The 72089-nt window shown below is 41.0% G+C and overlaps 3 protein-coding genes and 1 pseudogene across 3 annotated transcripts in view; all 4 read right to left on the bottom strand.

Moving 5' to 3' along the window:
* Positions 1–1447: 1447 nt before the first annotated feature.
* On the bottom strand, positions 1448–35481 carry arhgef40 (Rho guanine nucleotide exchange factor (GEF) 40). Its single transcript, XM_085450856.1, has 27 exons — positions 35071–35481; positions 34857–34946; positions 32495–32602; positions 29366–29651; positions 27925–29065; positions 27478–27716; positions 27212–27385; positions 25756–25870; positions 25033–25126; positions 24830–24916; positions 23676–23792; positions 21972–22070; positions 21692–21843; positions 20213–20351; positions 19938–20057; positions 17569–17760; positions 16920–17441; positions 16412–16794; positions 15777–16026; positions 15466–15555; positions 13013–13219; positions 9818–9997; positions 9141–9321; positions 7136–7246; positions 4208–4317; positions 1688–1731; positions 1448–1510 (listed from the first exon to the last, which is right to left on the bottom strand). Exons 1-26 carry the CDS (start codon positions 35086–35088, stop codon positions 1705–1707), a joined length of 5232 nt encoding a protein of 1743 aa, XP_085306982.1. The 5' UTR covers positions 35089–35481; the 3' UTR covers positions 1448–1510; positions 1688–1704.
* A 12697-nt stretch (positions 35482–48178) lies between these two features.
* LOC146714380 (E3 SUMO-protein ligase KIAA1586-like) lies at positions 48179–49931 on the bottom strand (annotated as a pseudogene).
* A 6417-nt stretch (positions 49932–56348) lies between these two features.
* On the bottom strand, positions 56349–61741 carry LOC146714381 (uncharacterized). Its single transcript, XM_085439849.1, has 9 exons — positions 61647–61741; positions 61415–61551; positions 59895–60189; positions 59395–59546; positions 59007–59307; positions 58743–58888; positions 58276–58531; positions 57464–57642; positions 56349–57384 (listed from the first exon to the last, which is right to left on the bottom strand). Exons 1-9 carry the CDS (start codon positions 61739–61741, stop codon positions 57323–57325), a joined length of 1623 nt encoding a protein of 540 aa, XP_085295975.1. The 3' UTR covers positions 56349–57322.
* A 7781-nt stretch (positions 61742–69522) lies between these two features.
* LOC146714382 (uncharacterized) overlaps positions 69523–72089 on the bottom strand; it is an 18713-nt gene continuing 16146 nt past the window's right edge. Inside the window, exons 9-11 of the mRNA XM_085450858.1 lie at positions 72083–72089; positions 70578–70756; positions 69523–70498 (exon numbers count right to left, since the gene is read on the bottom strand). The exon at positions 72083–72089 is cut by the window's right edge and continues 237 nt beyond it. Coding sequence (XP_085306984.1) covers positions 70437–70498; positions 70578–70756; positions 72083–72089 — 248 coding nt within the window. The 3' untranslated portion in view covers positions 69523–70436. The remainder of the gene's footprint in view (positions 70499–70577; positions 70757–72082) is intronic.

Here is a 72089-nt window from a genome sequence, read left to right on the forward strand (position 1 = left end):
CAACCAATCTGAACTAGACTTTCCAAACTGTAATTTTCTACCGGGGGGGGGGGGGGGAGAGTAACATGAAAATAATAGTTTTGGGATATTTTAGGAAAATGTCTTCCTTTAAGCAAGAAGCTAAGAGATTAGATTTAATTAATTCTCTGAAAAGAATTAGATGTAGTTCATGTCTTCTAGCCACAAGAATAAAAGCAGTAAAACCACAAATTAGCACAACAAACAGACCCACCTTTCTCCATTTTATGGAGACAGCATTCCAATGAGGAATGCCCGTACTAAATGTACAGAAATCATCATTGCACAGTCACCCATTTTATACCTTTGGCATATAGAATATGGCATTTTACACAGCAATGTTCTTCAGTACTCCGAAGAACATTTTTAAGGCACCAATATGTTGCTGATGTAAGTTACACTTTAAAGAAGACTAAATACCATTTTGCCTTTAAATTGTGGCCACTGTTAATAAAGAAAAACAACACGTTAGCTTAAATGAAACACTCTAACACAATGTATAACAGTCTGATATGATGTTGTAAATCCTTCCTGGTCTTCATCAAGGCAAAGCTCACGGCATGCGTTTCAAATGTAACCTTGCCTGTCGTTGATGTGGTCACTGTACCAGGCTCGAAACTGGTCACAGTGAGTGTGCGGGCATGAGAATGTGAACAGTGCTCCACTGTCTTGTAACAATAAGAGTGACTGCATGTGTTGAGGGACATTGTGTGTTGTGTGTGTGAATGTGAGCGTGTGTATATGCTCACACCACCCTTGCTTAATTTACATAGATGCAATCGCACCTAGGCTATGCCACGCATTTTTACACAGGTAGGGAAAACGAAAAAAAGCGTACAGTACTCCATTCTGCGTTATGAAAATGATAAAGAACATAACACATTCTAAATCTGCAATCCAACGGTGGATTTACGCCCTGCATATTACTTCCCGTTTATTATCAGATGCTGGAGCATGTGATGCGTACAGTCAGCCAGCCGAGGCAGTCAGTGGTTCAGACCAAGTGGTTTGGCCTAGTGGGGAGTCGTGGGGCAGACAATGGCCGCACTGTGTGGCTGAAGTGCCTTTGGTGTCAATGACTCTGCCAGCAACTGAGACTGGCAGATCCAAAATGGCGGAGCGCAGAGAGTCCCGCTGGTGCTTGTCATGATTTAAACAGGACAGTTTTGATCCTTTTTGGATGCAGATTTTCTTTGGTGGGGGGTCATATCAGAGCTGGGAGGTTTTAAAAGTGGAGAAAAGCAGTGCTGTGCTGCGCCGCTTAATCTGCTGGCACTTTATTTATTTTAAAGAGACGGACGGGGAAAGGGGAAGGAGAGAAAGCATGTGGGAGAAGTTCAAAAGGGTGATGGGGGGGGGGGGGGGGGATGAGGAGGGCTCTCTCTCTCTCATTTTGTCTTCTTCCTCTTCAAAGTCCAGTTTGGCTCGCCCAGAGGTGGAACTGAGATGTTTAAAAACTTCAAAAAAAAAAAAAAAATCTGAGGTCCAGTTTCTGGTTGAAGCGACAGAAAGAGAAGAAAATATTAATAGTGACACATGCAGAAATCCCCAGAATAAAGAATGACTAAAATAAATGCGATCAGCGTGGGAATGCAGCGACATGAGCAGCGCATGTAAAGTGGCAGAGTGCAGAAAAAAAAGAAACGTGTGATAAACAGAGTAAACTTACGCTTATTGAGATGACAGTCACACAGCTGTAGAGGGAGACTGGCTCTGAGGAGGAAGAAACAGTCGCATTTTTACATTCGGCGCTTAAGTGTGCGTACACACCAAAAATGTGCGTGCACCCGTGCGCAAGCGGCAAATCCTCCCTCTGTTGTCGAATATGTGCATATCGCTGTCTGCGTGTTTGCCCTATCTGTTTGGGCTGCGTGTGTCCGTCTGTCTGTCAATCTGTTCCCAGCGCTGTCTGTTTGCTAATCTGTCATATTCTGTTTGCTAGATAAGGAGATTGTGAGAATGTGTGTGTGTTTGTGTGTGTGCACACTGAGCAAATTCATTTAAACTCTACCATGGCGATGGCAGGCAGGTATTGCTGTTTGCTTACAGCCAGATTCATGCAGTGTTTTCACTTTACAAACATACAGAAATGCTTTGACTGGTTTAAAGGATGCCTTTTTAACACAGATCAGCTCAGTGTGAATGAATGACTTTCTTCACCATATCACCACTATGTTACATACAAATGATTCAAAGTACATAGTGCTGTGCAAAAGTCTTGAACCATGAAATAAGTGCGATGATTTACTGAAACGTGTAATCGTGCATGGAAATGCAGCATGTAAGGGTTTATGGAATCTAATGAGCTTGAAAGCCAAAATTTGGTACGACCACCTTTAGTCTTTAGCACAGTCTGAGCACTCTTAGGCAGCTTTCTTGTCGTTTCTTTAAGTAGTCTTCAGGAATAGTTCTGCAGACATTCAAAGGTTTTATTCAGATGTTTCGTTTCATTCTCGGTCAGTCTTTAATCCCACACTGCTTCTGTAATGTTGAGGTCTGGGCTCTGTCATGGCTGGTAGAAAAATACACAGTGATGCACTATCGAGGTATTGGAAGTGTGTTTGGGATCACTGTCATGCTGAAAAGTGAAGCTGTTGCCAGTCAGATGTTGTTCAGATGACATTGCATGGCAGATCAAAATCTGATGGAATTATAAACACAGGAAAGTACCATCTATTTTGTCACCACTCGCTGGAATGTGGCCTCAAGCCACGATCGAGCGTCCCCCTCATACATTTACACAAGAACTGGACTGGAAATCAGTCCAGTTCTTGTGTAATTTGACATTTCTGTGAGGCTTCATTGAGCCCATCTCTCAGGTGCTGTGTCAGGTCTTTAGTGCACATGACTCTCAAATAACTTTACTATTCATCTATTATAGATAGTTTATAGGTCTTTTTGTCTTTCATCCTCGACTTGTCCAGTTACTTCAAATTTCTAAGCACATGCTGCACAAAAACAAGCTGAGATATGTCAGGGTTTCAGCTAATAGCTCTGTGGGAATCACCTTGTTGGTGCAAAGATTCTATATCCCTGGCATTTTTCATAGATTCGACTAAAGAAATTGGAATTTTTGTTTGTAACAGGCCACCAGTAAAAGGTCCCAAAAGATTTAAAATTGGCTCATTGCTTATTTATCTGTTATGTGTAGACACAAAACTGATCAGGTGCCTTTTTTTTTTTTTTTTTAAACGCTCGAATAAGTTATAGGTCAGTGTCCGGCTTCAAGATCACTTTAAAAGTTACAAGATAAGCGAGAAAATGGGAAGTAAAGTAAAGAGATGAAAGGTGGCTTAAGATTGTTGCAAAATCAATGTTTGTAGACTAATGTTTTAAAGCACTTAGAAAACATAAAAAAAAAACAAAAGCAGGTGTCACAAGCAAAGAGTAGTTTAGTGACCTGTCAATCACAAGAAGCCATACTCTGGTTTATCATCTTATAATCTAGAACTAATTTAGATAGTGAACATCATGGTTTATTAAATAAGACGGGAAACTAGCCATTCAGGCCACAAACCCATCAGAATAATGTTGACATAAGGTCATAAAACAAATGACAAGATGGGTCATTTTCTCATGTTCTTCCACAGTCAGAGTTATTTCAGCTACCAGGAGTCGTCCATGCTTACCATTAGAAAGAAGGCAAATCTGCTGGCTATGTTCATCTTTTAAATACAGTCTCTTCTTCTATAGTGTCCTTTAAACACACCTCTTTGCTCTTCGCTAAATAATTTAAAAAAATGCTTAGAAATAAAAATGTTTGCTCTGGAGTAATTTGTATGTCTTCAGCCGGCAGTAGCCCACAGATTAAAGGAAATAAGGCAAAGAGAAACAGAACTCTGTGGGCGTTCATGGCTAACATCTTAATACTAATGACAAAGTCATGTTTGTAGGAGTTTAGAAGGGTTGCCTACAACCATATTTAGCTCTGCAAACTAAAGCCTGGGCTTTTAAAAAGGGACTTTTTCAGCAAAGCTCCCCTTCCTAAAAGGCTCTAGAAAACCTAAGAAGATCAAAAAAGACGCTTTCGTTTCCAGCGAGCAGAAAAGCACATTTCTCACTTCACGTCTATATTAAAACACTGGTGTAGTGTTGAGTAATTACAGGATATAAAAATAGCTTTTATTCACCTCGGCGATCACATGTTATCTTTTGGGCTTGTTACACGTGTATACTTTTTTTAGCCCACCTGTGAGCAGCTTGTTGATCCAGAGCTTCTCCTGGGGTCCCTCCCAGACGCTGGAGATCCCCCCTCCTTCTGACTCCCGACAGAAGAAGTGTCTGAACAGCTACTGTGGACTGAAGGGGACAGGCAGAGAGAGTGGGGCTGTGTGACAGAGGTCTGTGCCAGACACAGTTAAAACAATCACATTTTGCCGGTGGAGGCACAAATAATAACGCCTTCCTGCGTTTTGAGTAAAATGCACATGCATGGAACAGCTGCGTTTTTAACCTTGTGCACGTTCGCGGTTTAACGGCGCTCGTGTTATAACACTTTCCTGAAAGGAAAAAAGAGATGGAGCGCACGAACGCCAGAAACAAAGAGAGAGGAGTCAGAGTGAGATGGCATTTTTCCCATCCTGTTCAATGAATTTCTAACGCTGTGTTCTGTCCCACAGGACAATTCATGCATTGAAATTCTGAACTGCTGCACTCAATGAGACACCTGGTGAGCAGTATGTGCATTACACTGGGCCATGAATGAGAAATCACTTTGGCTCTGAGACAACAACGGCTGATGGAGGCTGAATGATGGCCCTGGAATCTAAAGGACTGTACTTTAGATTAGGTACTGTGATTTTATTTATTTTTTATTGTTTTATGGAACTATGTGCCTACACCCTTTTTGAAAAATGCAGTTTGACATGTGATACAATTACTAGTATCAGATTGCGTTGTTCATTCAGCAGCATGCTGTGAACCTGTTACTAACCACCCCATATGTATCCATTGTCTCTAAGGCTTTGTCCTCCATGCACTCAGGAGTCTCTAAATTTCTCTTACTGCTTAAACACTGAACAGCTTTTTTAAAGACCGATTAAAATCCACTGGAGTTCTTCCTCTGCTTGTGTTCTACCTCTCCGGCAAGTTTTCTGAAATTAAACCAGGTAACTTTTACACAGTCTTGCAGACCAATAAACACTCAATGTGGAGAGAGTTCATATTGGCCCTACAAGCAGGAAGATGGCACGCTGTCATAAAGGGATGGACATGGACAGCGACAATACTCAGGTGGGCTGTGGAGTATTAATGATGCTCAGTTGGTACCAAGAGGCTCAAAGTGTGGCGACAAATCATGCTCCACAGCATTGAACCGTTGACATGCTTTCATGTTGTTTAAGCCAAACTCTGACCCTACCATCTGAATACAGAAACGGAGACTCGGACAGCAGGCAACATTTTTATAGTCTTCTGTTGTACAGACAGGAGTGGCACCTGGTGTGGTCTTCTACTGTTGTAGCCCATCTGCTTCAAGGTTTGATGTGTTTTGCATTCACAGATGCTCTTCTGCCTCTATTGTAATGAGTGTTTGTTTGTTTTTTGAGTTACTGCTGCCTTCCTATCAGCTCAAAGGAGTCTGGCCATTCTTCTCTGACCTTTGACATCAACAAAGAACTTTCACCCAGAGAACTGCTGCTCAATGTATATTCTCTCTTTTTTGGACCATTTTCTGTGAACCCTAGAGATGACTGTGTGGGAAAATCAGCAGTTTCTAAAACACTCAGAGCAGCCTGTGCGGCACCAACAACCATGCTATGTTCACAGTCACCTTTCTTTCTCATTCTCATGCTCATTTTGACCTTCAGCAGGTTGTCTTGACCACGTCTACTCGCCTAAATTGAGCTGCTACCATCTGATCAGCCGATTCGATATTTATGTGTAACTAAACAGTGTAGTACTTAATGAAATGTTCAGTGAGTATATATGATAATATCACAGTATTGCTGAAAACTGGATGTATTATTGTAGTGCTGATTAATTCGCAGGTAGTTTTAACTTGTTCTCAAAGTGGGATAGGATTACAAGGGGGCTCCTTTGGAAATAGTTCTTCCCTGTAAAGGATCCCTTCAATTAACAAAACAATATGCAGTTGTAGAAAAAGTACAATGACAAAATGTTTTTTATTAAATTCTTTACTTTTTAACACTCTAAGTGGAACTTTTACCTGAAGGAAAAACTGAATCTGGGACTTATATTATTATTTATAACTTGTTGTTTTGTTACTAGGCCTCAGCCGCACAATGACTTGAAATCCAGATCATTAAAGGATAATGTTGGAATTTTGCCCAGCTCAGTTAGTGATCAGGACAAATTGGCTACATGAACCTAGCCTAGCAGTTTCAATAACGCACCCATGCGAGCGCCAGGCTGCACATTTTGTTTATGGAAGTGAGACAGTTTGTGTCACTGCTTTGAAAACAGTTTAAGGCAGACACACAGTAGCGAGGGCTGTGATGGGATTTGATCATGGCACAAGTAAAACGTGTTTCCACAGTTGAGCTTTTTGACTGCGCCGTATATTCTCCGCAGGCATGTCACAGCTCTTCAAAATTTCTCAGTGTGAGACAAATATCAAAAATTCATAGAGAAGCCCAGGGGTGCACGATTGAAAAGAAAAAAGAAAAAAAGAAAAAGAAAGAAAGAAAATAAGAACAAAATAAAACGTGTACCATATTATTACCTTGTCACATGGGGAGATACACCCAGGACCCGTTTTCTTTCCTATCTGTAATCTCAGGGCCACATCACTTGCAGCTCGGAGAGCAAATTCGAACAATCCAGTAATCCAATCTGGTCACATAAAACTGGGCGAATTCCCGAGGACACAGGTTGTACTGAAAAATGGTTTCAGCTTCCTTTATCTGCGAGCCGAGATGTGGAACAGCGCGCCTCAAACTAAGGAGTGCACCTAACTCAAACATAACGTCCTCCGCCAGATCACATGCTCACTTTTTAACGCTCGAGATATGCTTAGTTTCCACAACAACGATTTAACACAGCCGGGAAATCAAAACATGAGATCATATTACATTATCATTCCCAATTCTACATGCACCTTTTTTTGTTAAGTCCAAGGCGCCTCAACATCTACAGGTTTGTTCCTTTTTAAACTTACTTCTGTCGCTGAGACTGTAGATGGAGTCCAACTCTGAGCCTGGAGTTCCTGTTGCATCCAACAGAAGCCTACTGGAAACTCCCATGCACAGTGACTCCTTCAAACACAACTCTGTGAGAGCAAAGGCACAAAAATAACTTCATGTTTACCTCATATATTGCAAGCTCGTAGAATATTACCAGTTTTATTTTATTATTAGCTCAGAATATTGTGTTTGTTAGAACAATGCCATCTGAACAGAAGGTAACCACGCCTAAAAACGTGCCGAGCAACTTATTCAGCGTGATACTGCAATCTAAGCCGATGGCAGGAAGCAATGCTGAGGCGCAAGGCTTCATGGATAAAGCAAGGTAGAACGCCTTCATTCACGGCCAACACTTCCTTGTTTTTTGGAAAAATCAAAACAACAAACTGGGCCAGAGGGGATATTTTTACATGATTTCTACTTAAACATCCGCCACCAGATAGCTTATACACATAACAAAGGTGATGACTCAGTCTGAAGGACTTTAACCAAGTGTCCAGAAAATGAAAGGAGATTGGAACAGTGTTATAGTCTGCTTATGATCTGACAACTTGGCACAATGTCCTGTTTAAGGATCCAAATCAATACAGGAGACCTAGAGATCAACAGTGCCGTTTGTCTTCAGAGCAGCAAACTATGTTTGAAGTTGGACAAAGATAACCAGAGTAAATGAAAAATGCAAGTTTTAATAATGATTTCGTTGATTAAGGAGAAAAAAGTTATCCAAACCTGTACGGCTATAAGTAAGTGCCCTCTAAACCTAATAACTGGTTGCTCCACCCTTGGTATCAAGAACTGCATTCAAGTCTTGGTGAACTGGCAGCGAGACTTTCACATCACTGTGGAGGAGCTTTGGCACCTCTTCTTTGCAGGATTGTTGTAATACAGATACATTGGAGGACTTTTGAGCATTAACGGGCAGTTTGAGATGCTTTGACATGACCTTAATCACTCCAAAAAAATTACTTGAGCTTAGATGGTCACACGTTCTTGTTCAGGATTTTCTGGTAGAGAGCAGAATTCATGGTTCCATCAGTTACAACAAGTCGTCCTGAAGCAGCAAAGCAGCCCCGACCATCACACTACCACCACCATGTCTGAGTGCTGGTATGATGGGATTTTTAGGAATTGCTGTGTTAGTTTTTTGCAAATGTAACGGGACTCAAGCCTTGAAAAAGTTCAAATTCTGTCTCGTCAGAATATTTTCCCAACAGTTTTGGGAATCATCAAAATGTTTTCTGTGTTCTTCTTGGTCTGCTGTGGTTTTCTCCTTGAACTCTCCCATGGACGCCATTTTCATCCAGTCTCTTTCTTATTGTCGAATCAAGAACTCTGACCTTATCTGAGGCAAGTGAAGCCTGTAGTTCTTTAATGTTCTTCTGGGGTTGTTTGTGACCTCCTGGATGAGTTTTTGATGTGATGTTGGAGTTACTTTGCTATACCATTTGTGAATAATGGCTCATATCGTGGTTCATAGAGTTCCAAAACCTTAAAAATGCTTTGTACCAGTTTCCAGACGGACATAATCAATGACTTTGTTTATCAGCCGTATCTTTTCGATCAGGACATGACGTGTTGCTTTTTGAGACCTTTTAGCCTGCTTCACTTCTATTGAAGTCATTTCTCGATTCATCAGGCCTGGCTGTGGTTTTTGAAACTGAACTCAGCTTTCTAAGACTTAACAAAGGAGGGCAATTATTTTTGCACAACAGGGCCAAGATGGATTTTGACAGCTTTTGCCTCCCTTAAGAAATAAAATCATCATTCAAAAAATACATATTACATCTACTCAGCTTATCTTTGTTGATTATTAAAAACTGTTTGATGATCTGAAACGGTGCAAAACAGCAAACAAAAAAAATGAAAATTAGGAAAAAGGAAAATGTTTTCAGTTTTTGTAACAGCACTGTTAAAATATACATTGCTCCTAAGCTGCTGAAGGAATACTGAGCTGTTGCTTATCGAGTTAAAGGTCTTTACCTGTATTGTTGATGGCATGTGTCCACAGCAGATGGGCTATGTCGTGAGTCCAGGCCTCTCGGTCTTCCCTGTCGCGCGCTTGCAGGGTGATGCAGTCTCTGGTCCTCGGGGCCTGTCGGACCCACACCTCGAACTTCACTCCCTCCTCGCCGACGCTCTGAGTCAGGCCCATCTCATTCGTCTGCATGGAGAAGTGTTAAAATCACACACAAACTCTATGACAGGAAGTCTGCTTCTGACACAATCCCACTGCTGGAAATGCTTCATGTGGTTTAGGTGAGGGGAAAGGCAGGACACATGACTGGGAATTCACCAGAGATTTGCCTGCTCTATTTTCACACGAGCACATCTGGACGTCACATTGCCTTTGTGCAAGGAATACGAGAGGTAAAAGGTTTCATGCCCCATCGGTATGCACTGGTCATCTGTGCTTGCACATCTCTATCAGGTGATGTTGTGATTCAAAAGAAAAATACAGAGTTAAAAAGAGTTTATAGAGGAAAGAGGGGGGGAGATAAAGCAGCGCCCAAAAAAACTTTAGAAACCTCAAATTTAGTTTGCTTTCAACAGAATCTAGACAGAAAGCAGATTTTACAGATAAGACAAAGTGCTGGAGATGGTGTGAAGGAGAAGTGTGTGTGTGTGTGTGTGTGTGTGTGTGTGAGAGAGCTGTTCACCTTGATGCTGTGTTTGTAACTGTAGGCGGTGCGTCCCGGGCTGGGATTCTTGTGTTTAGTGAAGATTACGACGTGTTGATAAAGGAAAACGTTCCTCACGCCCGCCCGCTTCCTCCGAGTTCCCCCGCTCACCGTCAGCTCACCCTGCCGCACCAGCTCGCCGCGCTCCGTCACAGGGATCTGAAAACACACACAAACACACACACGTTAGGACACACTTATATTGGCCTTAGGCCCAGGACCAACCCTCAGCAAAAGATACCATCTTCATTTCAATCTTAAGAGGAAATTCAGGCCTGAGCTTTAAAATCCTGTCTCTTTGCCAGGTTCCAATCTTGATTGAATTGGTTCATTAATTATCTTGAAAACAGAAATAAAAATAAATAAGCATCATTATATCTGAGAATCCATAAAACGCTAACAAAGCGAAATATTCTCACTTTTACAGATTCAATTTTTTCCCCCACTCGCTCAGAGGAGAAAAACTCTGTTGATTCTGCTCATCTGTAGAACAAAAACTAGGAGTTAAAAATTAAATGGTCGTCGTATTATAAAGTCTCAAATCCTCCCTCCTGCACCTACTCTAATTTTCTGTTTGGAGTTGCGAGACACTTTGACTACAAAGACTGAAAAGCTTTATTCTCTATTCAACTGCGAAGGACAAAGGAGCATTATTATTACAGTGCCTTGCATGGTGACATATTCTTCACATGGATGCTTCGTTCTGCTGGATCTTTGCTCTAATTGGCCAGCTGAATCACATCTTTTGTAATAATAAAAAAAAAAGAAAAAAAAAGTGACTTTTTTGTTCATGTCAATTACAGGGTTGCGACTTTGAGATGCTGTTGGAAGTCAAAGGCACACAGACACTCATAATAGGCGAAAAAGAAATTACATAATTGTCAATGCTAGATATGCAAAAGCACAAAAGAGCAACAAACAAGGCAAATGCAAACGAAACAAAAGCGTGCGGACAATGAAGTTAAAAAGGTCTGGAATTTTACAAGCGGCCACTGACATACAGTAGATTCTTATTTTTAAACCTCTAGAAATGAGTGGGTCATGATATAAGTGATGCTTCACACACTTTATGAACACCCACATCTACACCCACCCAAACACACACACAGCTGTACTTAAAATCATTTTTACTTGGAGAGGTGTTGCAGCGCAATTTTGAAGTAGCTCAGCGCAAGTGTTTGTGCTGCTGTAATCTTTCCCCTCGTTCAGAATGCAGAGAGATGAGAGGTGTGTGTGTGTGTGTGTGTGTCAAACATTTGTCACGACTACCACTGAATATTACAGCTGTGTCAGAGTACAGTGGTGTAGGGCGCAGGGATGTTAGTGTTTTTGGACTTTTGATAAGTCTTTCGGTTTTTGTTTATTCCCAGTGGGAGAACACAGTCTTTCCTCCCACTTGCCACGTCCTTGTTGCAGCTCTCAGGACTAGGAAATAAGAAAGATTCAGCTTCATAATTCAGGTTAAACTCAGTCTGGATTGAGATCAGATGATGACAACTGATCTCAGTGGAAAACCACATCAGCTGATAAGCTTCTAGGTTTACTAGACCCCGACTCACAAAGGATTTTTAAGACAGATAATGTTGCCAATATCCGATGACTCAAAAATCTGATATTCTGATACATCGGCTAATATTTTTTTCTTTCATATTTCTAAACTTAAACAGATTTTCCTGACATGTGTTATTTGTAGCTCAATATTTAATATTAAAACTCTGTTTTTAGTTCTCCAAACTTGTTGCCAACAGGAAACATGCAGAGTGCCCCCTGGTGGACACACTATGAAACATCAGCCCTCAGAAAAAGATTGAGTGTTTTTCCCGTCTCTTTCTTACTTTTTTAAAAATTTGAAATCTTATTTGTCTTTATAATGCCGATACTGATACATTTAAAAATAGCTACCATCGCACTGAAGAAAAACGTCCGACTCTGCTCACATCAGCAGCTTGTTGTGTTTTTGGTGTTTCAAACATGTGCTCCTAACGGGAAAGTTGCACAGTGCCATCTAGTGGACAAACTATGCAAAATCAATACTCCTAAAAGCATGTACCCTCTATATTGGTAAATGGCTAATATAAAAAAAAATGATCAGGCAAAAAAAAACAAAAAACACAAAAAACAATGAGGCGGTTCTGCTCGAATCAGCTACTTGTTTCTTTTTTGGTATTCCCAAAAGCTCCAGATCGGCTTCTGGGTGGAGCAGATGGCTGCCCCTCTCTGATCCTGCTTCTGCCAGAGGTTTCTTCCTGAGAAAAAGGAGTTTTTCCTTCTTACTGTTGCCAAGTGCTTGTTCTTTACCTTAGAACATCTTCTGGCAACTGTTATATAAATAAAATTGAATTGAACAGATGGAAAAACTGCAACACAAACACTCATAACACATTTGTAGGCTCTTTCTCCGATTTCTTCTTCACTTTTTAAAATGTCATTTATCAACCATTGCAGACCAATATCAATGTATTAGCAAATAAATATCATCGGCTTGAAGGAAAAAGTGGTCAGGCCCCTAACACTGACAAATCTCATACATAATGCAATGTTTGACTTGCTTTAGCCTGCCTGGAGTTGCAGCTGCCTCTGCAAGCTGCAGCCCACCTCTACCCCAATTCCTCCTCCTCATGCTGTGTTTGACTTCATCAGTGTCATGTCTGTTGTTACTGATGCCCGCTCCGCTCTGTACCAGATATGCTGCTGCTGCTCCCACACCTTATGATCTCTGCATATCCAGATGGAAGATCTCCATTTAGCCAAAGTAATGCTGACGGATTCAGTCATAGTATGCGAGTTTAGATGCTCACACATTCACGCACATTGTCCTGATTCTTTCTATAAATAGACGCCGCAGACTGTAGTTCACAATAAATGGGCTTTTCCTTTTATGAGCAACACCTCTTAACATCTTGTAGTAGTAAGAAAATGCAAATGAGCTTCTATTTATGTGCCTCCATGAATTCTTTAATGTGTTCTTCTTGAAACATGGCTAATGTAAGCCGTGTTTCTAGTGTTTGTGTGGAAAATAAACACCAATACATTTATTTGATTTATTTGGGGGTAAAAGAGAAATAAGTCACTTCCACTGGCCTGACCTCAACAAGATTTTAGTTTCTTTCTCTCTAAGAAAAGAAAGTGGGACTTGACAGTTGCAGAGACATAAACTGGGACAAGCATTCTCACCGGGCATCCGACGATGAGGTCACTGGCCCTGAGGTCCTCTCCGTGCCGCTGGGCGTGTCTCAGGATGGAGAGGGCGGAGTCTGAGGCGGGGTTTATGCCTCCCAGCTCCTCCAGCGCCTCGCAGTACTGCTCCAGCCTCTGAATGGGAGCCTGCAGACAGTGAGGGAAGGCCAGAGGGGAGACGGGGGAGGCTTGGGGAAGTTTTGACTGAAACAGGGGAGGGAAGGACAAATAAAAAGGTAACGTTAGCAAGTCTGCTGGTGTTCCCCCATCATGTTCAGCTGGGCTGTGTTCACTGTATTTTATTACACACTTCACTATAAGTTGTGTTCACCTTAAAACACAGTCAGAAGCTTCGCCCATGGATGTCACATGTCCTACCTTGTGCCCTCTGCCGGGACCCCCACCTCCTCCAACCAGAGCATTTTCGGAACTCATCTAAAGCAACCGATTCCTGTTATGTCCTATATCTTAGAAAGGGCAGCTTCAGACAATGTCCTGACCTAAATGGCCCGAAAGGTGTCTGCGTTTTTTTACTTTGACTTTACTTAGTGGAAAATCAGTGACACTTTTTTGTTTTCTGACACTGAACAAGTTTTCTTTTTTAGAACATGTGAATTTTCCCACCCAAAAATAAGGACAACAACAGTGATTTTTGGTCTTTGTCAAAACAGATGATATAAAGAGACAGTAAAAGAGGCCAGCTCGTGTCTTACACCTCTAATTCTAACAGATACGCCTATAAACCGGAACGTCAATGACACAGCAGCTCATCCGGCTTGTGGCCCATCACACTTCACAAGATTCACCTGAGAAAAAAAATCGTCAAAGGTGACATTGAGCTCAAGCACATTTTCGGCGAAGACCCATTAGGTGATCGTTGTGTCCACTGTGTGATTAAATTGTGAGCGATGCTGCAGGATGAGCGGCGATTCTTGTGAACCGTGGATGTAAGCACACTTTTAGCTCATCGCCCTTCAGCCCAATAAGCTTAATAATATATAAATCACATGCAACTAGTGAAGATTTGCCAGTTCGCTGGTCTAGAGATGGCAATTGATATGATTTTAGTGATCTCTCTATGATTATTAAACATCCAGTTCTTTATTGATTTCCTCATTGATTCCTAATTCTGATTTTTGGTTGAAAAAAAATAAAAGCTTACACAAGTTTTCAGCACCACTGCAACTATTTTATCATCTCCAAGTCTAAACAGCGCATAGAAAAGTATTTGATAACCTTTTCTCTAACAGGCAGCTGACAGAAAAACATAATAAATCTGAGCTGCTGAGCTTGGAGGCATGAGGCTCTGATGGATTGGACAAGTTGTAACCAGTTCTCAGCAGGAATCACTTTTTGATTTGGATCCCTTATAAAGACACGCGCCCTCGCATCTCGCTGCTTTAAAGAAAACGCTCAGGGTCTAAATAAAAAAGTGTATGGGCTCTCCTTTGGTCCACGCTCAGCCTGCCCACCACATGCCATGAAGTCTTTGCTAGCATCAGCTCTCAAACATGCTACATCAGGCTGAGCCGCTCCTCTGAGATAGTTACAGTCGCAGTTAACACAACTCTCTGTGGATGATTGTGACATCATTTGGCATGTTTTGGCAAACGGTTCTTTTTTTTTTTAGACACGTGTAATCAAGGTAACTATGGCTTTGCTCAGCAAGTATGAAAGTTCCAACTCGTAGCTGCTGCTTTAATGTTTCTTCCATTTTCTTTTCATCCGCTGATCCCAGTAACCCTGAAGAAGCAGCTACGCAGCAGTAACAATCATCAGCACCATCATCATTCAAAATGAACACCAGTTTAATGTCCCCTGCCATCATGATAGCCATATCCCTGTTATCAAGCTGCTTTACAGCTGCTGCTGCTGCTCAGTGTGGCCTGAGCACGTGCTGCCTCCTGGTGGCGACTCGTTAGAAATGCTGGGTTTGAGCGTCGCCTCAGAGGTTTTGAGCTCTTTGATCTGTCTGTATATAGCCCTCATAATAATCTCACGATGCTGTCGATGTATTAGTTTTTGTTAATTGTAGCTCGGGAGCTCCAATGACTTTCTCTGTAATCCGCCTTTAATTGGCTTTTCTAGTGTGCATTAAACTTGTAATTAACTTTACTGTATACAGCTCGTTCATAATTGCCGCCACCAACAAATAAAGCAGCTTTAATTGGCTTGAGCCTGTGATGTGTTCAAAAAAAAAAAAAAAAAAAAAAAAAGACTCATAGCAACGCTCTTACATTGTGTAACCAGTTTTCTAAAAAAAGAAAATAACCAAATAAAAAAAAGAAAAAAAAGGGTTTATTGTTAAGAGACACTTTTATCGCTTTGAAATCATGTTTACTGAGATGAACTGGTTGAATAAGAGTTAAGACTGCAACTCTCTCAGTAAAATCTCTGCAGGAACAAGGCTGGTTTTTACTTCTTTTTTTAAGAGGCACGATGAATCCTACCTTGAAAAAGTCGGCTGCTTGTGTGACCAGTGGAGAATCCAGGTCTGGTTTGGTCCTGATGTACTGGGAATACTGCAGAAACTGGTCCCGCTGTGTGGTGACAGGCGAGAAAGTTGTTTTTAATTGATTTTAATCAGATTAATTACACAGAGAGGGATTTAATGGATATTTTGAAGCAAATTATGCTGACTTCTAACTAATCTGTGACATTTTCTATATGCAAACATATAAAACAACCCCTCAGAGGTTTATGTAAAACTGAAGAGCAGTGCATGCAGTCATACAGCTTCACTTGGCATTTTGCAGCTTACAAATTTACTGAAGCAGTCCTGTTGCAACAGGCTTTGCACAAGAGCGCCCTCCATGGCTGGGAGTAGGTCCTGCGAGTGAAAGGTGGTGAGGCTGGCCCAGTTGGGAAACAGCGAGTCTGCCTTCCCCCTGATGGAAGCTGGGGTGTCTGAGAGCTCCAGTAAGGGCAGGTACGTCTCTTCTACCCCCTTTAGCACAGTCACGTACTGCCTCTCTGAACTTAGCATCCTACACCAGAGCAGGTACAGCTTACTGCGGTGGAGATGGCAAAGGGTGGGGAGGGGAGGAAAGAAACAGTGCATGAATACACTTAAAGGAGAAACAAACATGGAAGCAAGTGGACAAGTGGGAGGTAAGGGGAAGCGAGAGCGAAGATAGCAACGGATTGAGATCAAAGACTCAGTAATGAAAAAATTATCTAAGATTGCATCCTGACTGATAAAATCAATGCGAAAGAGCCTTCAGTTGTACTTAAATTATCCCTAAAACTATGCATCGCTTTTTCTTTCATCTCAGCCTGTTCCATTCTTGCTGCGACTTATTATGTCTATCTCTGACTGATTTTCTTACGAGGAAAGTGGAGTACATGGAAAAAGGACAAAAAAAAAAAAAAAAAGCAAAGAAAGCCAACACACACCTCTGTGCGGTTGAACCGGCCCTATCCGTCCCCGTCTCCCTGTCTGTCCTCCCCAGCAGTACATGCTGGCGCGGTGACCCCGTGTGATCCACCACCTCCTTGCTGCTGACCTCCACTCCTCGGATCAACACTCCTCCGCCACTACTACCACCACCGCCACCGCTCCATCCTGGAATAGCTGCAGCCATGCTAGTAGTAATGACTGGGTCGGCCAAAGCCCGTCGTCCCAGCCAGGACATGGGGGAGTTACGGCTCGCCCCAGCCACCGGCGACTCAGCGGGTTTGGGGGTGGCTGTACCTCGACGGGGGGCCAGGAGAGCCTGGAGGTCAAAGCTTGGGTGACGCTTCCGAGGTGGCTTGAAGGGAAGTGGAGCCTCTGTGGGCTGTAAGGGAATTGAACTGGTCATTGGTGTGACTGTGACACACTTCAGTTACAACAGTACAGTCCTGTAACACACCTCAGATCATAGAACAGAAAACATTACCATAAAATAGAAATCAAACTCACGCTCTTCTTTGTAGGATTCAGAAGGTTCGATAGAAACTTCCCTCCCCCGGCCCCACCTCCTCCCGCACCACTTCCTCCTGCCGTTCCCTCTTTCTTATTCCCTTTCTCCTCTCCTATCTTCAGTGTGGAGCAGGTCTGCGGTCTGAACAGTGATGCCAGGGATCCCCAGGACTGCAATCCGCCTTCCCCTCCGCCAGCTCCCAGCCCCCAGGAGTCACCCTCTCCCTCGGGGCCCATCAGGTCCCAGAGGCTGCTGGCAGAGGGAGTTTTGGTTTTCCCCTGTCCCTGATTTTGCGTCCGGTCAGACTGGAGGAATCGGGGCTTGACCTGTGCTACTGTTCGCTGGTATCGCTCAACTGTCTGAGTCCAGAGATCCAGCAGTGCCCCGCCACCCAGCTCTATTGCTAAAGAGCGTGCGTCCTGGAAACGGGACGGGGGTATTGGAGGGAGGGAGGCGAGAGGGCAGGTGGAAGAAGAGGAAGAGGAGGAGGTGGAGGAGACTGCATCGCACCACTGGGTGGCCTGCACAAGAGACAGGAAAGTCAGGGAAGTCATTAGGACTTCCGCTCGGCATTAAAACACTTTGGAACCATGACTGTATGTTTATAACTTCCTGTGTGTGTGCTGCAGAGGTCTTCCTGTGCCGTACCTCGGTCAGAGTGGACAACAACCTCTGCGTGTTGTCCAGAGTGGTCCAGCAGTCAGACAGACAGTGGGACATGTCCCTGAGCTTCTCCCTGACCGGAGGGAGTCGGATCTGGACGTCGCTCAGGCCTGCCCAGTCCAGTTCACACCAGCCCTCCAAATCACTGAGCAGTGACAGAGTCTCACTGTGCAGCTCCTGAAAGATGCCAGAAAATGGGCTGTCAAGAAGTATTTACTGTAGAAGACTGACAGGACACACTTGGGAAATCATGGATGGAAAAATATTGACTGCATCTCTTGGGAATATGCTGGGAAAACTTTTCATTAGCTCGTTTCCATGAGAATGACACAAATATGCCACTGAAAGGCACAGTGGGCTTAAAGCACATCTATTCACAGTTTATCGTTTCAGTTATTGACTTCTCAAACCCTACAGTGGGTGATTCACAGTAACACATGTGTCTTAAGTACGACTAATAAGATTTCTTATCCCAGAGTTGACGTGACAGAAGGGATTTTTTTTGTGGGCGATGTTAAGATGCTTACATGTACTGTAGAAACAAAGTGAAAGCAAAAACTCTGAGGGCGGACGCTTTAACTGTATGTGAATATTCTCCATGTTGTTATCATGATGTGTGCTTACTTACCAAAAGTCATTTACATGCAGATAAAACTGGACACTCCCTTTGTACTTGAAGAAGGTCAGTCGGACCAAAACACTGTGATGTAATAAGTGTATTAGCGGTACATGAGACGGTGTGTGGCAGTCATATTTCACCGTTTTGTGAATATCATGAATGAAATCTAAATGACCTTTAGAAGACCAATTAAATCAAAGTCTATATGAGTCACAGCTGCCAACACATAAGTACTGTCAAGAGATCAGGGCTAGACATCGCTGTAAGCATTAGAGAAAAGAGACAGCCTGTTACCAAAACCATTTTAAAGCCACAATGTTTGCAGGAACTCTGTGTTTACAACTCCTTTGATTTTACACCTGATCTCCATCCATTCTCTACTGTTTATCTTTTTCAGGGTCGCGGGTGGGCTAGAGCCTATCCCAGCTGTCTTAAGCTCTGTCCACACTAGCAAGGATAAATTTGAAAACGCTCCATGTCCACACTAGTGTTTTCAGTCGTTTTCACAGAGTTGCGTGTCAAAAACGGACGAAAACGCTTACGTTCCAGTACTGCGCATGCGTGAAGCGCAAGACAATTCCACCTGCCTCATTTCTGTCTGCCGTTTCTTTACTTTCCGGCTCTCTGAAACGTCGCAGCAAAATGTTGAGGAAAAGCACCGAGTTTTTAAATGGACTAACAATGAGGTGGAGTTGTTGCTGTGAGTAACACAAAAGTAAAAAGTTGCAAAAGCGAGTGAGAATTAAAGAATTTGAAGAAAAGCTATCTGAAGCGTGTACAGACTGATATTCATCTTTAATAGGGCTGTCAAAATTGAGCGCAAACAAAACAACTGCTGTATAATGCCCTCCGCTATCTTAGTTTAATTGGTCACATGACTGCATCACATGACTAAAATGTGTCATCGTTTTAGAAAGTCTCCGTTTTTGTTGTCTACACTGCGACACGAAAGAGCATTTCCAAAACGCTGCGTTTTCCTTGAGCAAAAACGGCGTCTCAGTGTGGACTGGAGGCCAACATGGAGAGAACACGGTGCTTTTTCAAATGAAAACCTATGGGCGATTTAGAGTTTCCAATTAACCTATCCACACTAACTTACTAACACTAATATAAACTTGTATTTATATGTAATTTCAAAGAATTTCATTCAGATCACACACACAGAGTCAATCCTTCTGAGTCTCAGTCATCGCCATCAGTGACTGACGCCGTTATGCAAATGAATAAATTACTCAGCCACAGCAACAGTGTTGCTACTGTAAGATGATGTGAAAGAGGGAAATTTTCTAATCTACGTTGCATAGTTGTTTTTTATTTAGCGTCAACCCTTTAACGCCTAGTGTTTTACATTTGATACACACAGTTTTGGTGAGTTTTGGAGACTTCTACAGCATCCATGTGATCTCCCCCCCCCCCACCGAAAAATGTTATTAGTAAATTACAAAGCGGATTTTTAATCAATAAATCGCCAAAAATGCCAGATGTGGTAAATACGATGCAATTAAGACTCATATATGCAATTTCATATTTTTGTTTTTTAGCTGTCAGAAGATTCAAAAAACACTTCATCCTTTATCCCCCCCCCCCAAAAAAATAAAAATTGGCAATTATTTAATCAGGAATTTAAAGGGTTAAGACTGGCTCCATAACACTGAGCCCAGTGAACCTGCATATTTTAACATGACATGTGAAAATGTTTTCACACAAAAAGCACATTCATCTTTGCATTACTCACATTGGCCGTTTCTTTGAACGTCTTGAACCTCTGCTGTTTGAGCGAGAGTCTGCTGAGGGAGAGAGGAGGATCCTTGTAGTCCTCCAGCTGCGACTGAACCTGCTCAATCTCTTTATCGCACTGTGGATTAAAGGCGGAGGTTTGGGTGAGTGGAGGACATGAGGCGCTCTGTTACGCATAAGATGTGGAAAAACTGAAGATGATGAAGCAAAAAAGAAATACGCAGATTACAGAGTGTAGGTTATTTTAAAGTAAAGCAAATCTTCCTCAGATACCTTTTCCAGTTTGTCCACCAACCCCGCCAGACGCCCCAACGCCTCCAGGTCACGACCTCTTTGGTTGGACACTCGGACAAGCCGATGGAGTGCATCGTCCACGCTGTCATAAAGTTTAGAAGTTACGGCAAGAGCAGCTCTGAGAGGAGAAGAAAGAAATTTTGGTTTTCATTTAAATTCTTCAAAATCATGCTGACAGAAATGATCTAATTATAAAAAAATGTCTCATGTACAGCACAGAAAAAACCCATCTTGTATTATTGCACAGCTTAAGCCAAAACTCATTACACAGTAAGAACAGAAGAGCTACAACAGTCTTCAGATCATCTCTAAGCTGCAGTCATGCACAAACAAGCTGCATCGCTCTGTCCTTTATTTGATGTGTTTTCTTCTCCAGCTGGTTTTCATTTTATGGTTAAAAACAAACAACTCTGTTTTTGTCAGGAAGATTATTTTTAACCTAAAGCTCATCCTGACAAAAATAACCCTTCAATCAAAATTGTAAAAAGCATGGGAAAGGAAAAGAGAAGAAGATTTAAAATATAGTCTTCAAGTCCTGTGCTTAATGTATATTAAAGCATCTTTTCAGAATCATAACATTGTGGGTTGTTAGGTTGTATTAAAAAATAACTCAGGAATGCATAAAATGCCCACAGTACAGCTACTGGATGTTAGAAGGAAATAGCTTTCAGTTCATTGCTGGTAAAGTGTGGCAATAGGCTCCAAGCACAACTTTGGGGTGGCACGACACTCGGGTGGAAGGTCACCAGCTACTTTGTTACATATGTGTGCTCAGCTACCCATTAAAACGATAATTTAATCAGCCAATCACATGGCAGGAACCCAACGAAGTTCAAACTTAGGAAAAAGGCTGATTTTAGTGAACATGGCATGGTTGTTAATGCCAGACGGACTGGTCTGAGAGTGTCAGAAACTAATGATATACTGGGATTTCCCCCACACAAACAGCTCTAAGATTTTATAGAGAATTAAACTCTGCAAGAAAACGTCTTGTTGATGTCAGAGGTCAGTGGAAAGTAGCCAGACTACTAATGAGCTGATAGGAAGGCGGAAGGCTTGGGTGTTTGTCCTGTCAGCAAAGAATAGGAAAATGAGGCTTCAGTTTATATGCAAATCCAATAGTTTCTGTAAGATGACAAGGCATTGAACTAACACTGCTGGCAGAGCTCAGAGAAGGTGTGGCCAATCAATGGTGGAGCCAAATCATGTTCAGCATGATGGTGCCAACACTGACAGATGGCTAAAAATCACTATAAAATCGTGGTTTAGCGTGTTAGCATATGCTGATTAGCACTAAATAACCGGGAGTGTTCGTTTTCCAGGGTTTTTGGCCCCAATATTTTCATTGGATTTTGTTACTTGATTTAAAAAAAAAAAAAAAAAGAAAGAAAAAAGTATAATCCATAAAATAAAAATTCAGTAGTCCTACAAATACTGGATGAATTAGGTGTCTGGTACCTGCAGTCTGGTGACTTTTGTGCCAGTCCAGATGCTCTATTTGTCAATCCAGCAAGCCAGGCCCCACCCTTCTGCTGCAGCTCAGTTAACCGTTGGTCGGCCAGGACGCTGGCCATGAGCTGCCTGTGTTTGTCAATGCTCAGAGGAACAGCCTGAAAAAGATAAGCATGTGTATTGTACCTTTTGTGTGTGTTTTTATAGAGACTGGTAAGTTACTAAAACACAAATATATCTGAGCGCACACAACGAGTAGAATGAGCATCATGTTAAAGTTATGGACCTTTATGTTGTCTGGCATTGGCTCAGCGTCCATAGACTGCAGTGCTTCTCCAAGCAGTGAGAGGGCGCTCTCACAGCGCTCTGTCAGACTCTCCAGACTCTAAACAGGACAAAAGGAAGTAGAAATCCACACAAACACATGAAATCTCTCTTTCATTCCACCTTTTTTGTAATCCACAGGAGAGGTCAGAAAAAGTCCAGAGGATAGGAAAATGTTTTCAACTGTTTAGATAAAGCAACATAAACTGTGGGGGGAAAGCCATTAAGGGTCCTTGAGATTCTTACGGGCTGTGTTTTTTCTTCACCTAGTTCATCATGCCTGTCTGAAATAATCGACCACCAGCAGACGACCACTCTTTCCCAGCCAACATCCTTTTATTTCGCCTCCCTCCCTCCTAGATGTTCTTTCTCCCACAATACTCCCTCAACTGTCAGAGGTCATATTTTACACTGGAGGTACCCAAAACTCGAAACAAGTTACGAGCTACAAGAACTCCGGACTTTGAGTGGGTTACTTGAGCTTGTTCATTCCAAGCTGTCTGTAAGAAGTTTAAAAATAATAACAATAAAAATACACTAAGGACTTTTTGCTTTAGAAAATTCCTCAGCTACATACAAAAATGGCATTTCCTGTGAATTAACAGAAACTTTCCGTTTTATAATTACAGAACAAAACCTCAAACAGTCGTGCCAACACATTTTTTTCATTTACTAAGGCAGCATGTTTTAATAATGTGAAAAAAAAACGAGACATGCTATCGAAATTTCATTATTTCCTGACAGAAAGGGTTAGGGTTAGGTCAGTGGTCCGACAGCTTAAGATCAAAGTGAGCTGTATGTGAAAAATGACTTTGACATCCCTGATGTACACATGCTGATGCACACGGGAGTAAAAATAGGACAGCAACCCTCTTGTGACTAGAGAAAATCTGTGGCTGCCCAGTGATAGCTTAAATGTTTTGGATTATAAGTCATTGTGGCAACTAACTAGTCTCCAGGAGGCTGAGCATACAACACCCACAATCTCTGGGCGACAGCTTTTGATTACAAGGAGATGGCATGGGTCACATATAGGAGGAAACATGTCTCCAAACAACCACTATCAGATGGATCGGTGAAGGTTTTGCAATCAAGGTGCAAGTTTTCTGTGACGTGTCTCTTTGCAAAATGGATTTGGTTAGCTGTATTCTGGTTATATTCCTGTTTAAAAGAAAGGTTTTCCAGCTCTTATGTCAAGTAGCTGTTAAATTGCCACTCTGCAGCAACTACATCATGATTTGTGGAGGAATTTATGAATTTCTGTTTCAGATCTCTGAGTTTCTGGATAGACTCTGAATACAAGCCGTTAGTGTGAATTTCTGTTCATCGAGATGGCGACAGGTTTGAAATTTTCACTGATTCATGAGTTAATGACCGTATTATCACAAACAAATTGCATTCAATTGCCATTTTGACCTGATTCAATCACAAACTAATAGCAGACTCTAATTGTTTTTATTGCTGCCCTGATACACCAAAGTCACTTTGAAGACTGCAGCTGACTGATTAATGTTCCTGTTTACACTGAAGTCTGAACTTCGTCATACCTCCACTCTGTGGATGAACCACTGAAAACACAAATGCTATAGTGGAGAATCAAATGTGAAAAGTTCAAGGATGCTTTTTCATGTTTGCATAATCGAACAGACAAAACAGAGCTCCTCACCAGTCTGAAGGCCAGCCAGTCCGCGTGGCAGTGGATAAAGTCCCCGTCTACTTCTTTGGGCAGCTGTTGTTTGTCTACATACTGCTGAAGGACACTCGTTCCTCGCACTGTGTGGACCTGCACAGGAGAGGAGAAACAGTAAGGGGCAGAGGAAGTGACTTTCTTATTGTATGTTTGAGAAGAATAAAAGCTTTTAAGGAAATTAGACCAAAAAAGAAATAAATTAAATCACACTGAAGCCTGGAACATATAAACTCTTATCTGAATGTGTTAGTGTTGGCAATGTTTACTGAGTACACACCAAGTGAAAAGCTCCAAGAGTTTAAAAACATCAACAAACCTGCTGTGCCAATCATAAGTTTTCAAAAATCACCTGTTTAAACCATATTATCAGGGCATGTGGTCACTTTGAGTGAGAGAATAATGCTGACCTCTTTGTTATTTGCGATTCTATTAAATGGCAATTATGGCTAGAGGTTCTGAGAATGGGAGAGAATAAAAAAAAACTAACTTGTATTATGATTTATTTTTTACTTTCTGAGCAGGTACACAACTGGTTACTGAAATTCAACATGGTGCTGACGTTGTAATTTAACTACAGCGTTCACATCTTCTTGGAAGTGTTTGTCGTCGACATCCAAAGTTTGAACACTGCCTGCTTGAAACACAAACCACGTGGCATGACCGATCCTCCCGTGCCTGTGCGCAAGAAAGATTTCTGCTGATCGGTGCAAAGCAATATGCTGAATTAGTGGTAAAACCGAGTTATCTGAAAGCAGTAGATGTTCCAAACGTATGGAAATTGGGTTTAATAGATTCAAGCTCAATGTGAATGTGCACTCCAGCTTAAGCACTTCTGACACTGATCGCATTGCAACAAGGAACAGGGACAATTTATGGAACGTTATTTCCTCTCGTGCAATTTGCATTTCCTATATGAACACTTTTTCCTGTTGACATTATAATAGGCAATAGAATTACAGGAACTTGCTTTCTGCTAATGTTTTCTCGTGCTATTTATCACTGAGCTTTTGACATGCTTTCATAACTTCACATTTATTCATTTTACGGATCTGCAAGTAAAAGAAGTATAACCGACTTAACCATGAGGAGCTTAGTAATACAGTCTAAACATGTGATGTGCATGAGGTCACCTCTGCTCCTTCCAGGGAATGAGAAGGGGACTCCTGCTGCTCTTCCACCAACACCAGAAGGGATCCAAGACCACCGGGGACCGACCCCTGGCACGAACACAAAAACACATGTGCTCGAGCTACTATCACATCTGCAGCCTAATTAAAGCGTGCATGCAAACATTTAGCACTTCCAGTTAACCAGCGTCCTTGTGCTGTCTCACCTGGAACAATTTAAGAGCAGAGAACAAGAGAGCGGAGGGTGGGGCGCGCCTGCTGTCCATTAACACTGTTAAACCCTTTTCTTTGGCTGCAGGCCTGTTGAGGGTGGATGAAGAGAGAGATGTTAAAAATAAGTGTTTAGCTTTAAACCAGTGTAATAGCCATTTTTATTTAGGTATTTTCACCAAACGATGAAGTTGAAACAAACATTTGTTCTTAAACAAGAGTTTTTTGGTCATTTGCATAGAATCACATCATTTCTACCCAAAGCCGTTGAGAAGCTTTGGTTCTGACTTGCCACAAGTAGTAGCAGTTATTGTGCCAGGTAAACTGGCAAGCTCAGATGTGTTTGTGAAGCTGACATTGAGTCAGTTTGTTATGTTTGTCCTCCGTTTTCTGGCACACTCTGTGTTTCCCTCACACCACCTTATGTTGTATTTGGAAAAGTCAAGAAGCGAGTCGAGTCGAACATAATTATGCGGCGCTTTTCGTTAAACAGGCTCGGTCTCGGTGGTATAACAGGAAACAAACCACACAAGCCTAAATATAAAAATGTGAACAAAAAAAGCCAGTTAAAGATTTTTAAACATACATTCAGAGAATCGGGGGAATCAGAGAGCCGAAGGCTACATTTATTGGCAATATCCCCCTGTATTTAAAAGCCATAAATCTCTGGTGACAACGGACGACTAAAATAAACAATCAAAGGAGGAACACGCACTTACCGCGTGATTGTGTGGTAACAGGCCAAGACGCGGGCCATCTCCTCCCCAGAGAAACCCACTTCTGATGCGTCGGCCTCTGTGAAAACCAGAACACGCCCCAGCCTGTCCACTGTACCTGTGGTCAATATGCATCAGGTTAAGCATCGAGTGGGGAAGCCAAGAGGACAAACTAATTCACCGAGGCTACAAGCATACAAATCCATTTGGTTTTTCTCTGTGCTGTAAGCTTGTTGGTGTTATTGATATCTACTAAAGACACTATCTCTACTTTTAAGATTAGACCTCAAACTTTCCTTTTTGCTAAAGCATATAGTTAGGGCTGGATCAGGTGACCCTGAATCCTCCCTTAGTTATGCTGCAATAGGTATAGTAGGTATATGTTGGGGGATTCCCATGATCCATTGAGTATTTCTTTTTCACCTTTCTCACTCACTATGTGTTAAAAGACCTCTCTGCACTGAATCATACTTGTTATTAATCTCTGTCTCTCTTCCACAGCATGTCTTTATCCTGTCTTCCTTCTCTCACCCCAACTGGTCGCAGCAGATGGCCGCCCCTCCCTGAGCCTGGTTCTGCCGGAGGTTTCTTCCTGTTAAAAGGGAGTTTTTACCTCCCACTGTCACCAAAGTGCTTGCTCAATCGCATGATTGTTGGCTTTTTCTCTGTATCTATTATTGTACGATCTACTGTACAATATAAAGCGCCTTGATGCAACTGTTGTTGTGATTTGGCGCTGTATAAATAAAACTGAATTGAATTGAATTACTTAGGATCACCATGATGTGAACTTTGGAAATAAAGCAGGTTTTGTTTCAGTACCATAAAAAAATAAAATATTTCTTTTGATACTTGGTAAAGATACAAGCCAGCTATGCAGACTAGAAAGGCAACAAAAAAGAAAAAAGTTACTACTTTACAAAAGTAATTAGAAAGGCTTCACTGAAGCAATTTCACAAATAACACCCAGATAATGTGGGAAAACCCAGGAAGGACATGGTCCAAAGCTGACTTTTCTGATAAGTGTAAAAGTAGATTTTTAGCTCAGGAATCATCTGATTACTGGAAATACTTCTGGTTTTGGGGGCTGCCTGGGTGGAGTGTACAGACAGCTAACAGCAGACCATTTACTGGGAATACACCAGCCTGCAGTGTTCTCACATTGGCACTAATCAGTGCCATTGGACATAAATATTCTAACAGACATGCATCAAAACTGTCAAATAGTCCTTTTTGTTTTTCCCCAAAACTTAGAGTTGATGTTGTGGTAATCACCAATGATGACTTAGACATCTGTGTGTTAAAGGCTGTTGGTTATATGTTCTTGCTTAAATTGCCATTTGCATTTATATATGCAGCTCTGTCAAATAAGCCCTAGAAATGTCCAGTGCACATATCTAAACAGGCCCTTGTTAAAATGTTCTGAGCTGATTATGCAGAAGGCCCTAAAGAAGCTTGCCTGTCAACTTGAGCTTCCCTGACTGGAGAAGGTCTGCGTCCAGTTCCCTCAGCAGGGCGGGCTCTTTTGAAGCATCACCATTCTGTTTGTCAGGTGACGCAGCCTCCTCATTAGAGTGGTTAAAAAAAGATGTGCCCGACTGTCCGTTACACACAGGCAGAGATGATTCAGCTTCTGTGAAGGGACAGAAAAATATACAAAACAGTCTGAGGACAGTTAAGCACACATGACCAAATGTTCGTGCACAAACACGGTTTTCTTCAGACCTGCGCTGCTTTTCACTGTGTTGTCTGTCGCCTCGCTATCTGCAGCAGAAGCACCTTCAGTTTGGTCAGCCTGCTCTGCTTCCTCTGTTTGGCTCTCCTTGGCAGTCGGCAGTTTTGTTGAAGCAGTGCAGGTGGCTGGGCTTGGTTGAGGAGTTTTAACCTGCATTTTCAAGGCCTTCTCCTTTACACGACCCCCAGATTTAGCTTTCCCTTTGGCCCCCTTTCCCTTCCTTTTCCTCCTAAACACAAAGCAGAGGAAAATCTTAATGAGGCACACCATAAAATTAATAGCTGCACTTACAGGCATGTGTCACGGTCATGCCACATTGCGTTTTTGAGGCCTTTCTGTGTCCATAAGGTTGCAGCTAAGTGTTATCAAGTTGTGTTTTAATAAAGAAGTGTCAAAAAAGAACACAAATAAGATGAAAGAGTACGATATTTCAGTACCTTGGTGCTCTGAATCCTGCCGTTTTAACCTCTTTTCCTCTGGGGCATACTCTGTCCTCCACTTTTCCTTCATCCTTTTCATCCATGGATTTTTGGTTTGACAAACTCTTCTTTTTAGACCCAGTGTTTGTAATTTCACCACTTTTTGAAACAGCAGCGAATGGTCTCTGTGGTGCATCTGATGTTGGGGTATTAGCCTCACTGTCTCCGCTCAGTGGTTTATCAGCATCCTCAAAAACAGAGTCCGAATGTGATCCATGATCAGAGTGGCCCTCTACAACGTGTCCATCTTTGTGGTTTGTTAACTCATGGATTTCACCTGTGTCCAAGCTGTTGTTGCTCTTGGATTCTTTACTTTTGTGGTCATCTTTACATAGCTGTGTGTGACCATTGCTATCTCTCTCCTTGCCCACTCCAGGTCTCCTTTCCTTGAATGGGCCATCAAAACAAAGGCGGCGGCTTTCCAGGCCTTCAGAGTCTCTGTTTGTTTTATCTCCTTCATCAGAGTCATGGACTGAGGAGGAGAAAGACCTCCTCCCTCGGCCAGGCTCGGCAACTCCTGGCACAGGCAGTGGCGGTAATGCTTCACCCTTGGCAGCCACAGCGTCTCCTTTGATGCCAAGAATAGCCCGAAAGCTTCCTGACCTTTCCGTTCGCCCATATCCCCATGCTTTTCCTCTGCGAACCTTGATAGCCTTTCCTCTCCTGCAAAGAGGTAGAGTCTTGGTCTTACAGATTCCATGCATCTCTTGGTACCGCTGCCTTGGATCGACTCCTCCATCAGGACCCCCCCTGGGTTCCAAAAGCTCGACATAATCCCCATCGAGCTGAGGTTGTCTCGATGTCCGCCCAAGGCCGTCTTCACTGCGCCTTCGTCGAGGAAGCACACAGTCAGAGTCCAAGCCATCCGGTTGCAAATCCTCATCTTCTTCTTCATCCCAGGACCAGGAGTCTAATTCCCCAGAGGATGAGCCACCCCAGCCTCCGAGGCTGCTACCCCCCTCGCTAGGCAGACGGTTGGACATTAGGCCCAACTCTTCAGAGGGGTCGTGGATAAATTTTGGGTAGACTACCTCCTTCCATGGAAGTCTAACCACACCATCGCATGTACTGACCAGACAGGTGTCAAGTCCTCCTCCAACTTTGTAAAGAAGAGAAAGGAATGCATTTATGAAGAAAAGAAAAAGTACAGGGTAATTTAAAAAATAAGAAAACACCAACATCAGCTTGACTTGACTAAAATGAGCTTTGTTACATTTCTTTAGCTCTGCTGTTACGTTCTCCCCATCTGCCATCATCACCCTTATATACATAGCCCCTGTCTTTCTGTCCTTCCACCTGGTAAAAAATATGATTCTTCAAGCAACCCACCTGTATTACCCAATCTTCAGTTCCCCAATGATCTTTTCTAACGGTCAGATAAGAGGAATCTGTTCCTTACCTTCTCTCTTGTGACCTCGCTCTTTGTTGATGATGTGAAGCCACTCAGTGGTGAACACAAGGGGATGCTGTGACTCGGGCACCAAGATTTCCTGAACAGTCCGTCCCCCAGGAGCCAGGCATTTTAGTGCCAGCCTTGGGCAACGTGTAGAGAAGGGAACCACCTGTAGGTAGAAGTCATTACTGCGCAGAAGCCTCCAGTCCAAAGTGGAAAGTTGGACAACCACTTTTTCGCCCAGGCAGAGAGGCCAGCCAGAGTGAAGGAACAAGCAACCCAGGTACTGAGACTGACACAAGAAAACAAAGAGAGAGTGTTAAATGTACGAACAGAAAATTAAACCTTCATTCAGATAATGTTAGATTTTGCTGAACAAGTCATCTTTCTGAACCCCTTCCGACTGTGTGATGCACTGACCTCCTTTTAGAACCATTAGAGTCCCCTCAGTGTGCACAATTGTGCTTTCCCATTCACCCACACCCACACTGGTGTCCGCCTGCATGGTTGTATCTGGCTTAGTTATTTAAATGAGCAGAAATTCTAGAACTGATACCACACGAGTCAACGGTTTTCACAAGCTGAACTGGCCAAAAGCCAGTGCCACATACAAATGTCAGACATGACGTGTGTCCTAAGTGTAAAACTGCTTAGTTAGCAGAGAGTCAATGAGTCAGACAGAAACTTGCAGATGACCAGCTCCTCGCAACAGGCAGCCACTACTAAAACAGTTGGAAAACACATCAGGTGGCTCTGTAAGAACGACAGAATCAATTTCAATCAGTCCTAAATACAGAAAACCCTCCAGTGAATAGTAAAAGAATTTAACTGCAAATTCTGTGATTTCGGGCACAGCAGTGTGGGCCTCTTGTGGGACCCTCTGCACGATTAATCAACTGATCTATTTAGGTAATACACCTTAATCCAAGCACTATTCCCACCTTAATCAGTGGTGTGTCCAATCTATATCCCCTTTCTTAAAGCCTTGAAGCCTAAAACTCATCCAGAGCCTCTCTCTGCTGTTCCCAGTCACGTCTAATCGACTGACACAGGGCTGCTCGCTCCTCTCTCTGTGCCCTCCAGACTCACGAGACGTGATCAAATTAAATTCCTTCCTCAGCCTCTCCTCCATCTCCCCTTATTCTACCTCTGTCCTTTATTCAATTTCTTCCTCTTAAGCCTCCCTTCTGTCTCATTTCGTGCCTGTTCTGTCACTGTGGCAAGCTTTGGGGAAGCAAGTATCTGATATCTGTCAGGGTGAATATTAGCATTAAAAAGCATGTGCAGCTTTTCCTCTCTTAAAAAGTTTGCCTATTTCGAGCCAGTCCACAATCTGTAACTCTCTGTGTCCTCTGGCCCACCCCCTCCTTCTCCCTCAATATGCCCCAGTGTTTGCTCCTTCTTCCCCACCTCCCATTACTCAAAAATTCCTCAATCAGTCTGCTATTGCCTGCTAAACTCCAGCATCGTCTCTGTTTTCGCACAGGCACAGTGAATGGGAGTCATGTTCATTCTCTCCTTCGACTCCCACCGCTTCTCTGTTACTCACTCTTTCTCTCGCAGCAAGTAACACACTCACATATGGAAGGCATTATTGTCATGACTCACAGTCTAACTCCCATCCCAGGCAGCTCCACTCAGCGACAATGAAAACATAGTTTGCTCACAAACGCTGTACGGGGGTGTGTATATGTGTGTGTATAAGTCTAGGAAAACTGTGGAGGGAAATATGAGAACGTTCTTAGCACTAAACACTGCGACTTGTTTACCTTTGCGTGTCTCAGAAAGTTCAATATAAAGAATGCTGTTCAATTAAACATCAGGGATTCGAGTTAAATAGACATCGCGCCTTATTTCTTTGTCTCAGTTTGGCTAAGTGTGGCAGAAACAGCAAGAGAGTGACACAAAGTGGAAGTTGCATGTTTGCACAAGGTTTGGACAGTGTATCCTGTATCATATTATTTATATGCGTTTGTGTTTATGTATGTGGGATCCTAAAGACATCACAACATAAACTATTTATTTACACAAGACTGCACTGCATGTCATTCACTCCTGGAGCTTCCGAGGCAGGAAAACCACCTCATTTGTTTGCGAATCTCAAATGTCACCAGAGACTTTCACAAATTTTACCGAGCAGCTAAAGTTTAGGGGCAGACTCGAGCCTCCATAACGTAGTGAACAACTGGTATTGGGTTACGTGTATCAAACTCTACATGTTTTAAGTTCTGGAGTCTTCCTGTCACCAGCTACAGAGACACTACAGGACCCCCGGCATAAAACTTGGACTTGACTGTTGAGAATACAACCCCAGTTTATATTGGAAATCACAGACTTTTAAGCCAGAATCTGTAGAAACCCCAAATAATAAAAAACAATCAGACAGGTTTTCCACTGTTCTGAAATGATTTAGTGAGAAATGTTAAAGACTAGACTGAGGCTTAATTTGTGCTGCATTCTGCCAACAAGATCAATACCAGCAGTTCTTTGTCTCCATCAAACTGCAAATAAATTTAGTCTTATTGGTTCCTTTAGTCGTTTGCTGTCTTTTAAAGTACTTTTTAATAACTTGTCTGTCAATTTTAAATGAATGTTAAAATTGACTTAGCTTAATTTGACCTTTATAACTTGGACTTTACTAAACTTCATGTTGAAATGAAATCAAGACAGTAAGCATCTCCTCATGCATCTGTGGCTAAAACTTCCACGGATGCCACACAGTTACAGTGCTGATAACAGAAGAGATCAAATAATTTGGTTTCTTATCATGGGTATGCTACATAATTGTAAATAGAAGTTATTGACTTACATTTATTTATCTGCACTTTAGAACTTCTGTTTAAGAGATTTGGCGATGTCGCATCTTTTACTCACCTAACAGGTTTGGGTTTATTCTGCATAGCTGAATTTGACAAGGCATTGCTCAGATTATGAACTACGGCTTGACTGCCTTAAATTGTCAGTTCCAATAAGTAAGTTACCTGAGAAATGACCCAAGGACCATTTTAAAGGAATCAAGAAGCTAGCTGGTAAATTTCTCAGACTATACTTCTTGTGTGTGATGGCTGATTCTGTTTCTAAGTATTCAGCTTTGTGTGTGTTCCATTCAAACAGTGTTTGCAGTTTAGAACTCACACAGGCATGCTGCTGGAGTTTGTGCAGGAGGTGCTTTGCAGGTACGAAGTAGTCCAGGAGATAGCGAAGACTGTCGTGTTGATAGGTCGACTCCAGGACTGAGAAGACCTGGACAATGGATGCAAGACTCGGTAAAAACACTTTGGAGTGAATAGAAAATTAAGCTATTCTCTGAATATCAGATTCTTAGGCACTAAACAGCATTTACTTTAGCAACATTTTTTTTGTGTGCGTGTGTGTATTTTTTGTCTATCAGTGGATTTGTAGAGGGTTTAATTTCCCCTTGAGTGGAAGAATTTGCTCAACCCAGACAGCATATGATCAGTAGTTAAAGCAAGCAAATCACCAAGGCTGTTTAATTTGATCCCTCTTGTTGTATCAAACAGCTTTTTCCATGGCAAGAAAGAAAACTGATTGGAAGCTATGTGACAACTTGGAAAAAAAAAACAATTACAAAGTAAGTAGAGTAACTCTCAATGGTTCAAGCCGTTGCTAAAAAATCTGTTTGTATCCAGAATTTTAAGGAAACAAAGCACCGAAAGCTAAATTAATGCTAGATATAGTTAGGGGTGCTATAATCTAAGAATATTTGGTTATAACTGACTAGATTTGCTTGTGTTATCGAAAAGTCAAGGTGTTCTTGTTGTAGGGTTTCAAATAGGGTTTCTGGTAGAGCAAAGATATGGATAACATGTGCTTAATGGCAATACTGGAGTAGCAGCATTGAATAAATCACAAGCTTGTGTTTTCAGTTAAACTCAGGTTTAAGGTTTAACTTCGCACTTGGTTAGGTTTGGAAACTGCAAACCTCGTTGGATAGTTAGTTAAGATTTTTTTGTTAGATTTAGGCATCAAAGTCTCTTCTGTAAGACTTGAACACCAAAGACTATTTGGTTAGGTTTAGGTACTAAATACTTCTTGGTTAGACTTCTTGGATAGATTTAGGAACTAAAACCTTCTCTGTGAAGTTTAGGTAACAAAGACTACTTGGTCCAATTTGAAAAAAGAAAAAAAGAAATATCTAAGCTGGTTACTAAAAATACTAAAAACTAAAAATTTGAAAACTAGATGGAAAGTCTGTGCTATCCATACAAACCCAACTGCAAAAACAACTCAAAATTTGGCAAATTTCATTTTATTCCTAGAATATATAAAAACATTTTAAATGTTTAAAATGAGCAAAACATATTAGCTCATTTTGAATTCGATTACAGCAACACGTCTCAAAAAAGCTGGGACACCGCCATGTGTACCACAATGTAAACCGAGCTGCTGGAATCGTGGGAGAGGAACATTGTCCTATACTTGTCTACTGGAGGATTCTAGCTGCTCAACAATCCTCGGGTTTCTTTGTTGTGTTTTTCATTTCATGATGCTCCAAATGTTTTCAGTTGGTGAAACGTCTGGACTGCAGGCAAGGCTCTTCAGTACCCTTGTACTACAATGGCACACTATCTTTATAGATGCAGTTTGCTGCGCTATGCAAGGCCATCCCTGAAAAAGAAGTAGTCCGGATAGGAGCATGTGTTGTTCTGAAACCTGTACACAAAGGCTTTTTTCCCCGCTAATACTGACTATAGACATTTCTGTGCATTTACAGAAGCTGTCTGTTTTGTAATTACATGACAGTACAGGCAATGGCCTACACATTTTACACTGCTATTTCCTACAATTTAAGAAACAGATGTCTTTCATTTACTACAACAGCATGTGGACAGAGATAAACTGTTGAAACTGCACTTCTTTTACTTGTATTAAGAAGAAGAATATGTAGTTAAACCCGATTAAACTTCTTTTGCTGGCAAAAGGGAACGCGTTTGACATCCCTGCCATAGAAGACGGCAGCCTTTCTGGATCATGTTCACATATGGCTTCTTCTTTTGATAAAAGCGCTTTAACGTACATTTGCAGACGGTGATTTCCATGACAGGCCAGAAGATGACAGCCATTCAATATGGATTTTTTATATTCTGACTCTCTAAAAGGCTCTTTTTATATCCAATCGTGTGACTGACCAGTAGGTAATCAACCTAATTAGTTGTAAATGTTCTGCCAGCTGTTTCTTTTCAGAACCAATTACTTTTACTTTTTGTTGACCCTGTCTCTGTGACCCTTTTTGAGGTGCTGCTGCAATCAAATTCAAAATGATGTCATATTTTCATGAAATAGTAAAATTTCTGTGTTCTACTGTGAATAAAATAAAGCTTTAGGAGGTCATAGCATTCTGTTTTTATTTACGTTTTACACAGCCAACATTTTCAGAATTGGGTTTGTACATCACACTGTCTTTGTCTACACAACCCTTGTATATTTCCCTGAAGACGTGCACTGGGATGAAGTTGTGCGCACTAGAGAAATCTACCTGGGAGAGGAGGGGTGGGGCTGTGCTCTCAAAAGGAGGATAAAGCGATGAGAGCGCCCCCTGCACGCAGTCCTCCATTGCCTCTGAACCCTGCGAGAGATAAAGAAAGGGTTAAAAAAGGGGTTTAATTCATCACCGGACACTGAATCAACTGTAATATCCGTTTGTGTTGAACAGCCGGCTCGTGTCTGTTTTTGCTGACGCCCACACGTACACATAAATATACACACATGGTCGGCTCTGAGCTTCCTGCTGTACGGCCTCCAGAGTGTCAAGCATTTCCTCCGAGGCCCAGTAAATGTAGAAACCCCCCAAAACAAAGGTGACTTCACTTCAGTGTGTTAACTCCCTAATACTTAGCTGCACACACACACACATCATAGCACCGGGCAGGTCAGTGAGTTGGAGCATGGAGCACATAACACACTTGGTGTTTATTTTTGTTGGCATGGTAACCTGTAAACCGCCCCCCTCTCCAACTTCTCTTTTTCGCTCTCTACTTTAACATTTCCTCACTGATCCTCCAGCAGCTTCTCTTTCTATTTTATTAAATTTTTTACATCATCTCTATTTTTTTAACCCAACTTTCTTTCTTTCACCTCCCGCCGATTCTCTGAATGTCATCTGACAACAATTACATTGAGATTCTCTGCAACAGCCTGCATAGCGTGTTGAATATCTGCAAAAACCAAAGCAATAGACAGAAAGCAATAAGTTAAAAAAAAGGCTGAGGAGGGGAGAACAGAGTGTGTGGAAAAAAGTGGAGAACGAGAGAGAGAGCCAGGAATGAATGAGCTGGTGGTGTTGTGGGGGCTTTTATGGAAGAAGACCTAGGTTGAACTGTATTTCAGTATTATTTTTTGGGCTTGTTTTTGTGTGCAGAGGAGAGCTGAGGTTTAGCCACAAAGGAGGACAGAATGAGTTGTACAAGAAGGATACCATTTGAAATGTACCTCTTACACAACTTTTTGACTGAAATGCTCTCACAAAATGAAGCAATCAGTTTAAGAAAGATTAAAATATAAAGTCATATCTTATTTGCAACTGTTTTTGATCCAGATCTTGGGAAAAATAGTTGTGCTATTAACTAAAAGCAACAAGGAAAAGAAATGGTGTGGAAAGCGATTACTGTATCCTGCTTTTCAAATGCTGAAAATGAAAAACAAAGTGCATGTGAGATGGTCACAACAAGTCAACAGTATAACTGGGTGGAGTGCTGTTCTGCTGAGGTTATTCAGGGCTGCTCTGGACAGATGTTCGGTTCTGTTTCCTAACTAGTCTTTTGGCTAGAAAGATCATTTCAGTCTGTTTAGTTGAACCCCTGTACAGAGTGGGTGAAAAACTCGACTCTGAAAACCAGAGAGAAGTCAGACACAGACTGCATACGAACATGGCTGTAGTCACCGCGATGTCATGCATGTTGGTGTTTTGAAACTGGATATGACAATCGAGGGGTACACGTGACTGTTAAAATTAGGAATGCTGCAAGTTTATATAATAGCGTGTGGTACTTTGGGCTGCTCCTACTCCATTTCCCTGGGGGTCGCCACAGCGGATGGATAGCATGTTTGACTTGGCACAGATTTTGCACCAGATGCCCTTCCTGACACAATCTTCCCATTTATCTGGGCTTGGGACCAGCACTAGGAGTACACCAACTCGTGACTCCCTCAGTTTGTGTCTCCTAATGGTCTCAAACCAAGGAACAAATGTTAACCACTACACCACGGAGCCCTGTCAGCTGGGAGGTACACCCATCCTCAATTGTACAATTGAACAATATAATGTTCACTTTATAAAATGAACATTTATTGCTGTAAAAAGACTTAGAATTGGCACAGAAGCCCCCCCACCGTAGGGTCTTCACCTATGGACCGGTCTTTAAGATGTCGCGGATAAATACAACAAAATAAAATGATACGACCAAGACAAAAACTGTGGCATTTGGTAAATATAATGATCAACGTGAATTCTCTGTGAAATTGTGTAACTTTATTAGCAGCGCCCTCCTGAAATGCGCCAACAACACTGAGAGTAACATCCTCCTCTCTGCCCCTTAATGCTCTCTGGTCGCTATAGTAATGCATAAATATTTCTTTTAAAATAACACACAACTACAACACGGGAAAAGACACAGGGAAACAGAGTTAACGATAAAAGAAAAAAGAAACCCTGAAAACCATAAATTTTACACCCGAGCCTCAACTCTCGTGGTCCGGTACCAAACGATGGATTGGTACCGGGCCGTTGCTTGGCGGTTGGGGGCCGCTGATATAAAGCACCTTGAGGTGACTGCAGTTGTGATTCTGCACAATTTAAGTAAAAAGGAGTTAAAAATGGGGGGGAAAAGTAAAAAGTGCTGTTTTGCTGTAGATGTATTTATAGTGAAACCTCTTTATGCAACCAGAGGCCAGTAGAAAAAAGAAAAGCAGGTTTAAGGCACAGCTGTGCTGGCTTTACTTTTTCAAAACACAGCTTAGATTTCCATGGGCAGAGCGCTCAGAGGACATGTTTGTTCACTGGTTTTCTTTGAATGAAGCCACTAAATCACCAACAGACTGTCATTTTATTATTTAGTTTCCAGAAAAGAAAATCTTAGTAGACTCAAGTGATATTTTCAGTCTTATTTGACTCAAAAAATGGAAAAGTGTCAGGTTATTAGAATTTCAAACTTTTTAGGCAAGTTAATGCAAGTCAAATAGTCTGTTTTATTACCTTAAACAACACTGAAGAATACACTGAATATTGGGTGTAATTAAATGCATTTAGACATGTAGACAAGGTTCGGGATGGCCTGCTTAAGCTCAAACCAAATGTAAGAATAGTGGCTTTAAATGTGGTCTGAGTATTTCAGAAACTGGACAATTTTCCCACACAACCATGTCTCTGGTTTACAGAGAATGATTTGAAAAAAGAGAAAATATCCAGTGTGCAGCAGTTCTCTGGTTGAAGAATACCTTATTAATGCCAGAGGTCAGAGGGGAATAGCCTGGCAGATAGGAATGCAACAGTAACTCAAATAACTATTTGTTTCAACAAAGTATGCGGAAGAGCATCTCTGAACACAGTAACAGAAGACCACGCCGGGTGCCATTTCTATCAGCAAAGAACAAGAAACTGAAGCTACAGATCACACAAGCTCACCAAAAATGGTCTGACGAGGCTACACATGCTACTTCAACATTCAGGTGGTAGGCACAGTGGTGTATAATAGTGTGTGGCACATTTTGGGCCACTTTGAAACAACATTTAAAAGTAGTGCTGTCATCGTTAAAATGATGTTAACGCCATAACCGTATTAACGTGGCAAATCTCCGAGTTACCGCAGATCACCACACTAACATGTTGACGCCGTGCAGCCGCACGCACGGGGTGATCTGCGGTAACTCGGAGATTTGCCACGTTAATACGGTTATGGCGTAAACATCCTTTTAACGGGATTAATGATGACAGCACTATTTAAAAGCCACATCGTGCATCGCCGTTCATGACCTCAGTGGACCCATCTTCTGACGGCTGCTTCCAGCAGAATTACACAGCGTGTCACAAACCTCAAATCTTCTCGAACAGGTTTCTTGAGCTTGTTGATGTGACCACTTTACCTGCACTTTTTCAATGTTAAAATAAATAAATTATAAAAAAATAATTTATTAATTGCAAAAAACACGGTACGACCAATTGTGTGCAGGATTTGTGCTGCCAAAACTGTCTTTGTTTAACACAGGGTGTGTATTCGTTTATTCACGATGGTCAACTGTGGACTGTACTATTTTACAGAGCATGCTATAGTAGGTGTAACAGTAGTAAAAAAAAATAAAGGCTCAGACAGCCTTCTGGCTCACTGACAGAACATATTGAGTCTAGTAAAAGCACAGCAGGTGGTTCTGAGGATTGCAAGGCAACCCAGCAGTAACTTCCTCTTAACTGAAGCCCTTTTCAAACATCCCCACTAGACAATTCAACAAAACACTAAATTAAAGCAAAAACTAAAAGATGTCAGCTGAAAATCTTGAATGTTTTAATTCTTTTTTGTGTGCTTCCTGTAAGACACAAACATTTCAGTATCATTAGACTCACTGTAAATATTAGCCAGTAAGTGTGCTTAGTCTTTTCTTTGCAAAGCTTTTGTGCTTTGAAGACTCTAAAAGACGCAAATAGGAACAACTTAGCTATTTCAGTCCATCTGGTGCAATAGTGGCCTTTGGGGGACTTCTGCCAGATGAATCATTCACAGTGTGCATGCACCACTCATACTCTTTATTTAAATGTTGCTAAAAAAAAAAGACATATGAGCATCATATTACCTATTTGGGCATTAACTGATATTTAGTGGACAACGTGAATTCACTAGCTGACTTTGTGGCCGACTAGCTAGCCTACAATAATATTTAGTTTGAATGTGCCATGTGCAATTGTATACCACCAGCAACTTTTTTATTTATTTATTTATTTTTTTAAACAGGCTTGAATCTCTTTGTGTTCACAGGCCTGTGCAGACAGCCTTCAACAGGATATACCACTGTTAACATCCACAGAATGGAATTTCTGTCTGGAAGCACAATTATTAAAAATGCACGGTGGAAATGATGTCTAACAGAGGCAGGAAAAGAGCAGCGCTGCTTTTCCACTAAACTGAAAAAGTCCTCGTTAAAAAAAAAAATCAATACTGCTTATTTTCCAGTAGAATCACTGAAATGATGAGTGTTTCTGGGTAAAAGGTGAACACTCTTCTTTTTAACTTTAACTCTTTTGGTACACACAAAGCAAAGCAACAAGGATACATTCGGTAAATCTGATTTGTTGCTGGAATCCAAGACAGTAGAAGACATTCATGTTAAACCTGCTGCCTCTGCTTTGAGGGACTTTAGCTATAATCCAATTACTCTTCAATTGGACAGACACTGACCTTGAAATACAGGTCTTATTTTATAAAATGCTACGTTTTCAACAAATGCAGTCAACTTGCTGATAACTGTGCCCATGGCAAGTTATTACCAAACAAAGGAAACCAAAAATTGATGGAAAACAGAAAATGAAAATAGCTTTCATTTCAGAAGAGCATGAATGGTCGTGCATATATTCGAACATGTACTGTATGTGCAGAAGGATTTTTGTGAGTCAGTTTTTTGAGGCTATATCGAATAATGACTGCACTGTAAAGCCTGATGAATGCTATATATCCACCAATACTTGTGTTCATAAAGCACTACACTCACCAGCCATTTGGTACATGTTGCCAGTAGTGGGTTGGATCGTTTCCGCCTTCCTCTGAAGCCACATCTTTGTGGCAAACATTCCCCAGAGTATCCCAGAAAATATCCCCCACACTATTATTGTGTGAATTTTAGAATTAGTTTCCTTTTTGTAGCTAATTTAAGTGATAACTAATGCGGTCTACTGCTGCTGTTCAGAGATGCTCTTCTGCATGCTGCATTTTTAACAAGTGGGTATTTGAGTTACTGTTGCTTTTCTATCAGCCTGGCTATTCTCCACTGACCTCTGGCATCAACAAGTCCATTTCACCCAAAGAACTGCCCTCAGTGGATATTTTCTCTTTTTGGACCATCCTGTGTAAACCCCAGAGAGGGTTGTGTGGAAATCTGCAGTTTCTGAAATACTCAGACCAAGTCACTTTCAAAGTCATTTAAACCACCTTTCTTCGTCATTCTGATACTTGGATTGTCTGATACTTGGATTCAGTAGATTGTCATGCTCATGTCTCCAAAATGCTGCCATTTGATTGGCTGATCCAAGTTAACGAGCAGTTGAACAGCTGTACCTAATAAAGTGGCTGTGGAAATAGGAAATAGGAAATGTAAGAGTACTAAAAAAAACTGAGGTTTGATAAATTACGAATGGCAATGTAGCGTATGCAGATGGGGGGAAAAGCACTACAAAAATGGTCGTGACCAGTCAGTGAATTTCTCTTTTTTTGTCAAAAACCAGCTTGTTTTGTGTTATTTCAAAATGCTTTCACTTGATGAACAGCAACCAGAAACACAAATACCCCGTCTTCTAACTACAACTTACAAAATGATGGGTGACATATTGCTCACTTTGTTTTGGTATTTTAGAGTCTGACATGGTTGAGTCATCTATAAAATCGTGTGCTTTTTCAAGGCAGGACAGTCTGTTTAGTGTGCATCTGTATCCTCATGTTTGTACGGTAAAAAGTGGACACTGTGCGAAATTGGGGTCTGTCATTCTTGAGTCAGACTTCCTGTCTTTCTCTCCCGTACGGCAACTTGTCTTCCACCGATGACTGGCAAAGAGAGAACAATGGAGATATGCAGGAAGGGGTGTAGAAAAACGAGTGAGAACTCAAAAAAATAAGCCTGAGAGAGAAAAATAAGAGCCTGAGAAGTGGTTTCGGAGCTTATGACTGAGCGAGTTGAGAAACAGACTGAAAGAGAGACATTGAGAAGACCAGACAGATTTGCAGTGAGTGGGGGTTCAGACAGAAAGTGAGGGAAAAAAAGAGAACAAAAAAAGGAGGCTGACCAGTGGGAGAGATCGATGGCAAACAAGAGCAGCAGCAACCATGATAGAAACCAGATGTACATGAAGGACAGAGAAAGAGAGGAAGACGATAGAACAGGGAGGGGGCTTCGGTGAATGGAGGAGAGATAGAAAGTGACATGATTAGGAAGAAAACAGGAGAAAGATGCTGACAGGGAAAGAATGAGGAAAAAGAAAAAGTGAAGCGAAGCCAGCAAGGGAAAAAAGGCAGACAGACAAAAGGAGGATGAAGGGGGAAAGGGGGGAGGCCCAACATTGATTTGCTTTCTTAAATAAGCCTGTACAGCCAGATCTGATCTGACCTACTGTAGGTCAATCGGCTTCCAGGGATTTCTTATGGTTTGTTCTAGACTATTTAAGTGCTGAAGGAGTGTGGGCTGTTCTGAATTCATTAACTGCAACATAAAAAAATCACAAATATAAATGATTAGAATGGGAGTTTCATACATTTTTTAAAATCATTAGACTTCCAGGAATGTAGAGAATCCCAGAGTTAACAGCTTATGAGCATAGTAATACTCCTGTGGAAAAAACCCTGCTTTTCATGCCTCTCCTCATTTTTGTATATGTTTGAGAAGTCTGCGCAGATGTCTGCTGAGCGAGGGGCAGGGGTTAGCACAAAGTTTGTTGAACTATGACTCTAGCCATCTCTGCAGGCACATGGGGTCACAGCTGACCAGTCTTTGAACTGAAAGATGGACAGAAAACTAATTGGCTGTCTTTTGTTTCTGAATTAACAAATTATATTTCACAAATTAGCCAACATTTCAGGGATATACGCATGTATCAGTCAAACAAATGTCCATCCATTTTCTGCTGCTTATCTGGGTTCGAGCCACTGGGCAGCAGTATGAGCAGATAAGCCCAGACTTCCATCACTCTAGCCATCTCTTCTAGGTCATCCAGGCGGACACCCAGTCCTTCCAAAACCCGTCGAGACACATTTTCCAGTGAGTCCTGGGTCTGCCCCAGGACCTGCCCTGGTAGGAATCGCTGGAATACCTTACCTAGGAGGCATACAGGTGTCCTGATCAGATGCCTGAAGGAAGGAAATTTTGAAGGAAACTAATTTCCGCTTGTATCTGTGATCCCATTCTGTCAGTCACTATCCAGAGCCTGTGACTTTAGGTGACAGTAGGAACAAAGCCTGGCTGGTAAACTTTCATGCTCAGCTCTTTCTTCACCAGGGTCTCCCATGACAAAGTGGAGGGGCCAGACAAGAAAGACTCAGACAACCCTATCACTTCACTATATCTCTAATAACTAAGAGATCTTAATGATCTAATCAATTACAGATCTAATAAACTAGAGATCTAGCGAACCCTTGCGGGGCAGGGTTACTGGGCCCTCACCCTGTGGTAGAGCATCAGGGGAGAGTATTTGGTGGCTTCGCTTTATCCGTAAGAAGCAACATTGATCCATCCCTCTGTGCACCCACCATCCACTGGAGGGCTGTAGGGGTTCGGCTCTTTGGGGATTGGCCTAATTTGTGAATGATTGTAGGCTCTGCCATTTGAACTACAGCCACCCAAAAGCAAATGCATTGATATCAACAATGACTATCATCATTTAAAAATCACATGCTAAATGATTCATAGCTGCATGGACTGTGAATTTTCTCGAGCATAGTCATTTACTCTGAACAAGTTCAGCACTGTTGTTAAGGTGGAAGCAGCACAGCAGTGCCAGCAGAGTGGGAGTGGTAAATACTATGTTGTCTAATGGTGAATGCTCTACACATAAGGGATCAGAATAATGCCACCTTGAAATGAAACCGAAATGGGGGGTTTTTCGGTTTCATTTTGTCACACAGTGGAAATTTGTATTTATCTTGTATATTGTTTTTATTCTGATTTTTAGTGTTTATTTATGAGTGTTTTATTTGCATGGTTTTTAGTGTTTTATGTGACATGGTTTTTATCCACTGTGGACTGGCTGCACATGGGACAAATTAGCTGATAGGGACCACCTGCTGAGGCAGGGGTGTGTCCAGAGGTGGCCTATCAGGACCATTGTTCTGGCCCCTATTTGTTATGTTGCAGGACACCGACGCGAGGGGAGCTGTGGCGGTGGTCGCATCATGGATTCGGGTGCAGAACGCAAGCCGGGCTGGGAAGTGATGGGCCAGCGGAAGGACAAGAAGATGGGTGGCTCTTTCTTGTCTGCTGAAGACAGGGCTGGCGTGGACTCTGCTCTAAAGGAGGAATTCCTGGCCTGCTGATGGACCCATACTGAACATGTGGCCTAATTATAGCAGGGGGGGTTTTAGTGAATGTAGAAAATGGTAGTTTTATGGGTTTTAGAATTGTTTTTAGTAGAGAGCAAACATTTTATTATGTACATTTTAAGGGTGTTTTTATTTGTGCTCCCTGGCCTAGTAATAAACTGTTTCTGATCAGACCTGCTCCCTCTCTGTGCCCGTGGTATCTGACTCGCTTGCTCCCCCTTGTATTTTAAAGAATCTTTCTTTTTAGCGTGACATTCTGGCGCGACCACTTTAGTGTCCGCAGCGCGTTACAATTTCAAGGTGGCATCATTCTGATCCCATATACACAAGGGTCCTTTTTTACCCAGTGCAACAGAATGGCAGCTCACCAGCTTAACTGCCCCTCCACTGATGTACAAACAGTGCTTTGTTATCATTTATTAACACTTAGTATAAGAGTGAAAATGAAAGGATGTCAAATGATTTGGCAACTACTTTGTTTTAAATTCAGACTAAGAGCAAAATTAGATTAAAAAATGTGACACAAACTCTTATTAAGTTAAAAATAGCTAGCTAGATATTATAGTAACAGCAATTTTCTGTTATTGGGAAAGTCTATAAATATATCGGCACTATTCTAATCCTTGGTAAACTTTGGGGGATAATAAATGTTCAAAAAAAGAAACCTGTTAACATAAACACCCGTTTACCTCTTTTTTTTTTTTCTTTCCACGTCCACATCAAAAATGCAAATCTGAGTTTCATTAGCAGCTAAACACCATTTGGTTACCACCTAGTTAACATTTTGTCTGCCATTTGGTGCAGAAAGCATGCAGTGGGTTTTATTGGAGCATTCTGGTGTGGCTCTGGGTCCAAAAACAGAAACAGTGAGCTGGACGTTTCTAAAATGCTCACTACAAGAAAACTGCAGACTTTTTAAGCCTTCTGCTCTATGTTCTTTGGTCTAATATTAATACATATTTAAGCAAAAGACCACAATTTTTATCATTTATATTATCGCGGAAAAAGCTAGATTGGTGATTATGAAGTTGGATAAAATGTCCAATAAAAATGGCCCAAACAGCAAGCTGCTGAGCTGAAAAGTAGCCATCCTCGGTCTGTATGCACTCTACGTGTCAGAAACTCTGAACAATCACAGGAAACTTTGTTTGCTGTGATTGACAACATGATTCTGTCCTGTCTGGCTCTTTCTAGTGCATTTATCTCCACTGAACTGGCACTGCAAGCATGTTTAAACAAACACAGAAAATGGTTTGCTATAGCTTTCATAATACTGTACATATTTTTCTTTTTTTCCTTTTTTTTGATGGATTGCCTTGCCAAACTCAAGGACTGGTACATCCCATTAGTTTCAAAATCAGAGATTTCTGGGCAGAGGGAATGGAATTTTCACAAGGGAGCCCTGCTGTATGTGTTTGAGTGTGTGTCACTTTGTGTTTGCTGATTTATGTTAGCGCCTATGTACATGTGTTTGTTAGCAGCCTTGTTTGCCCCTGAATGGGAATGCACCCTCATTGTCCACCTTGTTAGGTATTCAACTGTTGGTCAGCGTAAATATTTTTAATCAGCCAAGCAAATGGTAGAAACTGACTTTGACAAGATGGAGTTTTAAAGTTTAGACTGAGCATCAGAATTGGGGAGAAAGGTGATTTAAGTATTTGAATGTTGATGTCAGACAGGCTGGTCAGAGTATTTTAGAAACTGCTGATGTACTGTTATTTTCCCACACAGCCTCTACAGAGAACAGTCTGAAAAAGAGAAAATATCCAGTCAGTTCTCTGGGTGAAAATGTTTATGTCAGAAGTCAGATGAAAATGGCCAGAATTCTTCAAACTGTAACAGTAACTCAAATAACTACTCATTACAACCACAGTATGCAGAAGAGCATCTCTTCAGCAGCAGAAGATTACGCCAGAAGCTACACCATGTCGAAAAGCTCAAAGCATCTCAAACTGGTTTCATGAACATGAAAGTAAGTTCACTGTACTCAAATGGACTCCAGTCAGACACACACAGTCAGACAGATCGCAATCCAGTAGAGCATCTTTGCGATGTGGTGGAATGGCAGCCACATCATGGAAGTGCAGCCAGCAAATCTGCAGCAACCATGTGATGCCGTCATGTCAACACGGACCAAACTCTGTAAGGAATGTTTCCAGCAACTTGTTGCACCAATTTAGAATTAAGGCAATTCTGGAAGCAAAAACGGCTCCAACCCAGTGCTACAAAGATGCAGCTGATAGAGTATCCAGTGAGTGTCCATGCGCAATCACGTTTTTGGTGGGCTGTTTGTTACATAAACTCTTATGAGCACAGTACTGTGGGAAAAGTTTGATTTCTCTCCACGTAACGCTTTACTGTGACTCTGTGTTTTCGTGTGTACATCTGTTACTGTTTTCCATTCTAAACTGTCCCAACTGGGGATCGAGGAGAACAAAACTGCACAGCACATGTTCGTCCTTCCCCCAGGTCCATGCCATCCCTTGTTCCTCCTTTCTCTGCTCCCTCCCCCTTTTCCCCTCTCTCCAGCTTTTTCTCCCAGGTCCAGTGTGGAAAATGCAGCATCACTGAAACCACCACCGCTGCTCTCCAAGTCTCCTAAAAAAAAAAAAAAGTAACCCTACCCTTCTCTTTTATTCTCTTCCTTCCCTGCACAGCTCTCCCTTTTTTTTCTGCTCTCTCTCTTCCTCTCCCTGCCAAACTGCTCCACCCAACTCGCAGAAGTTGAAATACAGTCACAGACTTTCTTTGTTAACTTGGTATCCTCTTGATTTAACTTCTCATCAGACACATTTGCATGTGTTTGCCATCTCCCAGTCTGTCTGCCTCTGTATGTCACTGATCAGACCATAAGTGGGAGGAGATGGTTAGTCAAACTCCCAAGAGATGCAACAGAGGACTCTTTTCACTTTAGAGGCAGTCCCTTACTCCCTCCGCAAGTCGGCCACAAAAATCACCAACGTCACACATTTTAAATCGTATCATTATGATTTAGAGCCATTGGGATCTAAGCTGAGCGTTGTAACTGCTGACTAAACATCTTCTCAAATCAAGAGCAAGCCTTTGTCAGAGATGAATGAGGGATCCTTCTTCTTGTTCAGTTTAAAATGCACATGTGTGATCATCTATGCACTAGTCATGCATTCAAGAAGTAAAACAAGATCATTTATATCCATGGGCATAAAAGTTACACAAAAACATTGTGACAATGACGACTGGTCAATACCAGTAAAGATTTCTACACACAAAAACAAAAAACAAAACAGGGGACTTACCATGACTTCAGTCAGGAATTCCTACGTAGTCTTCGGGTCCTTTCCTGAATTCATTTCCTCTGCGCATTCTCCGCAAAACTTTCTCTTTGTCTCAGTTACAATAATCAAGCTGCAACTCCTTTACTTTATAGGTTCGTGTCCCCTTCAAAGCTCGCCTTCTGTAAGATTTCGGCACTTGAGGAGCAGCTCTCCTCCCCTCTCTTTCCCTTCCACTTCCACACTGTCTCGCTGTATTTCCCAGCCTGGGAATGTCCGAGCTGCACTGCTTCCCCCACCCCTCCTCTCTCCTGCCCGGCAGTCCCACGCACCCCACACCTCCCTCTCCTCTTCCTCCTCTCACCTAACAAGAGAACTACAGTCCCTCTCTCTCCTCTCAAACTTTCCATTTCCCCCAGTGGTAACTTAAATGAATGCACAATGAAAAACCGTTACCCCACCCAGCCACCAGCCACTAGAAACCTCTGATGTTTTATTGTGAGCTTCTATTCTAAGGGCAGATAAGCTAAGTGAGTCTGTGTGCAATCAAATGTAATCTCATGGAAAAGTGTGGGCTTCTCATCGAAAACACTCAGATATTAAATGGAAGCGTACGCACATGTTCAGTGCATCACTGAGGGGAGAAATCCCACCCAGCTGCCCTCCCCTTGACACATAAGCAAATGCCAGTGCAATTTGATAAGTGAGTCAACAAATAATGAAAATTCCCAGGTAGCACACTGGCAGCTGAACCAGTGGGCTCAGTTTAGGGCCCATCCTATGTACAGTTCAAACTTTTAGGGGGGCTCAGCTCCCAGTCAATGTAGGTGTTTCACATTTGCAAACCTCAATTCATTTGGATAAACTTTACAATGCTACCTTCAGAAGCAAACTAATTTGTCAGATGGCCTATTGCAATGTCCAAGAATAATTCAGAGTGAATAATCAGGGATTTCAATACAATCCACCCGTTTTAAGGTGGAGCCTTTAATTATCAAACCCGAGGCAAAGGCTCAGAAGTTAAAGAAGTATTTGTGGAAAAGTGGATACGATGAGAAACATGCACAACATTATTTCAGTCTCTTAACCACAAACCCCATGATATACAACAGCATTATTCAAGTACTGACACTGGAAAAGCTCCCTGCCACTTCACAGATTTGCACACGAAGTAAAGTGGCAATAGAGTTGTTTTTAAATGAATAAAAAACCCTCCGTCTATGCACACTCAGCACAGAGCATCATGTAGCACATTTTCACGAGTGGAGAATACATTTGTAGCTCCTCTTCCTCTGTCTCTTCCTCACATCCCCCGTGAGCAGTGCTTTAAGTGGCCCAAAAGAGGTGCCGGTACTCTATTCTTTTTCCGCCTCCCCTGAGGTAACAACAACTATATTTAATGGGTTTTATATACAACAGTCAACAGACAACCTTATACAAAATAATAAATCATTTTATTAGTTTGTGGATTTGCTTGAGCTAGAAAGAGCTACTGAACATAAATAAAATGTGCAAAAAGGTATTGAAATTTTTTTTTAACAAAATGTACACAAAATAAATTATAAACTAATTTGTATTTTGCTCTCTCTTGAGTCCCTGCTGGTATCAGCAGCAGCACTTGTAAAGTGTACCTGCAGAGCTTGGTAGTTCTCCCATACTACTTTCACTGTTCTCTCACTTGAAGCAACCCAACGCACTGATAAAACACGGCCTATCACAAGGAGACGTTGTCCAACATTGTGAGCACTCTCGGTTAACTCCCTTTGGTTTTTTGGTGATGCGAGAGGGAGTAAAGCTGATCTAAGAATATTTTAAAGTGGTTGATTCCTCCTACCTCCTTCAAAACATCACAAACTGCCAGTTCCAGTCTGTGATTGGAACAATGCCAGACAAACAGGTAAGGGAATTTGGAACAAAGCTGCGCAGCAACTCCTGCTTTCCTCCCAAGCATCACTGAGGCTCCATCACAAGCAAATGCCAACAAATGTTCCTGTAGGTAGTGAGGGTCAAAGCCATTATTATGAAGACATCCTAACAGTGCTTCAGGGATGTCCTTTGCTGTGGTCCCCTGCAGCTCAATCAGTTCAAAAAATATTGTGTCTGGATTTTCAGTGGAAATAGCTGACCGCAGGCACACGACAAGCACAGACTTTCCACTTATTGTAGTGGATTCATCAATGAGCACACACAATTTTCTTTCATTCATCACTATGTCATTGACTACCTTCTTTTTCATTTCAGCTGCAATGTGATCCAGTATATTTGCACATGCGTTATTAGAGTGCAAAACTCTGCCCATCTTGACACCATTTAAGACTTGCAACTGGACATCTATTGGCATGTCTGTAAAGGGACGCCCATGCTTGCCAATCTTATAAGCTGCTCTAAACACATTGAAGTTGAAGCGTAGTCAGCCTTTCTCATATCTTCAATGTGTTTTTGCATTGTATTTTGTGTTGCCTTCTCTTTTATTTCAACTGCTTTCTTGTGATAAATTGAGTCTCTGTGCTCTTTTATTTTCTTTCGTAGTGAGTTTTGTTGTGCAGCCTTGTCCCTTCCAAAAGACGAGATTAAGCACCCACTCCACTCCTGCGACACTCTCTGCCCTTGCTGCATGTCCACGCGAGCACAAACTTGACTACACACACTACAACCCAACTTTTGATTTCTGCTGATCAGCCACTTGTAATTTGTGGAGAAATACCGGACTTGTGCTTGGGACCAACATTCTGGCCACTCATGCTCGCTAACGCGGCTGTTGTCATCGGTAGAAATGGTGTCATTCTCGTCCTCGTCGTCGCAAAAAGTGCCGTCGTCCGCGGCTGCGGCAGTAGTGCAGCTTTCATTAGCTTGCGTCTGACCTGCAGCGATATCATTCTGGCTCGGTGGGGTGTCAGCCAGCGAGTCCTCTGATTCTGACCTTGTTCTTTTACTACTCAGAGTCTGAAGCCAGGAGAGCATATTAAGTGTTCATTGTTTTTGTATTTTAACCGAGCAGCTGTTTGCGCGTTTTACACACCCTCTCCGGACCACGTTGAGTTGTTGACATGACAACGGCAAAAGCGACGCATGCGCTTTTCACTTGTAAAACACATTGGTGTACGGGTAATGTAGTCTCTGCTCTCGGTGGGACGAATTAGGAAGCGTGCTTGTGAAGGGCGCTCTGAAAAGCGGCAGCGCAGCCAAACGATTATAACAGATGTGCAAATGAGAGTACCGGTACGCTAAAAGCACGTTCTGGGCGCATGGAGAGGTGGCGGTACTCTCAAGAGCTATATTTAGAAGTGGCGGTACTGAGTACCGGCGCGTACCGGCCCACTTAAAGCACTGCCCGTGAGGCCTTGTTTGTTGTTGGTACTTCTGTTCAGCTAACATGTCGTTAATTTCAGACACTTTGCAGCATCTATTTTTTAGTCTTTATTCTTTTCTCTCAGCTTTCTACCTCCAGCTTTTCACTACTTCCACCTAACTTTTTCTACAAGCTGAGAAGGTGTGGGAGGAACCGGTTTGCATTAAGAGATTTGATTGGGCAATCCAGTGTCAGTAATGAAAATGAACCAATAGGCTGTTGTACAGCCGGTGCACATTGGCCCACAGGGAAAGGCCCTGTATGGCAGATAAGCAGCCCTGCTGTAGACCAAACATTACCCACGTGGGCCCAGCCTACAGTACTTTGATAACCGAATAAGAGTTTAATTCAAATCATGCTGCATCTAAATTTAAAGTTCTCCCTAATACGAATCTCTCTATATAAACTTCTTGACTCAGAGTCATCCAGAACAAATAATGCTGGATATATAAACCACTATAGACCTGCCGGTGATTAATTAAGCCTATAAATCATAATGGGGGTTATTTCTCCCCCGAAGTTTATTCACTTTGAGGATGAGCAGAATGAGCTAAATTAAAAGTCAGCTTTGTTTAAGGTTTGGATCACATTTTAGCTTTGAGATGACTCACAGTTTCTCATATGTTTTTACTGGATCTTTTCACTGAAAAAAGCACCGCACTGGTGGTTTTACTGTGCTTAATTTAACCGTAAGGGTTTGTGTTATGGATCGAGGAGGAACTATCTCAACCACTGCATCAGCGCCCCCCTGTGTTGTGTGTATGATATTGCAATTATGGAAAACCAGACAACGATGAGGAGCAAAGCGACACTGTACTGCCAAAGTATTCTCTCATGTGCCTTCACATGCACATGAACTTGAGTGACATCCCATTTTTAATCCATATTGTTTAATGTGAACATTTAATATTTGCAGCTAAAACAGCACCAACTCTTCTGGAGAGGCTTTCCACCAGGTTACAAGTGTGTTTATGGGAATTTTAGATCATTCGAGCACGTTTGTGAGGTCAGACATGGATGTCGGAATGAAAAGTCCTGGCTGTGCTCTGACTAATCCCAAAGTTTGTTTCTTTTTTTCTTTTTTTAAGGCTTTCAAGTGTTCCACACCAAACTCACTCATCCATGTCTTTATGGACCGTTTCTTGCCCACTGCTGTGCAGTCATGTTGGAACAGCAGGGAGCCATCCTCAAACTGTTCTCACAAAGTTGGCTGGATGAAATTGTCCAAAATTGTCTTGGGATGCTGAATCATTAAGAGTTCCTTTCAAACTAAAGGGCCGAGCCCAACTCCTTAAAAACAACCCCAAACGTTGGTGACCTCTGTGTTCTATGCCTCAGCAACTGCTGACTCCGCTCTGTGATTTTACGTGTCCTACCACTTCATGGCTGAGTTGCTGTTGTTCCCAGTTGCTTCCTCATTGTTATAATACCAATAACAGCTGACTGTGGAATAATTAGTAGCAAGAAAATTTCACATCTGAGCTTCTAAGAGCGATGCCGTTCTTTCACAGACGTTTGTAGAAACAGTCTGCATTTTGTACACCTGTGACCATTAAAGCAATTGGAACACCTGAATTCAATAATTTAGTAATTCTTCAAACTAAAACTAAACTGAAATCTAAAACTTGATGTGAAAAAACTTGTTAGCTTATGAAAATAAATATAAATGAAACTAGACATTAAAAAGAGAAAAGAAAAACTAACTGGACTAGAAAACTAAAATAAAAACAGTGAGGAGATATTTTTAGTCTTTTTAATAACACACGTAATTGTGTTATGTGTGCAGGCCAGAAAGACTTTAATGATCTATAGATGAAATAATATTAATACTAATTATAATACTAATAACGATAATGATAATGATAACAATAGTAGCAATAATATAATGCACTACAAATTAGAGGAGTGTCATTTCAAAGGAGTGACTGAGCTTACACCTGGCAGAGACACCAGGCAAGCAGGACAGGCAGAACCAGTTCAGGCCATTTTCAAATGTTGGGTGTGTTCGTCGTCACTCATTTTATGTTACACACTTGTCAACACATATTACTCACCTGTTCCTTTTAAGCTACATGGCTGTGCCACACCTAAAGTAATGCTAGATACAATTGAAAGAATTTGACCTTTTGATTTGCGTTTACATTTCTTTCTATGTGCAACTGTTTCAAAGCATGCCCTTTAGAACTGGATCATATAAAACAACAACAGCAGAAATATTTAGACCATGACATTTTGCCTTATTCTGCCTCTGTGCATCACTACAAAAACATTTCAGAACAGACAGTTGGGATGTAACTGACCTGCACGCTTTCAGTTCAAATTCAACAAAAATCCTGATTTAACTGTTTGGGAATCACAGCCAGATTCCATTTGGTGCAGAAACATCCTACAGAACCTTCCACGGAATAATTTACATCATTACAGCAATGAAAGGCATCAAATTAAAACCTTGTTTAGTCTTAAAAACATGCATTTCAGTATACACAATACACACAATAATTCATTGAAAACCACTCGCTTCCTCTTAGGGATCCTAGGACGGAGCAAAATATATAAACACAATGCTTATCATAGCCTATGAAGTTTAACCTGTTGTACTCGAGGAGTTATTTATCATCTATGGGATGAGTTGTGTTTGCAACTTAAAGCATGTATTAACTTTGTCATTACACTAACTTACACTAACTTTGTCATTGGTAGATGTATATTTTTTAGCTAAGAGGACAAAAAAATCTATTTATTCATGAAGGACATAGCAGTACACAGAAAATCCTGGTTTTCCCCCAGGATATAAATGCAGCACGAGTTTGTGGATGTGTGGTTTGAAAGTCTCAAACGTCGCTCATACCACAGTGAAGAAAAAACCACCAGCACAGTGCAATTTAAGCATTTAACATAAGATAGCCTTTTATTTCACTATTTACAAAGACTTTATAATGTAGAACTCAGTTCGTCATAGGGTGAAGAGGAGACAAGCAGAGGGCCGAGGTGGCATCCGGCTGGAGGTTAAGATCCGATCCAATCCCCGCACAACAACTTCTTTAAACAAGTCAATAAGCCCTCTTCACCTGTCTCAAGAGCCAACACACACACACACACACACACACACACACACACACACACACACACACACACACACACACACACACACGCACACATGCACGCACGCACCAAATGTGCACCAGGAATTAACTGTAATTAACCACATTTTTAAAAAAGCTAAGCCAATAGCCACACCCACGTCTGGTTACTGTCATATCTGCTGAATCAGGACTTTATTTAGAGTCTGTCTGACAAAGTGAAGCAGGCTAAAGTAGAACATCATGACACAATCTAAAGAAACAGGTGAAAAACAAAGTTATTGACAGCTATCAGTCTCAAAACGGTTACAAAACCTTTCTCAAATTGTGGGACTGTTTAAACCACAGTGAGCGCTTTTATCCACAAACAAAGAAAACCTGGAACAGTGGTGAAGCTTCCCAGGAATGACCGAACTACCAAATGAGTCATCCAGGAGGTCACAAAAGACCCCAGAACCACATCTAAAAAATTGCAGGCCTCACTTGCCTCGGTTTAGGTCAAAGTTCATGATTCAACAATAAGAACGAGACTCGACAAAAATGCTGTCTATAGGAGAGCTCAGGGACAAAACCACAGCTGAGCCAGAAAAACACAAAGGCTCGTCTCACATTTGACAAAAAACATCTTAATGAAGCGCTTGGATTTTGGATAAAGTTCTGTGGACTGATGAGACATGGAATGATTGCTCTTGTCAGATTACCTAGCCCGAATACTACAGAAACTGCTGATCTACTGATTTTCCACAGAAAAATCTCAAAGGTTTACAGAGAATAGTCGGAAAAAGATCAAATATCCAGTGAACATCAGTTCTTTAATGAGAATGCCTGGTTGATGTGCTACTTTGAGCTGACAGGAAGGCAACAGGAACTCAAATAACCATTTTTTTGGGTTTGGTTTTATAACAAATGTATGCAGAAGAGCATCTCTGAACCACTAACATGTCAAAACTTTGAAGCAGATTGACTACAGCAGCAGAAGACCGCAGTGAGCGCTGCTCCTGTCAGCTATGAGAAAACCATTACTTACAATGACGTCAGTCAGGAATTCCTACAAAATCTTCCTCTCCTTTCCTGGATTTGCTGCCTCTACACAATCTCCACAAAACTTTCTCGACCTACATCTAATCAAGCTGCAAATCCTTTATTTATTTAGTAAGATTTCAGCGCTCCTCTCTTCCACACTCTCCTGCTGGATTTCTTAGCCTGGAAACGTCTGAGCTGAACATTTTCCCTCCTCTGCCCAGCAGCCCCCCCCCCTTCTCACCTAACAAAAACACCAGAGTCCCCTCACAAACTTTCCCCCAAGTGCTGTGAGGTTCTTTAACCTCAGTGGCAGATGCACTAACAGAAAATTGTTGTGAATACTCCCTTAAATATTAACTGCAGCAATGCCTGCACATGTTCGGTGCACTACAGACATGATTCATGTCGTATGCCATGTAACAGACCTGTAGGAGAAAAATAAGATAATGATTTATAAGCCTATAAATCATGCTAACATTAATTAAAGAGTTTTACTGTAACGTTTTGTAAGTATATTCAGTCAGAATGGGGTAAATCAAAAGTCAGCCTTGCCTAAAGTTTTGGATCACTTTTTAGTTTTGAGATGACTCACAGTTTCTTATATTTTTTATTGGTTCATTTCACTGAAAATAGCACCGCAATAGTGGCTTTGCAGCTGCTAAATTTAACTTTAAGTTTTGATGTTTAAAACCGAGTGAGGAGAAACGCTTTGATCTGAAACACTACAACAGCGCCCCCCATGTGCTTGCAATTATTATAATACAAAGGATGGAAGGCAGACGATGCCAAGGAGCGGGGTTACTAAAACTAGCTGTGAACCCTCCCCCCAGACACAGACACAAAAAACCCCAAACTTAAAAACATTAAAAACATCTCTGGCTGCATCAGCGCCAGAGATGCTGGCAGGATCAGCACAGGGCTGGATCATCACTGGCCAGAATCTATCCTCCCATAGACTCTTCTATGGGACTCTTCTGCCATATTATTGCTCTATATAAACAGTTTAGACATTAAATAAGAATTAATTTAACAGCAGAAATAAAACAATGCACAGTTTGATACACAAGTATAGTTTCAAACGAGTGACTCAGCCTGCACCAGACACAGACACGAGACAAGAAGGACAAGTTAGACCAGGTGAATCATTACTCAACTTTACACTGATTCAACCTGTCCTAATTTTTTGGGTGTATCTGTCCTTACTTGGTTTATATTAGAACTTGTCAACGTGCTTCAGTTAACACATTACTCAGATATGGGAGTTGCACGCTCCCTGAAACTACAGGATTGTACCACACCTAAAGAAATGTAACAGAAACACGTGCCCTGTTGATCTACAATCACAATGTTCCCTTTGTGTAATTGTGTCCTTTTAGAACTGGGTCATTTCATTCCCAAGTCAACGCGTCACACAAGAACCAGTCATCAGGAAACAGATCAATCATCCAGGGTACCACAGCTCATTGCTGTTTCTCTGCAGAATGGATATTTTGCTTTTAAACATCGATATGTCCCATAATGCTGTTCTCACAGTTGGCTGCAGAAAAAAATATTGTGCTGGGAAAAAACAAGGTTGCAGGTTTAGATTGTGAAAAACTGCTTTACTTAGAATTTAAATATGTTTTCCAACCCTGAAAATTTAACGTGTCTTGCTCCTGTTCATATAAAATTCTGACGCTCAAACAGGCAAGAAAATACTTTGATTTAAAAAAACAAAAAACAAAGCTTTGGCTTGCCCCTTTTCACTTTGAGGCTTGTAACGCTGAACATATTCACAGTACAAAGACAAAACTTCCCATGACTTCATTTAAAGCACTAAAACTGTTATAGAAAATATTCTAATGTGAGCAAGTGGAAGTCACTGATTTATTTACCCAGATGTTCCCTTAATGAGTATGAATATGAGTATTAAACCAAGCACTCACAAGAGAAAGCGTGTGTCCTACATGTGTGCTATTTTAATATTTTAGCATATTAAGAGTCTCAATATTTTTTCCTCAAGGTCAATTTTAAAATACGCAAACGTGTCTGTTGGTTTAATGAGAATTTTATTGCTTTGATGAATTTGTACATCAGTTCTGAATTGTTGAAGCGTGATCTGCATTTCATTGCTTTGGTCTTGACATAATACAGAACAAAGTTTAGCTTCCAACACATTTGTGTCCATAAATGCTTACACAATGAGACAATTCCTGTAAGTCTGCCTCTGAATTTAAATCAGACAATCAAGATGTACCAGAGTTGATGTCTGTCAGCTCACATTCAGGGGTTCTAACAGAAGTACTGCATTAACAGCTTTAGTCATGTTTTTAAAGTCAAATTCCCTTTCGTGCACACATTTCTTATGGAGCCTCAGCAAAGGATAGATTAAGAAATAAAGTTTCTAATTAAATCTATCTTTAAAATATACATTTCAGCATACATGACGATATTCACCTTTACTGTGAACGTGTGGCAATCGCGGTGCTGTCGAAGTAAACTCTTTGCACACTGTCCTGAGCACGTAAAGGGTTATGAGTTACAGTTAAATTAAGGCAATGCCCAGTAAATGCACGCACGCAACATTGTGGTGTGGCTGGGGAGAGGGAGGTCTGGGCTTCTCTGCTTAGGCTGCTGCCTCCGCGACCCGGCCCCGGATAAAGCGGATGAAGATGGATGGATGGATGTTTTAATCCAAACTTTATTACCACATTTCATCATTACAGTCTTTGCCATAACTTTAGAGACATTATTATAGTCATTTATTGCTTTATATAATGCAGAGGAACAACCTCACGTGTTTTGTAGAAATACAATTGCTATGATTGCTATGAGCATTACTACAAACTAGACAGGAAAGATTTTAAAGACAAATCATTTATTCATGACTGTAACTTATGAAAAAGAAAACGTAATGTTTTATGCGATTACTGAATTTTTCTAAGAATGGTTTAAAGGAGTGTAAAACAAATTCAAATGAAAACTATTTCTAACAAAAAAAATCATGCATCACAGTTTATACAGTGTCATCGATTTTCCTATGGACTTGTTGGATCCTTGGTGCTGGAGAAATAAACTCTCTGCACGCCATCGTCAGCACCTGAAAGAACATGAGGAAAAGTTCAACTAAAGCAATGCACAATAAAAGCACACAAGCCTTAACGTGGTGTAAGTAAAACCTGATTGGCAGATGAAGTTGAGGCTCTCCTCACAGGGCTGGTCTTGCCACAGGAGGTGCTCTGTGCTAGTCATGCCCCCACAGGTGCTGGAGTAACAGTCTGGAACAAAATCCTGTGGCCAATTCAAGAAATTCATGGACTGTCCAGACATCCAGAACCACTCGTCTCCTCTGAGGGATCTGTTGGACAGAACAGATGAACAGATCTGAACAGATTTACATTTATCGAGATGTTGCTCTTTATGGAGCATATGGGCGTTTAAAAGCTGCTTGTTGAATTTCACATAAGCTGGATGATCCATATTTATCTTCTTGATGTTGTGTAGGCCTAAAAGAACAATGACAATCATTAAAAAAACAGAAAAAAACCTTGGTACAGCAGGTTTGTTGTGTTTACAGTGAAAGCTGTTTGCAAAGTGGCCTATTATTGCAGCAATGGCAGAAATGCAAATGAGAAAATGGAAGGACGCGCAATGCAAAGATCTGCATCTGCATAATTTGATTTGCAAAGTTTGCAAATTGTCACAGACATCATGCATCATAAGAGTACAGGGTAGTGCATCTGGCCTCTTAGTATTGTGCAGGAACCTTGAACATCACAAACGTTATTCATTAATTATGAAAAAAAAACACAACAAAATTGGTAGTTTTTGTGCAATTATACAGCACTTTTCCATTTGTTTGTTATTTTGTTTGTTTTAGAAGACATTTGCATCTTATCGCATCCAAACATACTTATGTTGTAGACCATCAGGACCAATTTGGGGGAACTGAATAGTTTGCGGACTACTGCAATAACTACTGTATCAGTACCTGCGCAGTCCCATCCAGACGTGGTCTGTGAGGGAGAAAGGAACGAGGCCCAGCAGCTGCTCCAACTCGCTTTGCTCCTGTTGGCTGTGAAGGCTGAGCAGGTCCCAGTAATAACGTCTACAGTGCATCAGAGCATCAGACCAGCAGAGCCTCTCTCCCACCACCGTCACGTTCCTGCCACCAAGCTGCAGGCTCACAGGTGGAGGAGGGGTGGGAGGAGGTGGAGGAGTTGGTAAAGGAGTGACAGCTTCTGGAACTACAGGGAAGTACTTTGCTTTAGGATTCTGTTTGTTTAAGCCAGTTTGGTTGTTATTGTTTTCCTTTCATTTTAACATGTTCCATTCAAATATTCTGTAGTTTAATGGTAAATACAAGAAAAACAAATCAAAACAGTATAAATCTTACAATAATAATTTAAGCACACAAAACCACAACAATTTCTAAAAAATAGCACAACAAGACCCTACCAGATAGAGAAGCAAACACCTCCACTTCACACAGGGTTGTGTAAGTCCTTTTTCCTGGTATGATCACAATGATGTAGCGACCTTCCATTTCATTACACTGGAATGTGTATGTTGGTGTACCCGCTAATGATGTGATCATGCCACAACTGATGGATGTAGAGAAAATTTTAAAAAGTTTCAGTGTAACTCTTTTAAATATAATGTTCAGTTTTTTAATAAGGAAAAAATGTTTATGGAGCATATTTATCAGAAATCAGATCTCACCTGGGGTTCATGTTACCATTTTGATCCAGCGAGTTCCCGATCAGGATCTGTGCCCCAAGAATCCTTTCTATAAAAGCAGCTTCCTGTCTGTTGATGATGGTGACAGCACTGACTTTATAGACAGCCTGTAAGTCTACTCTCCACCAGGGACCCAGATCTTGATCATTGTGTGTACAGCATCCTGAGTCCAAGTTTCCATTTTTGCACCCATCGACACCCTTTGAGGGCCCATACACTGGCCCATACCAAGTTGATGACTGTACTGTTTGTTTGTTCAAGGCCACGTTTGGAAGCGGTTCCACTAAATTGTTGAAAAGAAGAAACAAGTATGAATCAGTATCAGGCAGATGTGTTTCAGTAGATCAGATCCAGTCGCTTAAAGCTCTACCTGCTGGGGCAGCATACACCTCCACTTCACACAGGGTGAGAGTCTTCTTCTGTCCAGGAAGAAACACATTCACAAAGCGACCCTCCATGCTGCCTCCATCACACCGGTATGTGTAGGTTTTACCCGCTTTGATATGTGAGATGGAAGCACACCTGACAGCAGAGAGTGTGGGGGCAGCATTATGTTAGTATTGTGGACTTCATGTTAAGGAGGTAGCATGGAGTCATGAACTAGAAGAGCAATAATCAGCATGTGGTGGATAATATGTAGACTCTAATCTCTGAAACATTTGCTTGTTTGTTTTATTTTTGATTCAGAAAAAGGAATAGATGTTACAATCCCTGATCATGAATTGCATGGAGTCCTGAACTAGAGCATCATGTGGTGGATAATATTTATGTTGTAATCTCTGAAATATTTCTGTTCAAATTAATGTAAAATAAAACAAATAAATAAACAAAAATCATAATGACCATTGACTGATATAAATTCATCATTACCTGGGATTACTGTTTCCATTGTTCTCCAGTGAGTGTCCTATTCTGATCTCAGCTCCATCCAGTCTTTCAGCACAGCAGTCTCCTCTGTTGGTGACTTTTACAGCAGTGATTGTAAAGCTTCGCTGCAGGTCCACCCTCCACCAGGGGTTGGTCTCGTCTTCAGCCGTGTGGCTACAGAACCCATTGCTATAGAACGAGTTCCGTCTGCCATCGATGGCTTTGGACGCAGTGGCAACAGAGAGTGTAGATGACTGGGCAGCTTCTCCTTTGAGTGCCACATTGGGTAATGGGTATCCTTGAAGGAAAACCAAGAAGACAATAATTTCTTTTGGTTGGGCTCTCACACCCAGTGGGTTAGGGTTGCTCCTACGCATGCTTCCCCGATATCATACCATTGCATTTTGGCGTGGTGCGCCTGGTGCGCCTGCTGCTTGCTGCACATGGAGGAGAGGGGCGGGGCAACGGGGATTCTCTGGCTGGCCCGAGCACCATCTCTTTCACCATCTTACAATGCTGTGATTGCAGCGATTCCCCAACTCTCTCTGAATGGTACTCATGGCCATTGATCAGTGGTCTTTGATCAATGAGCTTTGATCATTGGAATACAAGCATGCTGATCCACACAGGTGTACACACGGGTGTACACACGGGTGTTCACAGACGTGGACTACACCTTTCTTGGCTGCTGCCTCAAAGCACATTGTGCACTGTCTATCTTGTGTGCTGCACAATATCGTTTAATATTTAGTATCTACTGTTATCTACTGCTAGCTAGTTTATTGTGATGGTGCTGTATTTATTATGTTGCGCTTTTTTTTTTTGCTTTCTCTTCTGTTTTTTTTTTCTCCATACAGGTGATCCAGGTGTTTTGTTTGTTTTTCTTTCTTTTTCCCCCCTTTCTCACCGTCCCTTCTCCCCTCTGGTTTTCTCTCTCTCTCCCTCTCTTTCTTTCATTCTTTCTCCCTGTGCTATCCCCCAGTCATGTCTGTCCCGTTTGTAGCAACCGAAAATAAAATAAATACGTAATTATAAGAAAGATCAATCAAATGGACCAATATGGCAAGGCCATGATGATCCACTTGGTAAAATAAATCCGCTTGGCATCTTTCTTGGCCTTAAGACAACAATTCTGATGGCTAAAGATCCAAACGGGACACACAAAAAACACAAGTTACTTGGATGAGTGACGAAATGTTTCTCCCACTGAAAATGTTATGTCCAGATGAACAGAATCAACTTCTGGGGGGGTTCGTTTGTTAGCAATTTGGCTATGATAGTAAACAGTAGACAGACAGTAGACACAGATGTGGTTTATTGAATCTTTTGGACTGTTTTCAATATAATATTAATTACATATTAATTGGAAAAGGTGTATTGTTGACTTGTCTGCTTTTCTCAAAGGGGGGCGGTAGAGGGAGGGTTCGCCAATGGCACAAAACGGGTCAGGACCGCCCCTGGTCACACCCCTTACTGATATAAATAAAAAATAAAGAATTAAGTAAAGAATTGAAGGTATTTACCGTAGTACACTTCAACCTCACAGAGACTTAGGACCTTTGCACTTCCTGGTAAAAACACAGTGACGTAGCGTCCCTTCACAGAGTTACATGGAAAATAAAACGCTTGTCCCTTGGGAATGTGAGAGATGACGGCACACCTATGTATGAAACATTTAAAGAAAAAGTAAAGAATAAATATAAATAAGTATAAATAAATAATAATGACTTACGGTTATAAATCAAGCTCTGTCACCTGATGCTTTCAGGGTCACTGATTGCTGTAGAATTTCCGATCCAGATTTCGGCACCATCCAGCCCATTTTCCAATTCCTGTCTATTGGTTATCATTACAGTCCCAATTGTATACACATTTACCAGGTCTACCCTCCACCAGGGATCAGATTCTACATTGGTAAGTGTACAAGACCCACTTTGATAGTTTGCGTCTCTGTTTCCATCAACTGCCTTACCAGCAATACCCACAGTGCCACTGGTTGAAGATTGGACAGCTTTTTGTTTCAGTGCCAGGTTGTAAAGAAGTTGACCTAAATGAGTTTTAAAAAGTGGTTATTAATAAAAACAAACAAATGCATATAAATCCAGGTCAAGTGTCAAATTAGGAGTTCCTATATTTGTATTTGTGGAGGTTTGCAACAGGCAATTTACTACATATTGCACTGAATGTAGAGTCACAATAGCAGCACCTAGTTCACCCCTGAAGTGTTTGCAAAAGTTTCTTCTAGGAGTGTTAATTTATTTTTAAATGAAAAGTGGAGAGGTTATTAGAACAATTGACTAATTAATATGAGTTAATGGCTCAAATATGCATGTACAGTATAGACCTTGCATGTCCGCCTTATGTCAGCCCGAAAAGTATTTCTGCCCTTTCTGATTTCAGTTACATGTTTTGTGCCATCAAATAAAATGTAACAATAGACAAAAATAATGAGTAAATACAAGAAACTGGTTATTTAGCTAAGAATTATTTCATTAGGAGAAAAGAAGCTAACTAAATCTACCTGGTCTTGTGCCTAAAAGTCATGGCTCTTCCTTGTTCAGTCATGAGTTAACTTCGATCAACTATAAACTGTACTAAGCTGAGTTTAATGTCAATGGCATGGTTCTTATATAAAGCTTTTCTACTCTTCAGAGCAGTTTCTGTTGGCTAGCCAACAGAAAATACTCCAAGAGTACATATGTATTCATCTGCATGTCAAAAAAGAACCCAGAACGACATACAAAGAACTGCAGGTTTCACTTCTCCTTGTCTCCAGTTGACTCAGCAGCCTGTGAGTCTGTCACCCATGTTACTTGTAACTGCTAACTCCGATGAAAAGAAAAAAAACAAACTTAAATAGTACAGTAGAAATCAAAATAATGTATCTGAAGAACAGTTGTTATCAATCTCACAGTTGTGTGAATGGTCAATCACATATTTTCAGGAAGTTTTGGATAGCTTTCTTTTCTTCATAAATTTAAAATGTTCAAAACTGCAATTCATGTTTACTATGTTTATTTTTGCCTAATATAAAAATTTGTTTGAGGATTTAAAAAATGTGTGAATATGTGCAAAGATATAAGAAAAGCTAATGAAACATTTGTGTTTCTCAGTTACAACTAAAATCAGTGTCCAGTGAGTAGGGACAGGTAGTGTCACAGTATAAGACACAATTTCAAATTTTATGTATTATAAGCAGTGTTGGGCAAGTTACTTAAAAGTAATTAATTATAGTTACTAGTTACTTCTTCAAAAAGTAACTGACTAAGTAACTGAGTTACAAGATTCTAAAAGTAATTATTAACTTGAAAAGTAACTATTGCATTACTTTAAAAAAAATGTTTACCCTCTGGGGTCCAGGGTATAATTGTTCATTTTTTACTACTTTTGATTTTTTCTCTAAATTTCACATTTACATATTATTTACTTTGTCTTGTTTGGTATCATCCTTTTCAGCACAACCTCATGTGTCTGAAATTACAGTTATGTTTCCATTTTGACATACTGTATTAACACAATTGATCTAAAATCAGACAAAAAACATAAAATCCAAGTAGAAAGTTATATTTTTTACTGTAACAAGCGCAAACATGTTTACTGAATTATATTTCATAACTTTAAATGCAAATATAAATTGTCAATTTTACAATAATATGGACAACTTTTGCAAACAACAAAGTTATTTACAGCCATTTACCTTTTACCTCTGTTTTTATAACCATTTCAAACTATTTACAGAACAATCGGGTGTTCTGCATTCAATAAGATGCCACAAATTATTTGTGCCGTTGGGGAAAAAATAATTTCTGTCCATTATAAAGGAGAACATCACAGCCTGATACCTGCAGGTCTGACAGCAGCAGGTGTATCATTCCTGTTTCTACCTGGAGACAGCAGTCAGCTCATTGTTCTAACACACAACACAAAACTATCCACAACACTACACACTAACTACACAAGACAACACATTAAATACACACTCCAAACACACATCTCAAAACTCTCTCTCTCTCTCTTTTTCTGCTCTCTCTCTCTCACACTCTCTCGCCGTCACTCCTAAAACACCCCTCTTCCTAAACAACCAAATGTCATGTTGCCATATACTTTTTTGATTGGTCAACATGGTGCATTTTTCCACCAACACGAAAGGCCTGATTTTTGTTTTGTGTTTTTATTTTTTGGTCATAAGCAGTGAGATCTTGCTAGCACGGTCCTTAGATATTAAACGTGATGAAACTATTCAGGAAAAAACGCTGCGTATATATTGTTTATCATGACTCTGGTTTTACGTGGCCAATCAACACAATTTAAAAACTGGTATATATCACCTTGTTGGTTTGTCATCTTAAAGTGGTCATGCGACTGGCTTACCACGACTACTTTATTCTTCTTCCGTCAAACAGCAGCACGATTGCGATTGTTTTCCCCGATTGTTTGTTGTGCCAAAAAGCTGATCGTCTGCCAGAAATCAGTGCTTTAAGCTACTACATACCATAATAAAAGTTTGTATTAAAGAGTGACTCCTCCAATAGGTCATATTGACTTTAATAAATCCCTGTAGCATTGTAAAGCATGAAAAAAGTAATGCACACAGTTACATATGTGACAGAGTAACTTATGTGTTTTGGCCATGATCTGATTGTAAAATCATTTTTTATTTTATTTAATTTTATTAGGCCTTATATGAATGAAGCATGCATTTCTTCTGAGCTGTCAAATGTCCTGTCAGTCAACAGGAACTCAAAGAGTCTCCAGCAATTTCCAACAGATTAAAAAATATAGATTTTTATTCAGCTGCATCTTATTCATCCCTGTCAGTGAGACGGCTTCATTTTATTACGAGTGTAACTTTGCTCCATGCTGTGCTTTTCAAAATCAAATTTATTTATTTATTTTTATTTTCTTTGTTCAGTCATTGACATGTGGTAGTTTGAACTTAGTAAATATGTACCAGAATGTTTTGATCGTAGAAGAAAGGTTTACCTGCCAGTGTTCCAGATGTTAATGTTAACATGATGAAAATGCCTGTTGACATACAGACATTAAAAACATTTAAATAACTGAATTATTTTTAAATGATCTCACTGATGTGTACATAAATGCCATCATCTTTATTTTAACTTTGTTTCTTTTTTTTAAGAAAGTTTAAGATATTTTAACTTACCAATGAAGCTCCAAATATGAGTCCCACTCATGGCTTTAGAAAATATCCGAGTCAAATGTATTATGGCATTAATTACAACACAGTAATTACTGATACACCAACTGGCAGGTAAACTGGCTTACTACCAGTCTCATATTACTTGTTTTGATCACCAAGAATATGCAAATTTTTAGTCAGTAATGTTTGCATGAATGACAACACACCCAAACTGACATCTTCTTCTTCAGACCAAATCCTCCCATTGCATGTTTCTACGATTTAATGTTTAAATATTTTATTTTATTTGTTATATTTTTCCACTCGCCTTATTTAACATTTTAATTGCTTTCATCGATCACTACTTTCAAAGACACATAAGCTAAAAATCTACTGGACCTGGCTTCTCTCCTATTGAATTATACATGCACAGGAGAGATAAGAAAGTTGATGGCCAAGGTGTGCTCATTCTCTTCCTAACCCCTCTCTTAATTATTAGAACAAAACTACCATCAGCTCAGACTACTCCTGTAATTAAAGGTTAAATTGTGGACATTCTCTTCTCAACCGTTTGTTGACATTAAAGGTAAAAACATGACGAAAAATCCATCTGACATGGTCCCAGTTTCCCCAGTAGGTACTCTTCTTTTTATCTGTGAATAAACCCTCTAATTCTTAGATGCGAGTCCCACTTCTGACTCCTGCTCACCTGCTCTAGACATGACACCATTTTAGTTTGAATAAGCCCCTAACCCAACTGGTTCCATCTAGTGATGTGCAGATTGATACTGAAATATCTATTCCTCCGATACCAGTCATTTATGTTCTAGAATCGATTCTCATATTAAAATATCAATATTTTAGTAATTTGGGGTAAAGTTGTAGTTTATCATTAACAGGAACAGAGTGGAAAGAAACTATAACATTCGGATTGTCTACATTGGAAGGAAATACTTCCTCTTCCGCCTTTCATAGTCATGTGTGAAATAGGGCTGTATAAATGGAGTCATGTGCGGACGTATTTTACATCCACAAACACCAAGACACGGTTTGCGATACATGTGGCAAGACAGTGAGGTGTTGTGGCAACACCACTAACCTCGTCAAACACCTCACATTAAATCATGTAACAGAATATGATGAGCTTATGTTGAGGTGAACTGAAGAAGAGGAGAGGAGAGGGGTAGGTGCTGCTAGGGCGATACAGATGTCTCTCACAGTCTAGCAGCCAGGCAACATGCTCAAATGGCTTCAGTTTTTTTTTTTCTATATGATAATTCTGCATTATTAAGTGATAAGAACAAGTAATCTGATGTCCTGTAATCATTATGAAAATATAATTTGAGATACAATAAAAGATACAGTAAAAAAAAAAGTTTTTGTACAAAGTATATAGGATCAGTATATAAGTAGGAGAACCTTCACAGACATAGGATCAGTATTGTCGATACCACCCTGAATTTTACTTGGTATCAGATTGGAAAGGAAATCAGTGGTATCGCACATCACTAGTTCCATCTGAACTTTGTATTGCCTGCTGGGTAACACTCATAGGATCAGGGATTAGGACTTTTTAAACAGAGAGCTGATCCAGACTTACTGTATTGGGGCCCAGTTCCCACCCCATGGACAGTACCTTCTAATGATTCAATAATGGCACACCAGATGGATTTAGAGAAACATCAAAGAAAATTATGCAATTCTGGTTTTTCTCATTCATATTCAAAACTCAAATTTAAAAAAAAAAAAAATCAAAACTATTTGTTTCTGTTTAAATAAGTGATAAATATTTAGGCCAATGTTTATAAAATATACAGTGGGGCAAAAAAGTATTTAGTCAGCCACCGATTGTGCAAGTTCCCCCACCTAAAATGATGACAGAGGTCAGTAATTTGCACCAGAGGTACACTTCAACTGTGAGAGACAGAATGTGAAAAAAAAAATCCATGAATCCACATGGTAGGATTTGTAAAGAATTTATTCGTAAATCAGGGTGGAAAATAAGTATTTGGTCAATAACAAAAATACAACTCAATACTTTGTAACATAACCTTTGTTGGCAATAACAGAGGTCAAACGTTTACTATAGGTCTTTACCAGGTTTGCACACACAGTAGCTGGTATTTTGGCCCATTCCTCCATGCAGATCTTCTCGAGAGCAGTGATGTTTTGGGGCTGTCGCCGAGCAACACGGACTTTCAACTCCCGCCACAGATTTTCTATGGGGTTGAGGTCTGGAGACTGGCTAGGCCACTCCAGGACTTTCAAATGCTTCTTACGGAGCCACTCCTTTGTTGCCCGGGCGGTGTGTTTTGGATCATTGTCATGTTGGAAGACCCAGCCTCGTTTCATCTTCAAAGTTCTCACTGATGGAAGGAGGTTTTGGCTCAAAATCTCACGATACATGGCCCCATTCATTCTGTCCTTAACACGGATCAGTCGTCCTGTCCCCTTGGCAGAAAAACAGACCCATAGCATGATGTTTCCACCCCCATGCTTCACAGTAGGTATGGTGTTCTTGGGATGCAACTCAGTATTCTTCGTCCTCCAAACACGACGAGTTGAGTTTATACCAAAAAGTTCTACTTTGGTTTCATCTGACCACATGACATTCTCCCAATCCTCTGCTGTATCATCCATGTGCTCTCTGGCAAACTTCAGACGGGCCTGGACATGCACTGGCTTCAGCAGCGGAACACGTCTGGCACTGCGGGATTTGATTCCCTGCCGTTGTAGTGTGTTACTGATGGTGACCTTTGTTACTTTGGTCCCAGCTCTCTGCAGGTCATTCACCAGGTCCCCCCGTGTGGTTCTGGGATCTTTGCTCACCGTTCTCGTGATCATTTTGACCCCACGGGATGAGATCTTGCGTGGAGCCCCAGATCGAGGGAGATTATCAGTGGTCTTGTATGTCTTCCATTTTCTGATGATTGCTCCCACAGTTGATTTTTTCACACCAAGCTGCTTGCCTATTGTAGATTCACTCTTCCCAGTCTGGTGCAGGTCTAAAATATTTTTCCTGGTGTCCTTCGAAAGCTCTTTGGTCTTGGCCATGGCGGAGTTTGGAGTCTGACTGTTTGAAGCTGTGGACAGGTGTCTTTTATACAGATGATGAGTTCAAACAGGTGCCATTCATACAGGTAACGAGTGGGGGACAGAAAAGCTTCTTACAGAAGACGTTACAGGTCTGTGAGAGCCAGAGATTTTCCTTGTTTGAGGTGATCAAATACTTATTTTCCACCCTGATTTACGGATAAATTCTTTACAAATCCTACCATGTGAATTCATGGATTTTTTTTTCACATTCTGTCTCTCACAGTTGAAGTGTACCTCTGGTGCAAATTACTGACCTCTGTCATCATTTTAAGTGGGGGAACTTGCACAATCGGTGGCTGACTAAATACTTTTTTGCCCCACTGTATATTCTATCCATAAATGTCAGAAATTATATCTCACAGTGGGTTTTGGTTGCCATTTTGCTCAAGTGCGTTCCTGATTAGGATCTGTGACCCCAAAATAATTTCCATTAAACCATCTGGTATGTTGATGACGGTGACAACACTGACTTTATAGACAGCTAACAAGTCTGTTCTCCACCAGGGAGACAGATCTTCGGCAGTATGAGTATAGTGTCCTCTCTGTGGAGAGCCCGTAGAATGGCCTATAGCACTGTTTAAAGGCACATTCTAAAGCAGTTCCACAAGATTGTAGAAAGGTTTGATAAGGCACGAATCAGTATTTGGCACGTGTGCTACAGTAAATAAAAAGATCTCATGATTTTCTTCTTTACTTTCAGTATCACTTATCACTGGTGAATTTCCAGCTGAGATTCCAACAACATCGGGCCTGGTGTAGAATTCACTCTGTTCTGCATCAATTTTATTATTCCTTTATTTTGCATTTATTTAATGAGGGAGTGAACTCTTTAGATTGAGATTCTCCTTGGTAATAGTGTGCTAGGCTGACATAGGCAGCAATCAAGCATGTTTTCAGCACCAGGAGAAACTGGAACACCTGAAAGAAAACTGTGAAAGAACGGGCGAATAAAGAACATGCAAACTCCACAAAGAAGGGCTCCACCAAGGTTTACAACCCAGAAATCTCATCAGTGCTATCAACAGACATAGAAAGGATTCTTGGGGCACAGATCGTGATCGGGATCAGTGCTAGCACTACTGCTGTGATCCAGCAGTGCTATCCACTGAGCCATACTATTACTAGGATGACATTTATTCATATTATTGCTATAAAAATTACATCATTAAATACATTTTAAGATATTTTTCACATACCAGTGAAGTGCCCCATACTCATATTTGCCTCCAAACATTGCCTCCAATCATATGACCCCCACAGGTTACACAAGCTGTTTGTTCTCGTGTCTGTGCCCTTCGATGCCTTCCCCAAACCACAGCTCAGTCCATGTTTAAGCCATTTGCCTTTATCTACTAAAAAACGCTGTCAAAGCTAAAATGAGGACATGGGCCAAGCTAGTGTAATATTTATTATATTAAATTAAACAGCGATTAGTGATACACTTTAAATGACAGGCAGACTTTCTTGTTACTTCTGTAGTGTTCTTATGAGGATTACCAATCACATACTGGACTCCTTTATTTGCTTTGGTTCATGAGCACACTCACATTCATGACACATGTATGTTTATGCAGATTGCTTCCACAAACAAACAAAAAGGTTCAGATCAATAGTTTTAAAACCTTTTTACCACCAGCATACATCATATCCTGTATCTGTTGGACTCACCCAGAAGTCTATACACCTTTAGGCCTGGAAGGTTCTTTACCTTCTTACCGTCAGTCTAACACTTCTGCATTTGGAAGACTTCAATTAACTTTTTTTTTCACTGTATTGTTAGCGCTGCATACACACACACATCAATCCATTAAATCCATCTTATCAATGTTAAACAAAACACATTCACATTACAATTTGTCACAAACTAATCTTTGTCACACATAACAACAGCTCCTTAAATTTTTTCCAACCCAGGTGACCATAGAAGAGAAAACAAGAGTAAGTTCATCACTTTGGTCCATACTACAGATACTATAGTGTACTATACTATAATGTGGACCTAGTTTTTGCAGGCATTTATTGTTATATATAATGCAAAGGAATAAGCTCGCCTGCTTTTTATAAATATAATTATAATAATTCCCATGAGCAATAGTACAAACCAAACAGCAAAAATTTAGACAGAAATTATTTACACATGACTTCAACTTAATGTGTTGTCATCAGGATTGGCGATATGAAAAAGATAAACAGTGTTCTATGCAGTTACTGAATTTTTGCCAGAATTTAAAAGAGTGCAAAACAAATTCAAATATAAACTATTTCTAACAAAATAACTATGCATCACAGTTTCTACTGTGTCATCTCCTTTATGGATTTGTTGGATCCTTGGTGCTGGAGAAATGAACTCTCTGCACAGCATCGTCAGAACCTGAAAGGACATGAGTTAGAGTTAAATCAAAGTAATGCACAATAATTGCATACAAGCCTTAACATGGTGCAAGTAAAACCTGATTGGCAGATGAAGTTGAGGTTCTCCCCACAGGGCTGGTCCTGCCAGAGGAAGTGCTCTGTGCTGGCCACGCCTCCACAGGTGCTGGAGTAGCTGTCAGGAACAAAATCTTGTGGCCAATTTAAGAAATTCATGGAATATCCAGACATCCAGAACCACTCGTCTGCTCTGAGGGATCTTTTGGACAGAGAAAAATATATGAACAGATTTAAACTGAATGGATTGATATTTATCTTTAAAATAACAATATATATTACTAATTTGTATGGTCAGGAAGACACTAAATACATTTTGTTATTCTGCAAGCTCAAGGCTGGCCTTTCCGGTATAACACTTCAGTCCAAACGGAGTAAAAAAAAAAGAAAATAAGAAGAATTTCACTACAAAAAAAAAAAAAAAAGTGTACAAATCAAAGTGTACAAATCAATCAATAGAAATTTCTTTCAAATTTCTTGTGGATTAAATAATGTCAATTAAGTTTCTGCCACCCCTATGTTAGAGCAGGTTTGCTGTTGTCTGGGAAAGGCAGCTGTGGAAATGAGTATACACAACAAAACAAAGCATCTGACTTATAGATTTACAGTACCATATCACACTATTAGAGCACTTTGCTCTCGCACTGCAGGCCTACTTGTTGTTCCTAGAGTATTTAAAAGTAGAATGGGAGGCAGAGCCTTCAGTTTTCAGGCCCCTCTTCTGTGGAACCAGCTTCCAGTTTGGATTCAGAAGACAGACACTATCTCTACTTTTAAGATTAGGCTTAAAACTTTCCTTTTTGCTAAAGCATATAGTTAGGGCTGGACCAGGTGATCCTGAATCCTCCCTTAGAGAATCCTTATGCTGCAATAGACGTAGGCTGCCGGGGATTCCCATGATGCATTGAGTTTTTCCTTTCCAGTCACCTTTCTCACTCACTATGTGTTAATAGACCTCTCTGCACTGAATCATACTTGTTATTAATCTCTGTCTCTCTTCCACAGCATGTCTTTATCCTGTCTTCCTTCTCTCACCCCAACCGGTCGCAGCAGATGGCCCCGCCCCTCCCTGAGCCTGGTTCTGCTGGAGGTTTCTTCCTGTTAAAAGGGAGTTTTTCCTTCCCACTGTTGCCAAAGTGCTTGCTCATAGGGGTTCATAATATTGGGTTTTTCTTTTCTTTTTTATTGTAGGGTCGACCTTATAATATAAAGCACCTTGAGGCTGTTGTTGTGATTCGGCACTCTATAAGAAAATTTTTATTGTTATCAGAGATCACTTCTTCTTTGAACAATTGGTAGTTATTTTCATTTTCTTCATACATTGTTCACATTTCTTTCTAGCTTTTCTTGTTTTGATTTTGTTATTTCTTTGATTTCCTTGGGGTCATCTGACATTATTTCTAGTTCTTTAATAGATTTTTTATTACACTTGTGATTGGAGAGCTCCACCATCTCATTTATATTTTGTCATGCTGATTCACTGATCTGTAGATGTACATCAACTAAATGAATCTATAGCTATCAGTACCTGCGCA

This window comes from Copadichromis virginalis, linkage group LG3 (genome assembly GCF_057382275.1).
Source record: "Copadichromis virginalis isolate Kocher_CV1m ecotype Utaka linkage group LG3, C_Virginalis_male_GT1.1, whole genome shotgun sequence".
NCBI lineage: Eukaryota > Metazoa > Chordata > Actinopteri > Cichliformes > Cichlidae > Copadichromis > Copadichromis virginalis.

Coding starts and splice junctions, on each gene's coding strand:
- arhgef40 (XM_085450856.1), bottom strand. Junction 27,386..27,477: donor CACAGTGAAAAGCAGCGCAG/GTCTGAAGAAAA, acceptor GTCCCTTCACAG/AAGCTGAATCATCTCTGCCT. Junction 20,058..20,212: donor TGGTGGACAAACTGGAAAAG/GTATCTGAGGAA, acceptor TTTAATCCACAG/TGCGATAAAGAGATTGAGCA.
- LOC146714381 (XM_085439849.1), bottom strand. CDS start 61,741: ATGATAACCAATAGACAGGAATTGGAAAATGGGCTGGATGGTGCCGAA. Junction 58,889..59,006: donor AATGGTAACATGAACCCCAG/GTGAGATCTGAT, acceptor TACATCCATCAG/TTGTGGCATGATCACATCAT. Junction 57,643..58,275: donor GTCTGGATGGGACTGCGCAG/GTACTGATACAG, acceptor TCTGTCCAACAG/ATCCCTCAGAGGAGACGAGT.